The 72,089-nt window shown below is 44.7% G+C and overlaps 3 protein-coding genes across 3 annotated transcripts; 2 read left to right on the top strand and 1 right to left on the bottom strand.

The window, feature by feature from the left end:
* Window positions 1-16,760: 16,760 nt before the first annotated feature.
* Window positions 16,761-17,714, bottom strand: LOC117875737 (olfactory receptor 1052-like). The gene has a single exon (XM_034767076.1). It carries the CDS (start codon window positions 17,709-17,711, stop codon window positions 16,761-16,763), a length of 951 nt encoding a protein of 316 aa, XP_034622967.1. The 5' UTR covers window positions 17,712-17,714.
* Window positions 17,715-44,828: 27,114 nt separating this feature from the next.
* On the top strand, window positions 44,829-50,780 carry LOC117875736 (olfactory receptor 1019-like; the record flags this gene model as incomplete). The annotated part of the gene is made up of 2 exons (XM_034767074.1): window positions 44,829-45,713; window positions 50,757-50,780. Coding segments are annotated over exons 1-2 (909 nt in total), but the record flags the coding sequence as incomplete, so codon positions are not given.
* A 6,548-nt stretch (window positions 50,781-57,328) lies between these two features.
* On the top strand, window positions 57,329-58,270 carry LOC117875735 (olfactory receptor 1020-like). The gene has a single exon (XM_034767073.1). The coding sequence runs from the start codon at window positions 57,335-57,337 to the stop codon at window positions 58,268-58,270; it is 936 nt and encodes a 311-aa protein (XP_034622964.1). The 5' UTR covers window positions 57,329-57,334.
* Window positions 58,271-72,089: the final 13,819 nt, after the last annotated feature.

The raw sequence follows: 72,089 nt of genomic DNA, 5'->3' as shown, positions 1-72,089 counted from the left end.
TACATACAGTAATGGCAAAGTTCTTGGTTCAGGCTTGCAGCAGCGATAGAATAAACTGCAGGTTCAAATCAAGTCTCTGGAATACATCCCCCGCTGGGATGGGTCCTCAGTCCTTTGTTCAAAGCTTCAGTTCGTAGCAAAGTCCCTCCAGAGGTATGAAGCAGGATTGAAGACCAGATGGAGATGAGGCATCAGCTTTATATAGTCTTTTCCAGGTGTAAGAACACCTCTTTGTTCTTACTGTGGAAAATTACAGCAAAATGGAGTCTGGAGTCACATGGGCAAGTTCCTGCATACTTTGCTGAGTCTCAAGGCATATTTGCCTTCTCTCAATGGGTCCATTGTATAGCTGATGGTCCTTAATGGGCCATCAAGCAGGCTAGGCACAGCTAACACCAGTTTGTCTGGGATGTCACCCAGCAGCATAGCATAAGTTTGAAATACAGCCAGTATAGAGCCAATATTCATAACTTCAACTACAAAATTGATACACACATATAGACAGCATAATCATAACCAGTAAACCATAACCTTGTCTTAGACACCCCATTTGACCCCCTTTATACAAGATTTGCGTGCCACTACTGGACCTTGGTTGCAACAATGATCTATATGGTCCCAGATTATAGCAATAACGTCACACTGGCGGACTTGTAAGTGGAGAGGAAAGCCATTTCTTCTGCTGCCTGCCTGACTCAGCTCTGGTTTCTCAGGACTTTGGTGATGATGGAGTGCCTCCTGGTGGCTGTGATGGTGTATGACAGATATGTGGCCTGCAGTAATCCACTGCTCTATACAGCCGTCATGTCCCTGAGACTGGGTCCAACTGGTGGCTGGATCCTTCTTAGCTGGATGTGTAAATACAATGGTGCAAACATTTGTTGTCTTGAGATGATTCTTTTGTGGCCCCAATCTCATTGATTTGTTCTCTTGTGACATTTCTGTAATATTATCACTCTCCTCTTTGGATGCCACCATTTGTCATATTATCCTTGTGTTCAAGACTCACACACCTGAAGAAGAATTGTTACAAAGTTCCAATGGGGCAAGACTGCCAATGGGGAATGGCTGCCACCAGGTGGGTCTTAGATCCAAGGGCAACCACAGACCTCATTACAGCCCATGGATGTGCCAAGCACCCTCTTTCAGGCTTAACAAAAGGAGCAATCGAGCCCCTTTAGGTGCAACAGCTGCAGACAATGTGCCCAAGCTGTGTGGCCAAGCCAGAGCTAACCCTGGTAGATTAACAGAGGTTTCTCTAGTTGCAAACGCAAGGTGGTTGGGTATTGGCTGCAGGCTGTGGCTACCTCTACACTTGGAGATGGGGGTGTCTATCTCGAGTAGACATTTTTGCACTAGCTCTCATCAAACTAGCTCACTAAAAATAGTACTGTAGCCACGGTAGCACAGGCAGCAGCAAGTGTTGCCACTGGGTAGCAGCCCTGAATACATACCCTCCCCAAACCCCCTGGGTTCAGACTTGGAACAACTAGTCCGTGCCGCTGGACAGGCTACATTACTGTAGTGCCCTCGCTCAATGAGATCTAATGCAAGTACGTCTACATGAGCTGGCAGTCACAGGCCCAGCTCCAAGTGTGGACACAGCCTGGGTGTGTTGGAGGCAGTGAAGCCAGGAAGAGGAGTTATGAGCATGACTCCTAGAGGAACCACGGGCATAGTGCTTCCTCAGCACAGACGTGGAGAGACAGACTTGGCTGTTTCTGAAGACAGAGATTGCCTGCTGTTTGGTTGTTTCTACTGGTGTTCAGGGAAACAGGACTTTGTGTGCATTCTTTGTAAAAAAAAAAAACACACTCACAAGGATTATACAAAAGAATATAGCTGACATGTATCATTGACTTTTCCTCCTAGAGGAATCAACCCTGCAATGCCTCAAAGCTTGGCACCACTTAGGAGAAGGGGGCACCAATGTGCCCTGTAGCGCTGAGTAATACCAGCCAAGCCTGCATACCCATGTGGGATAATTTCTGCTACCATTGTGAAGAAAGGAAGAATTATCACTGGGCCTGCCATGGATCTCCTTGGGGATAAGTGATGACCACAATGTCCTTGTGCATATGCAGCCATGAATCAGAGCATGGGCCCGTCCCTTTGATGACCTTGCCCTTTCATGTCAATCTAACACTTCAGTCATTTAGCACTATACCTTTGGTGTTACTGGGCTATTTTCTAGGTGGGTGGCTGTAGGGTGACCAGACGTCCCAATAAAATCGGGACTGTCCTGATTTTTAGGCGTTTGTCCCGCGTCCCGACCGATGTTTGGTCAGGACGCAATTTGTCCCAATATTTCAAAACTCCTGTTTTTGTTTCGTTCTGCCGGCGGGACTCCGCTTTTTTTTTTCCCCTTGCTCTGCTGGCGGGACCTCCTCCCCCTCCCATGTGTCCTGATATTTTCTTTATCCCATCTGGTTACCCTAGGTGGATGTGTCATACCGGGGTGCAATCCAGACTGATCAGCAGCTGTGTCACCTCTGCCTGCAACTTTGGGAGCCTTACAATGCCTTGCTGAAGTGGCTTCAACCTGGGCCACTCACAAGCAACCTTCCAGCATGCAAGTCACACCCTGAACATCTGTGTGTAACTGCAGCCTGCCAGCCACACGTGGGTTACAATCTGGCTCTCATCAGCCTTGGTTATACTGCAGGTTAATCACATCACACTCCCCGGTCTTCAATGTCCCCTCAGAAATGTATGTCCTGCGCTTTCCAGTCCCCTCCTGGACAATACAAGTTACATTGTCCATTATTTCTTGTTTAGAAATAATATGCACTCAACTTAGTTTCCCAGATGCTTCAATTTAGATTAGATTTGGATTAGATGAAACAACAAAACAAGTTTATTAATTACAAAGAGATTTTAAGTAAGTACAAATAATGGGACAGAAAAGTCAGACATGGTTACAAGAAAAATAAATCTAAAATGCAACTGGTGCCTAACTTAACAAACGATGTGAAATTCAAAGCTAGGTTTTCTCACCACATATTTTCAGCAGTGTTACTGGCCAAACTTCTTAGGTCAGGACCCCTCCCCCAGTTCAACAGTTGTGTCCTTTCTCCCTTCAGATGCAGTGAATTGATAGGCAGAGAGAAAGAGAGAGAGATGTGACTTGGGATGTCTGGCCCTTCTTTTTATAGTCCTATCCCCACTTTGAGAAACATTTCCAGCTGGTTACCAGAAGGCAAAATGTCTATGTGGAAGGATGTTCCCTGCTGCTTTTTTTCTCACTTGTTTGAGTTTCTTTTGCTTCCCTTCCTGCTTGATGACTCTGTTTACTGCTTAAATACAAATTAAGTATAGCACATATTCCTTTGTTTAAGACAGACCTGTTTGGCAAACTCAGTTTGGAACATGTGTTAATAACATCATACAGTGAAATCTTATAACTTCACACACAATGTGGCCATGTGTATTTTATAAGGACAATATTGATCAGCAAATTATGTTTTCAAATGATACATTCAAGGCAAACTTTGCACAAAGATTAGTGCAATAGTGAGTAGGCTGTGAATACATGGGTGAATTCTGTCACCGTGGCAGAAGGAAGCAGTGCAAACCCTTCATTCTTTAGTTCAGCAGTTACCAACCAGAGGCAGGTCATAGGGGCTATATGCTTCTGGGCATTGTACAAAAGATCTTTGTATCTCACAATCGGGCACCTGTGATGCTCCCTGATATCACACATGACACCTGGGTACCCAACACAGGTTTCTTGTTAAGCCTTGAAATATGAAGTGACACAAAATAATTAATGACACGAGAAAATATTTGTGTTTTCTCTCCTCTCTCCCCCAACCTCACTAGCTTAAAAAAGTAGCGGAGAGGTGGCTGTAGAAAAGTCTGGTGAGTGACAATGGAGGAGTCCCAACACAATTCATGCCCAACCACAAGGTGTTAGAAAACCATATTCCATGTATGGGACAGGTGTTCCTGGCCAGGGGTTACCATTGTAGGTCAAAAGTTTAGAAGAAGAGACAGCTTTTTCAGAGGCATGCACAGGGATTTAAATTTGACTACTTAGGGAGAGGCACTTTAAACACTGCCCCCTCTCCCAGAGCCCCCAGGCCCCACTGCCTCCCCCACCCACCAGGCCCCTGCTGCCTACCCCGGCTCCCTCCCATCTCCCCCCAGAACCCTTGGGTCCCACTACCGCCTCACCATTATCCCGAGCTCCCTTCCCGAGCTCTCCACTTACCGGAGGCTGCGGGCAAGGAAGGGACGGACTCAGTAGACTTCCCCATGCCCCCTTCTGGCATAGCTGTGCTGCCAGCCTGGGCTCCCCTGCTCCGGCCGCCATCTCGTGGGGCTCATTGGGCGCGCTAGCTGCAGTGCCTTTCTCAGGCACGTCCCTTCAGCCATGCTCAGCCCAACTCCCACCCTGGCACAAAGTGGGGAGGACAAGCCCCAGAGCAGAAGCTGGGGGCAGTGACAGATGATTATTGAGGGGGCTGTGCCCCTGCTTGCCTCCCCCCAACATGGGGGTCAACACAGTGTAGAACACTGAGACTACCTTATCTTCAGCCTGAGAGTTGTTTGACCTGAGCTTTAAATTCACAAAGACGCCAGTCCCACAGAAGATGCTCACAACAGTCAGGTGGGAAGCGCAGGTGGCAATGGCTTTGCATTTACACTCAGTGGAGCGGATCCTCAGTATGGCGGAGAGGATGAGAAGGTGGGAGATGAGGATAGTCAGGCTGCTGAACACCCCTATCAAAAAAGCCAAAACAAGTAAAATAATGTTATGGATGATGGTGTCGGAGCTGGAGCGTGACAACACTAGGGAGATATCACAGAAGGATAATTGTCAAATGCCCATTGTTTGTGCCATTCTATTATGCTCCCACTTAGGAATGACCCAAGCATGAGTTGGACACAGAGTCTTGGGGGCCTGATGGCTGAATACCTCAGCAGGTTACAGAGGGCCACGTAATGATCGTACGCCACCTTGGCTAGGAGGTAACACTCTGTAACCCCAAAGATACCCCACCCCAAAACCTGAGCCAAACATCCAGTGTAAAAAAAAAGACTTTTCTCTCTGCATCAGTCTTGGGAGTGATGACTGTGGAATAGCATAGTTCTACAAAAGCCAAATTACTAAGGAAATAATACATGGGGGTGTTAAGTCCAGGGTCGATCCTGATAACCATGATCATCCCAAGATTTCACATCGGGATGGTGAGATGGATCCCTAGAAACACCACAAAGAGGGTGACCAGAATCACTGGATGATCTGTGAGTCCTGTGAAAATGAATTCACTCACCTGGGTGGAGTTTTCTGTGACCTTTTCTGTGGTGCACACTCTTGGCATGTGCAGTATAGATGGAAATCATGAAATAGCTGTAGAGTATTTAGTACAGTTTTCTCCCTGGTAAACTCAGTAGTGCAGTGGATTTGTAGACCTTAAGGTTCTTCATAGAGATGACTCAGATGACTATGTTCTCTCTTGGGGTGTGGGAGTCACCGCTCCTGTCCAGATAGAGAGATGCAGGATAGCCTAGTCCTAAGACAGAAGTTTAGACACAGAATCATCAGAAAATGGCTTTGCAAAAGGAAAATAAAATACTGCTGTGACATTCTGTACCTTGGGGGAGCGCCCTGTAACCCCCCTATTCCTCATTTATATATAATTGTGACCTTGCATATAAAGCAGGCAGTGTGAGGTATCAGGGGAAATGTTATGATCTGCTGAAGGTCATTTTTTAATCCATAAATGTATATCATTAATGCATATGAAGTTATGAGAATTGTGTTGTAAGGTTGTCACTAAAACATGCTGTAAGCTGGGGAATCAGGCAGATATTAGCTCTCCAGAGACAACAGCAAGGAAAGTGACCAGTGCCTAGGTGGAGTGTCAAACAACCATTGTCCAGCAAGGAACTAGAATTCAATGACTCACCTGCCTGAGGCCACACCAGGGGAATTGCTCAACCTTGCCTGGGGACTCAGCAATGCCCACCAGACATGCCTGGACTTGTATTCTCCAAGCACATGGGACTGAGGGTACAAAACAGAGCACAGGGGCCCCATGCTTGGCCTTTCTCCTGTCCCCACCTATGCTGCACACAAGGCCATTAAGAAGACTTAAGACTCCAAAAGAGGAGACTGACCCAGGTTTCAAGCGTGAAATCTGTGTACTATGAACTCATCCAATGGGGTGAGAAAAACTGCTTAATCTAGATGTTGCCCAGTCTAATAGGGTTGAGAGTTTAGACTGCGTGCTTATTGAAGGAACATAAATCCACATCATGTAGAGGTCAAGCATAGGAGTTTATTACACACAGCACTGGCGGAGTGTCACCTGGCTTATTAGGCTCAGAGACACTGTCAATCAATTGATTACAATAGAATATATGGATTTTCCATGGGCGGGGGAAAGTGACGGGGTAGGCAGTTCCACACCCCAGGATAGGTTTTGCAGCAAGACAAGATAGCACATCAGCCAATGGTTAACAGGTTACATAATGTCTCCGCCCATGGTCTTAAGTTAGCAAGTTAATATTTAATTAATACTTTGATAAAATGTTATTAGTATAAAATATATATGTTGAATTCTGATTTGGGGTCCACAGGAATGGAGTAGCTTCTCTGATTGTCCAGCACATACATTCCTAGGAGTTAAAACAAAGAAACAGTGAAAGTATATGGCAATAAAGATTGTTTCCTTGTGTTATAAGGCAGGCATTAGTCCCTGGGAAAGGGAGGTGGGAGGATGCCATATCTTATTTTGACATGTGCCAACCTTTCATAAACTCAAGGTTGGATATGTGGGAACAACATCTGCTTACAAAAGAAACTAACACAATAGGAACAGGGATTCTTTGTTTAATTTGCATCTTGAATCAGACAGAATTATTCAGTTCTCTGCTCCAACACCTGGCAATTTGCTGGCTAGGCTTATTTTAGCAAAACAAGATTATCTGTTTACCCTAGCTTTCTCTTAGCTGATCACTATTTGCTAGGCCTCAGGTCCCTTGACCATATTCTGGACTTTGGGTCTGGAAAAGAGCTGGCACAATCCATATACCAGGTTGTTAAATAAAATGCACATGGATTTTAACCCTTCACTTATAGTTTATTTTCTTTTGGTAACTAACTCTGACTTTTTGTCTATCACTTATAATCACTTAAAATCTATCTTTTGTAGTCAATACATTTGTTTTTCTATTTATATTTGCCAGTGAGTTTGCCTGAAGTGTTGGGTAATCAGCTCAGGTTTGCAAAGGCTAGTGTATATCCGCTTTCCATTGATGAAGTGGTGAACCAATGTACATTGGCCAAATCGGACAGTCTCTACGCAAAAGAATAAATGGACCAAATCTGACATCAGGAATCATAACATTCAAAAACCAGTGGGAGAACACTTCAACCTCTCTAACCACACAGGGACAGACTTGAAGGTGGCAATTTTGCAACAAAAAAACTTCAAAAACAGACTCCAAAGAGAGACTGTTGAACTTGAATTAATATGCAAACTAGATACAATTAACTTTGGTTTGAACAGAGACTGGGAATGGTTGGGTCATTACACTAATTGAATCTATTTCCCCATGTTAAGTATCCTCACACCTTCTATGGGTCATCTCGATTATCACTTCAAACGTTTTTTTTCTCCTGCTGATGATAGCTCATCTCAATTGATTGGCCTCTTACAGTTGGTATGGCTATGTGGTAGGTTCTGGTCGGGGCTCGACCCTTCCGGACAGGAGGGGAGCCACACCGACTCACTGCTGGGGAAACAAGTAGTCCGTTAGTCCCAACACTCCGGCTCTTTAGTGCAGAGTCGGAGCAACCACAGTTAAAGCTCAGGCCCTTGACTGCAGGGGCTGAGCGAGTAAGCCGTTCAGAGGCCCGGTCCTGGATCGGGGCGGGCCAACACAGGTGAGCTCAGGTCCTGGTTGCAGGGGCTGAGCGAGTAAGCAGTTCAGAGGCCAGGCCCTGGATCAGGGCGGGCCAACACAGGTGAGCTCAGGCCCTGGTTGCAGGGGCTGAGCGAGTAAACAGTTCAGAGGCCAGGCAAGGCACGCCTAGGCTCTCTGTAGCCGAGTGTCGGATGAGGGGGATGCCTGCCACCCGTGAGGGGGGGGTGGCAGGGGGGAACGCAGGCCCACCCACTCCACTGCGTTCCAGCCCGGGGCCCTAACAGCGGGTGTTGCCGCTGCTGGTCAGTGGGGTATCCAGACCGCAACACACTGACATAGGCTCACATTCAGTGGCAGCCGGACCGGGGTCGGCTATCCCCGGGCCACTTCCGTAATCCCCCTCAAAGCCTACCTCGGTCGTTGCGCCGGGATCGGGCCAGTCCACCTGCATGGGCTCCTCTCTGCCCGGGCTCGGCGGCAAGTCTGGTAGCTCTGCCGGGAAGTCTGGCCAAGGGTCCTCAGGCGGCTCCTCTGGATAGCAGCAGGGGGGAAGGGGTTCGGGTCCCGTCTCACCCTCAGGGTTAGTGGGGGCCTGTTCCCAGGGGTTCTCCCAGTGGCCGGCGTGACCGGGCTCCGGTGGCTCCTCTTCGTAGCGGGCCCGGGGTAGCTCAGGCCAGCCAGGGTCCAAGCCCCGGTCTTCGACGGTCTCCCGGCCAGGAGCTCCCGGCCGCACGTCTGCTCCCTGCGGTGGCTGGGGTCCAACTGGGCTCAGGCGGCCGGCCTTTATACTTCCTGTCCCGCCCCTTGACTTCCGGGGGGCGGGGACAGGCGGTGGTGGTCCCACCCACTCTGGTGCCGGCACGTGGGCTCCCTCTTCTGGACAGGAGGGGAGCCACACCGACTCACTACAGGCTACTTCCACCTTTTCATGTTCTCTGTATGTATAAATATCTTCTTGCTGTATGTTCCAGTCTATGCATCCGAAGAAGTGGGCTGTAGCCACGAAAGCTTATGCTCAAATAAATTTGTTAGTCTCTAAGGTGCCACAAGGACTCCTGTTCTTTTTGCGGATACAGACTAACACGGCTGCTACTCTGAAACCATTTAATAAATGTGCACTGCTCATCTTAAGCAGTGCATGATGGTATATTCCTGAGGTACAGTGTTTGGAGCTGGGGGGATTCGGCCAGTGCCTTTTCCTGTGTGATTCATGAGTGGCTGTGGGAGCATTCATGCAATCTAGCTGGGTGTTGTGCTGAGTGAGAGTGGGGGAGGGTTTGCTGTTTGTCACTAGCAAAGCATTGTGAGAGACAGCCCAGGCTGGAGAGAGTTAAGGGGGGCAGTGGTCCCACAGCCCCAGGCTGCACCCAGGGAACCCATCACAACTGCACAGAATAAATCCTGCACTGGAAATTGATGAGGACACTGAGGGAAAATGAGAACAGACACGCATGGAATTAAGTTTGATTAAACTTTAATTCTACCCGCCCACCACCCATCCTCTCCTACACCAGGCATTTAATTTGTTCCCATGTGGGGGTTACAGGGCTTCTTACTGTATAACCTGTAATCTGGAATATGCTCTCCTCAGATCAATCACCCCAGGACTTAAGGGTGGGGACCTTGTCCCACAAGGGCCACAAGGTCTGGCTTCGGCTCACAAGGTCTCACCCTATCCCATGAGCCTGAGACCGATCATCAAAATCCCAGGTCTCTTACCTCTGGGAATGGTTCATTTTAAAGCTTTAACCACATGGCAGACCGGCCGCAAGTTGCAAAAAATTAACAGCTCAACCCAAATACCTACGTTAGGTACCAAGGTCATTTCCACTTAACCCACTGCAGCTTGAGAGTGATGCAAGGAAGGCCAAATCTTCCAAGTCCTCTGCCAATTGGCCCATGAGAGAAAAAATTCCTTCATGGCCCCCATATGGGTGATGGGCTAGTCCCACAGCATCTGTCAGGCTGTGTTCCTATTCCTAGTTCAGAGTGAGGAGGATGGAGCTGCTAGAATGGAACCAAAAGTGGATCCATATGGCCCCTGCTCCAGGTTAAATCCTGGGAGACGGGGAATACTGGCCAATCAGAACCTTCTACCCCCCTCTCCTCCAAGCTGGCCAGTGGGTGTCAGAGACTTCTGGATGGGAGAAGCTACATGGTGTCCCTCACTGAGTGTCTCCCTCCCTCATTGCTGGGACTGTCCCCTTACATTGCCAGCCCCATCAAGTTTCCCCCACCCGCTGAGGCACAAGGGGGGCATTTCACGACCACAGTGCTATGCTGTTCTATGCCGAGAGTGTACTCCAGAGCAGGTGTGGCATGCAAACTCTCTCCCAACCCTCCAATTCCTTTTCAAGGTGGACCTCATCTCCTCTCCTCTCCAGCAATGAGCTTTGTGCAAATCTATTAAAATATCCTCTACAAACAACTCCATTCCCTTAGGGCTAAGCTAATTTCAGTCATCACATTATGTCATTTAGATTTTAAGCTCTTCAGGCCACACAAGTGAATAAATATTATTAAAATAAAACGTAATAAATAGAGCAAATCACCATCACGTCAGCTGGAAATGGCTGACGGCTACAATAACTGATTATCAACACTCAGTGTTTGTTAGGACAATTTTTTGCCTTTGGTTGCTCTGTTCCTGTGATAAGCAAAATTTCCATCTTATGTCTTGCCTCCTCCAAGGTCTAGTCAGTGAAGGTCTAGCCAACAACACTGATTTTTTAATTTTAGTCTTACAAAACTAGGTTGCGATCCTGTGATAATATCCACATAGGTGGATACTTGCAGTAGTAGTTTACTCTGTGAGGGCAGAATGATCAGCTGAAAGGACCTGATTGCGAGATTGGTTCCTTCCTGGAAGAAGAAAAAATGGCCGCCATAATGAATTTTGATTTAATAAAATGTTTGTTCAAGTGCCCCATGAAATGTCACTTTAGGCGTTAGGTCAAACATTGGCTAAAGATAGGAGCAGTGCCAGGGGACTGAACGGAGACGGGGATGAAAAGTGGCTGAAGAATATGTGTTTAAAATGAGAGATGGCCGCAAAAATGTCCATGGAGTTTTGTGCTGGAAGTGCAAAGGCATCATATCGCCGAGCAGGGAGGTGACTGTCCGTCTCCGAGGTGACTGCACTCGTACATCTTGGACGAGAGCTTCAGCAGCTGTAAATCAGCATAGCTCCAACTCAAGTCCATTTAGCTGCACCCAGTATGGGCAGTGGAGGGTCTGGTCATAGAATCATAGAATCTCAGGGTTGGAAGGGACCTCAGGAGGTCATCTAGTCCCACCCCCTGCTCAAAGCAGGACCAACACCAACTAAATCAACTGTGTTCTGCCCTGGGCACCTCAGCTTGGGGGGCATTCAGAAGAGAATAACAGAAATGCTCAGGGGGCTGAAGGGATTGGGATGCACGGGATGATTAGAAGAACTAAATCTGTTTGTGTTGATTAAGCAACATCTATGTGTTGGGCCATAACAGGCTACAAAAGGTTTAAAGGAAGAAGAGGAATTAGTGAAGGTGGTGGATAAACGCATGAATTGGGACTAATGGAATGAAACTAGCAGGAAAGGGCATAGTTGGTCTGATTTCTGGGAAAACTTCCTGATCCTGAACTCTATTAGACTGAGAAATAATAGTAATAATAATAAGAAGAAGAACGATTATTATATTTTGATAACAGCTTAGGACTTCAGTAATAGACTAGGATCCCATTGGGTTAGACAGTGTACAAACACATAACAAAAAGACAGTTCCTACTCCTAAGAGCTTGCAAGCTAAACAAAAAGCAGCCAGGGTTTCTAAGAGACAATGTGGGAGCACATGGAGACAAGGGGACAATGCTGATCAGCAAGATAGGCGATGGTCTCATCACATGCTCACTCTTGGTAAAGTTGATTTCTTCTCTTTGGATAGATATACACCTCTAATTCGATATAACGCTGTCCTCGGGAGCCAAAAAATCTTACCGTGTTATAGGTGAAACCGCATTATATCAAACTTGTTTTGATCCACTGGAGTGCGCAGCCCCTCTCTCCCCCCCCCCCCCGGTGCGCTGCTTTACCAAATTAGTGTTATATCGGGGTAGAGGTGTATATGTGAAGAGAAGGTAGAATTTCCCTTCTCAGGATAAGACACTATTGCCTTCTTGCGAATCACACACTTTAATTGATGGTACAAGCAGGAATGCTCTCGAACTAACTGGATTTCCCATGACTTTGTGGCCCCTCTTGATTTTTCCCCTTCTCTTATTCTGAGATGAGCAGATACAGAGCAGTGTTTGGTTTGAACCAGAAGAACCAGAAGAAGGGATTTAGTATCAAGCCTCCTTTCCCCGTTGATTGGAAAGCAGTTGCATTTCCCTTATAACTCTGGAGCTACATCCTGGGGAATAGGGAATTATAGTGGGCTTTCATGATTTTGGGACTTGGGGAGCACCTCTAGTATAAATGTGCAGAAACCGGGCAAGTATCTCCGTTCCTTTTACACTGGACATGAATTGTACACAGAGTGACCCAGGTTTGCTACTACAGAAGTCAATGTGAGTTTGGCCAAGGATCTCAATGGCAGCATGGTCAGACCAACAGAGGAGCTGGTGCCTGGCTGGGGAGTTTAGTTGGCTACCAGCCTTTCTGTCAGTAGTGGGAGTAGTGCCAGCGGCTGATGGGCGGAAAATTGTCCCAGCTGGGAGCCCCTGGAAAATCTGCCTGTAACAGGGTGGCTCACCCTTTAAGGGCTGGAATTAGCCAACCCTGATGACAGAATGAGAGGCACCTGGGTTGAATCAGGTACTATCCTATAAAAGGCAGCAGGTGCCTGCAATGAAGGGGGAAGCCCAGGAAAAGTCTACAGAAAGTAAGGAAAGGCAGCTGCAGGACCCTAAGACCAGGGGAGATACCCATGCTAGGGAGGCCTTGAGAGGCTCTGTCCAAGCAGGAGAGAGACTGCAAAGGCCCTAGGTTGGAAGACCTGGGAAGAGGAAGAGAACCCGTGTGTGGTGTAGACTTACAAACCAGCTTTGTTTTGGGATTTGGGGTTTTATTTGCAGTTTATTTTATATCAATCAATCTAGTCCCCACTGAGGGGTATTTTTTGAGCAAGAAAAAGCCTGAAGAGAAGTTTTATTTGAACCATCCAAGAAGGAGGCAGGCTGCCTGTAGCGTGATCCTAGGCCACGAGGGGATGCCCAGGAGGTGGCCAGCCGGGTTATATTGCCCGTCTGCTGGTTCTTCCTCCCCTGCAGGATGTTTGGGGCAGGAAAAAGCAAGGTCCTGCTGCCTCCATTTCTCCCTTCACTCCATCATAGGAGGTGTAGTCAGCCTAGCATGCCCGCCTGAGGAGTATGTGAGCATGAGACATCAGAACTCCAACTCCCAGGAGGCACCGTGGCAGCATTTTAAAAATATAATATTTTGGGTTTGCCTGAAATTTTTTTCCAAAAGAAAAAAAATGTCCACAGTAACTCCCCGCTCATTTTTCAGACCAGGTCTAGCCACTGTGCAGGCACAAAACTAGCTACCACGAGTCCACTACTCCTACTCCATGCAGGCTGTGGCATCCTTTGCAGAAAAGCTTGAGAGAGTTTAATAATTAACTCGCTTTTATTCAAACACAGAAATCAGATCTGGGTGTAGCAGGGCCGGCTCCAGCATTTCTGCCGCCCCAAGCAAAAAAAAAAAAAAGCCGCGATCGGCGGCGGCAATTGAAAAAAAAAAAAGCCACGATTGGTGGCAGTAGTTCAGCAGCAGGTCCTTCGCTCCCAGAGGGAGTGAGGGACCTGCCGCCCACGAATTGCCGCAGGTGCTGCCCCTCTCCCTTGGCCGCCCCAAGCACCTGCTTGTTAAGCTGGTGCCTGGAGCCGGCCCTGGGGTGTAGGCTGCAATCTACCCCTTCTTTGATCTCTCCATGTAGGAAGACCAGATGGCCTGTTTTTAAAGGAACAGTCCCATTTTTGGGGACTTTTTCTTATATAGGCGTCTATTACCTGACACCCCATGTCCTGTTTTTTCACAGTTGCTACCTGGTAACCCTATCTCCATGCAATCTGGAGTCCTTCCTCCCAAAGTACAAGATGCTCTCTGGAGCCACATCCTACATCTTTATACCGCAGTGTCAGCTGCTTCACACACAGGTGGGCAGGGAGAAGACAGGAATATGTATGAGAGGGCTGGGGTCTTGCGTCCACCCCCACAATGTGCCAGTCAACAAAACGGGAAAAAAGGTAGTGCTAGAAGCACATTATTTTCCATCCCTGCCCCTGTCAACACAGTGAAAACCAGGGATGGATTGTGATTCTGAGCATCACAATTTGCTCCCTCGTCTGGCCCTCCAGCTCTGCACTGCCTGTATTCAGGGAGACTGAATACTACCAGACACAAACATTAAAAATTATCAGGAGTCAGGCCCCTGAAAATCATGCACATAACTTTAAAATCAAGAGCTGTGGAAAAATACTAAATTCTGAGCTCTTTTTATTTACCTTCTGGTTTTTAAGCATTTGGGTTAATACTTTTTTTTGGGGACGGGAGTTCTGAAAACATATTTAGTGCTAGAAACATATTTATTTTTAACTGAAAGCTGAGATTCTTGTAAAATAACATAACTCCAAGAGTTGGGGCTAAAAGAAAAACAGAGATTATTGTGATATTCATGATAAAATTGTAATAATTGACCATACCAATATGTTGCAATAAAACCCTTTCCGCTAAAGAAAAAAATTAGAGCTGGTCAAAATCTTTTGTTAAAAAATGGCATTTTGTAACAAATAAAAATTTTGTCAGAAAACGTTTGTTATGTTTGAAAATTTTTTAAATTGTTTTGTCCTATTTCAAATTGAAAAAAAAAAAGACCTGATTTGTTAGAAATGTTTTAAAGAAATAAGTTGGTTTGGGGCTTCCCTCGACATTTCTCTCCCATTTTTCCTTCTCCCTTCCTTTTTGCTCTCTTAAAAAGGGGAAAAATGAGTCAGAGGAGATCAGCAAGGGGGAAAGCATGGAAACAAATAAATGATTTAAACAGTCAAAACATGTAGTTGTCCTGAAAACCCAAATGTTTAGTTTTTGAAAACCAATCCCCAACATTTCTTCACATTTCTAAAACCAAACTGAACCAAATGTTTTATCTGAAATTATATGAAGCAAACGAACAAAATATCCCTTTTTTTTTTCAAAATGAAAATTTTCAAGTAAAATAAAAGTTTTCATTTCATTCAAAATTTTGTCATGGGAACTACTTACCATTTTTCTACTCACCCTGCAAATAATCCTTTTCAATGTCAAGAATACAGGGTGCTGAAAAATGATCAACATACAGATCTTAGAGAGACGGGTATATTTGAAGTGAAAAGTCTAATGGTCAAATCCTGGGCCTTCATCACCTGAGAGCCCTACCTGGACTTTCGTCAGAAGAACACAAGCTGCTGGTGAGAGCGTGTTCCAGGCCCTCCCCACTGTGCCAGGTCTACAGAGGATAAGATTGTGTTGTAGCCACAGCTAGAGTGCCCGACTCTTGAGCTCAAGTTGTAGCAACTCATGCTGTTAGCTGCGGAGGTCCCTCAGTGTCATGGTTACAGGATAGCTGGCACTCTTGACCCTTTCTCTGGCTTCTCCCTCAAAAGTGACAGGTCTGTGCCGTCTCCTTTCTCATGATGGAATCATGTGATTCTCTCACTCTCAGGTCCCAGGCTACAGCACCCTGTGGATCAAATGTACTTGCCCAACAGGTTGGACTAGGTTTGATACCTCCACTCCTTTCCTTCGGGAGTGGTGGGCACTGGTAGATACAGTGATGCAAAAGAGCATTCTTAAACCAAAGTATTGTTTAATCTTAACGGTAGGAAAAAAGCATAACATAAGAGAAAAAGGATTTTAAAATATCACAACATCTATATGCATGTCTATCTTTCCTAAAGCTCGCCATCTGCCTGGAAGCTTTGAAAGGCCAAACTTCTTTAGACCACCAAAGGAGCATCTGTATCTGTATCTCCATGACACTCCTTAGTAACGGCCTGACCCCTGCTCAGAGAGAATCTTTTAAACTCTTTATTGCCCTTTTAATCTTTTGGCTCCCAGCCTTGGCAAATAGGCCACCTAACTGTGGCTGGAGACAGGAAGCAAGCATCTTCACAACTAATAGTACAGGCCTTGTCTCTTAATGATCCCAGAAGCACTTTTCGAGAGGTGGCTTATCTGAAGCGTTCTTCCTGCTTGTTTTCCAACATCCCTGCTATTAAACTAAACCAACATATGCACACAGGAAACATCCCAATAACCAGGCCACATAAAATATTCATAAATGATTACAGATCAAGGCCACATCCTTCACACACAGCGTAGCCCCAGTGTTTTGGCAGGATAGCAGCTATCACAAGAAGAATATGAGAACTAATGAGCACAAGTGGCAGAGGAGATATATAATGGGGAGTGTATGTATGTGTGTGTGTGCATGTGTGTGTGTAGGAGTTAACATCTTCATATTTCCCAGGCACTGAAACACAATTTAATAATGATCAGGGGAAAGAAATAGTTTGGGAAAGGAGATAAAGAGTAAAAAATGAAGGAGAATCTACCTATACCCATCTGCTGCAGGCCTGCAGGAGAGCAAGAAAAAACAGATACTGGCCTTGTTCTCCAAGGGCTCAAAACTGCAGCATAAAATACACTCGGAGGGCTGCGGGGCCCCAATCCTGTCAGGATACAAGTGCCAAAGAGGTGCTCGCTGGATATCTTAAGCTGGACCTGTTAGGATGTGGCTGTTGGGAGGTCTGGTCATTGACAAGGGAGAAGTAAAATGTAATTCATGCCCAGTACTGGGCTTTGCACAATGAGATACAACAGATGGGCCAGGTATTCATCCATTCAAGCTTATTGCCTCCGGTCATGAATTTAGACCTAGAGAGAATGTTTTCCTCTCTAACGCTCTCCTCAGGGCATCCTTTACCTCCTTGTTCCTCAGGCTGTAAATCAGGGGGTTCAACATGGGGGTCACCACAGTGTAGAACACTGACACCACCTTGTCCTGATCCCTCGAGTACTTTGTGCTGGGCTGTAAATAGATGAACAGGCCACTCCCATAGAAGATGGTGACAGCTGTGAGGTGGGAGGTGCAGGTGGAGAAGGCTTTGAACCTGCCCTCGGCAGAGCGGATCCTCAGGATAGCATTGAGGATGAAAACATAGGAGATGAGGACAATCAGGCCACTGAATACCCCAGTCAAATATGTCACAGCTAGAAGCACAACGTGATTGATGCTGGAGTCGGAGTTGGCGAGCGATAGCAGCGGGGAGATGTCACAGAAGAACAAGTCAATGACATTGGAGCCACAGAAGGTTAATGTTAACATGCCTGTTGTCTGTGCCATTGAATTTATACACCCAGCTAGGAAAGACCCAGCCATCAGCTGGGCACAAAGTCTCGGACACATGACAACTCTATAGAGCAGTGGGTTACAGATGGCCACATATCGGTCATATGCCATTGCAGCCAGGAGGAAACACTCTGTTACAATCAGCATACAGAAAACACAGATCTGAGCTGCACAGCCAGTGTAAGAAATGGCTTTCCTCTCTGCTAGCAAATCCACCAGCATCTTGGGGGCGACGACTGTGGAATAACAGAGATCTACAAATGCCAAATTACTAAGGAAATAATACATGGGGGTGTGAAGTCTGGGGTCGATCTTGACTAACATGATCATTCCAAGGTTCCCCAGTAAGGTAATAATATAGATCACTAGGAAAATCATGAAGAGAAGGATCTGAAGGTCTGGATGATCTGTGAATCCTTTGAGAATGAATTCAGTAACCTGGGTACAGTTTCCTCCAACCATGTCTACAGTGCACAGTCCCTGTTTGTACATTACAGATGGAAGCCATTAAATAGCTGCAAAAAATTTATTACAACCAGCTTGCCAGATCTCTCTCCAGTGTAATGCTGATGCAGACTTTCAGGGTCTTCACACAGAATACTGACCTGATGATATTCTTGCTGGCAAGTGGGAGTCATGGTTCCTGTCCAGATACAGAGAGGCAGGACGGTCTAGTCCTAAAATAGAAATTTATGCAAAGATCATTTATACAGAAATCAATGATCAGTGGTCATTGCAATAGGACAATAATATGATGCATAGAATAATTCTTTCACCAGGAATTCTTTTTCTATATCTGGAGTATGCCCCGATCAGGTTTGCCATGCAACCTCTCTGTCATCCTTCAAATTTCTTCTCAAGATGTACCTCATCTCTCTTTCTCTCCAACAGTGACCTTTTTGTAAATCGATTAAAATATGCCATATAAAAAGCTTCTTCGACTTTCAGTTAAATTTATTTCAGGCATTGTGTTATGTCATTTAGGCCCAGATTTTTAAAGATATTTTGGCATCTAATGCTCATTGAAATCAATACCTTAAAAAACCTCTCAGCTTTCATCTTTAGGCTCCTCAAGGCTTACAGGTGAATAAGGATTACTAAAATATAATTTAATAAATAGGATCAAAGAACATCATGTTAGCTAGATGAGTGACTTCAATCACTGATGACTTGAATTCAGTTCTTCTTTGGACAATTTTTTGCCTTTGATTGTGTGCAACCTATGATAACTGCAATTTCCCTCTTGGAGTTTGCCTCCTTCAAGGTTTCCTCAGTGAAGATTCAGATTTTGACAAACAAACCTGATTACTTTTTTTGATGGCCTATCAATATTAGGTCCCAAACCTGTAATCATATCCTCATAGGTTTTAGTCAGGAGGAGAGGATGGAAGAGGATAAAGTATGGGCCAGATCAGATGAGAAACATTCAAATAAAAAAGAGTCTGACACATCAGAAAAGGACAAACAAATAAACAGTGACAAGTTTTTAAAGTGCTTATACACAAATGTTAGAAGTATAAATAATAAGATGGGTGAAGTAGAGTGCCTCATGTTAAAGGAGGATATTGATATAATAGACATCACAGAAACCTGGTGGAGTGAGGACAATCAATGGGACACAATCATTCCGGGCTACAAAATATATCGGAAGGACAGAAGAGGTCATACGGGGGGCGGATGGGGGGTTGGGATTGGCACTATATGTGAAAGAAAATGTAGAATCAAATGAAGTAAAAATCTTAAATGAATCCACATGTTCCATAGAATCTCTATGGATAGTAATTCCATGCTCTAATAAGAATATAACAGTAGGGATCTATTATCGACCACCTGACCAGGACAGTGATAGTGCCTATGAAATGCTAAGGGAGATTAGAGAGGCTATCAAAATAAAGAACTCAATAATAGTGGGGGATTTCAATTATCCCCATATTGACTGGGAACATGTCACCTCAGGATGAAATGCAGAGACAACATTTTTCAATACTTTAAATGACTGCTTCTTGGAGCAGCTGGTACAGGAACCCACAAGGGAAGAGGCAATTCTCGATTTAGTCCTGAGTGAAGCACAGGATCTGGTCCAAGAGGTAACTAAGACCATAATATAATAACATTTAACATTCCTGTGGTGGGAAGAACACCTCAGCAGCCCAACACTGTGGCATTTATTTTCAGAAAGGGGAACTATGCAAAAATGAGAAGGTTAATTAAACAGAAATTAAAAGATACAGTGACTAGAGTGAAATCCCTGCAAGCTGCATGGACACTTTTCAAAGACACCATAATAGAGGCTCAACTTAAATGTATACCCCAAATTAAAAAACGCAGTAAAAGAACTAAAAAAGAGCCTCTGTGACTTAGCAACCATGTAAAAGAAGCAGTGTGAGATAAAAAGGCATCTTGGAAGTCAAAGTGGAAGTCAAATCCTAGTGCGGTAAATAGGAAGGAGCATAAACACTGCCAAATTAAGTGTAAAAATGTAATAAGAAAAGCCAAAGTTTGAAGCTAGCCAAAAACTCAAAAGGTAATAAAATGTTTTTTAAGTACATCAGAAGCAAGAAGCCTGCTAAACAACCAGTGGGGCCCCTGGACGATCAAGATACAAAAGGAGCGCTTAAAGATGATAAAGTCATTGTGGAGAAACTAAATAAATTCTTTGCTTAAGTATTTACGGCTGAGGATGTTAGGGAGATTCCCAAACCTGAGCCATCCTTAGTAGGTGACAAATCTGAGGAATTGTCACAGATTGAAGTGTCACTAGAGGAGGTTTAGGAATTAATTGATAAACTTAACAGTAACAAGTCACTGGGACCAGATGGCATTCACCCAAGAGTTCTGAAAGAACTCAAATGTGAAATTGCAGAACTACTAACTGTGGTTTGTAACCTATCCTTTAAATCAGCTTCTGCACCCAATGACTGGAAGATAGCTAGTGTAACGCCAATATTTAAAAAAGGCTCTAAAGGTGATCCCGGCAATTACAGACCAGTAAGTCTAACATCAGTACTGGGCAATTAGTTGAACCAATAGTAAAGAATAAAATTGTCAGACACATAGAAGAACATAAATTGTTGGGCAAAAGTCAACATGGTTTCTGTAAGGGGAAATCATGTCTTACTAATCTATTAGAATTATTTGAAGAGGTCAACAAACACGTGGACAGGGGGGATCCAGTGGACATAGTGTACTTAGATTTCTAGAAAGCCTTTGACAAGGTCCCTCACCGAAGGCTCTTATGTAAATTAAGTTGTCATGGGATAAGAGGGAAGATCCTTTCATGGATTGAGAACTGGTGAAAAGACAAGGAACAAAGGATAGGACTAAATGGTAAATTTTCAGAATGGAGAGGGGTAACTAGCGGTGTTCCCCAAGGGTCAGTCCTCGGACCAATCCTATTCAACTTATTCATAAATGATCTGGAGAAAGGGGTAAAAAGTGAGGTAGTAAAGTTTGCAGATGACACTAAACTGCTCAAGATAGTTAAGACCAAAGCCGACTGTGAAGAACTTCAAAAAGATCTCACAAAACTAAGTGATTGTGCAACAAAATGGCAAATGAAATTTAATGTGAATAAATGTAAAGTAATGCACATTGGAAAAAATAACCCCACCTATACCTACAATATGATGGGGGCTAATTTAGCTACAACTAATCAGGAAAGAGATCTTGGAGTCATTGTGGATAGTTCTCTGAAGACGTCCATGCAATGTGCAGCAGCAGTCAAAAAGGGAAACAGGATGTTAGGAATCATTAAAAAGGGGATAGAGAATAAGACGGAGAATATCTTATTGCCCTTATATAAATCCATGGTACGCCCACATCTTGAATATTGCCTACAGATGTGATCTCCTCATCTCAAAAAAGTTAGACTGGCATTAGAAAAGGTTCAGAGAAGGGCAACTAAAATGATTAGGGGGTTGGAACGGGTCCCATATGAGGAGAGATTAAAGATCCTAGACTTTTCAACTTGGAAAAGAGGAGAGTAAGGGGGGATATGATAGAGGTATATAAAATCATGAGTGGTGTGGAGAAAGTGAATAAGGAAAAGTTATTTACTTGTTCCCATAATATAAGAACTAGTGGCCACCAAATGAAATTAATGGTCAGCAGGTTTAAAACAAATAAAAGGAAGTTCTTCACACAGCGCACAGTCAACCTGTGGAACTCCTTGCCTGAGGAGGTTGTGAAGGCTAGCACTATAACAGGGTTTCAAAGAGAACTAGATACATTCATGGAGGTTAAGTCCATTAATGGCTATTAGCCAGGATGGGTAAGGAACGGTGTCCCTAGCCTCTGTTTGTCAGAGGGTGGAGATGGATGGCAGGAGAGTGATCACTTGATCATTACCGGTTAGGTTCACTCCCTCTGGGGCACCTGGCATTGGCCACTGTCTGCAGACAGGATACTGGGTTGGATGGACCTTTGGTCTGACCCAGTATGGCCATTCTTATGTTCTTATAGGTGCATGAGTACGAAGCCCCACTGAACTCCGTTAGGGCACAATCATCTACTCAAATGGGTCTGATAGGAGGACTGGGTCCTTACTGGATGAAGAGAAAGTGGTAGCCATAATGTCTTTGGACTTTAGTAAAATGTTTGAGCATGTTTCTCATGAAATAAGAGGGAAAGCCTATAATGGATCAGTAACTGGTTAAAGGCAGGAAACAGAGGAGAGGAATAATGGTCAGTTTTCAGAGAGGTAAATAGCGGGGTCCCCCAGGGATCTGCACTGGGACCAGTGCTGTTCAACATATTCTGAAACGATCTGAAAAAATAGGTAAGCGGTGAGGTGGCAAAATTGGCAGATGATACACAATTACTCAAGATAGTGAAGTCCCAAGCAGACTGTGAAGAGTTACAAAGGGATTTCACAAAACTGGGTGACTGGGTAACAAAATGGCAATAAAATTCAGTGTTGATAAATGCAAAGTAATGCACATTGGAAAACGTAATCCCAACGATACATACAAGCGGATGGGGTCTAAATTAGCAGTTGCCACTCAAAAAAGACAGCTTGGGGTCATTGTGGATAGTTGCCTGAAAACATCTATTCAATGTGCAGTGGCTGTCAAAAAGCTAACAGAACGTTAGGGGCCATTAGGAAAGGGATAGATAAGAAAACAGTAAATATCACGATGCCTCCATATAAATCCATGGTATGCCCACACCCTGAATGCTGCATGCAGTTCTGGTCATCTGATCTCAAAAAAGATATATTAGAACTGGAAAAGGTACAGCTAAGGGCAACAAATATGATTAGGGTATGGAAGAGCTTCCATATGATAAGAGATTAAAAGACTGGGCCTGTTCAACTTGGAAAAGCGGCAGCTAAGGGGAGATATGTTAGAAATCCAGGGAATGAGGAGGCTAGGATTTTATCAAATCTGGCAATTATCAAGGACTGAATATTTCAGGCAAACAGCCAGACACAGCTATTGTAGAAAAGAAGACAAACAAGACCATGTTAAGACCGTATCAGCAGAAAAACATAACAAAGAAACCAGAAGAGAAGATGGCAAAGTATGAAGAAGCGTACCACAAAGAGGAATGATTATGGAAAACTAGAAGACTATCCCAGTGATAGGAGAATTTGCAGCAATCTCTAAGGGCATGATTGAGCAGCTGAAGAACACGTTAGGAGTGCAAGACATCACTGTCAGTGACCTGCAGAAGATTGTGCTCATAGGCATTGTGAGAATTTTAGGAAAGTCTAAGGAAAACCAGTGCATTTGAGCCCCGAAAATGCAGGAATTCTGAAGATGGTTTAACAAAACTCATGACTGCCCAAGCCTACAGCTGGTTTGTGGTGAGGATTCATTGGTGACTCATGAGGATCCATTTTTTATTGTAGTTTTCCCCTTTCTATGCCTAAAGATCTTGTAGATTGGGAAGGTTATTTGTTTAAAAATAACCCCCATGATGTTATACTGAGGGATAATCAAAAATAATAAAAATTGTGTTGTGGTACCAGATCAGGACCTAAGTCATACACTAGGACCTCTTTGGGTTAGATACTGTATAAAAACCTAACAAAAAAAATTCTCTGTTCCTAAAAGCTTGCAATCTAATCACAAGCCACAACAGACACAGACAGACAAGGAGACAATGAGACAATGCTGGTCATCAGAATAGGCAGTGATCTCAGCACATCTTATCCCTCTCTTCATAAAGCTGTTGTCTTCTCTCTGGATAGATAAATATTGAAGAGAAAGAAGAACTTCCCCTCTCAGGATAAGACACCATTTTCTTCTTGTGAATCACACACTGTCATGTAGCCTACAAGCAGAAATGTTTTGAAACTGACCGGCTTTCCCATGGCTTTGTGGAGTCTCTTTGTTTTCTCCCTTCTCTTATTCTGAGATGAGTAAATACGGAGCAGTTCCTGGTTTGGACGATAAGAAGGGATTTAGTAGCATTTCTTCTTTTCCTGCCGGTTGGACAAGAGTGACATTTCCCTGATTAGCGCTGGAGCTATATCATGAGGAATTGGGAATTATAGTGGGTTCTTTGGGACCTGGGGAGCAACGTTAATCCCAGGAGTGTGAATATACAGAAAATAGACAATTATCTCCATGTCTTTCATACTAGAAGCACACTGTACACAAAGTAACATTGGTGTGAGCTTGGCCAAGGATCTCAATGGGAGCATGATCAGACAAGACTTTGTAACAAGTTTCTCTTTCCTACATGAAAAAAGGCAATATAAATTGCTCACACAAAAGCACTGGTCTTTACCACTGGTATTGTAAAATGTACAACAGCATGCCAAAGCACCACAGCATGGTCTCCCCCAGGACAGCACGGAGCTGCCAGACGTCTCCATAGGATAAATCTAGGTGACAGGGTCTGCAGTATTTCCAGCTGCCACTCACCAAGGAACCAAGACTGGAACAGGATGTGAACCCAGGTTTCCTACATGGCAGTTGAAAGCATTTTACTGCTAGGGAAGTGTGAACTATGTCCAGGATCTGCTTTTATGCCCTGCCAGATTGGCGAATTGACACCATACACGTGGTACTGCAAAGCAGTAAGGGCTCCGAGCACCAGCTCAGTAGCCACATTGGTCCTACATGACTTTGCAGAAATATTGAGGTTGGCAAAGGGCATAAGCAGGAGTGCAGGAGCAGGCCAGGGGATTTGCAGACCAAGACTGACAGGCACTGCTAGGGCAATGTGGGAGCATCACTTTGACTGGAGTAGCAGGGGTTATTGTATTACAAAATTCAGCTGTATTGTCAGAGCTGTGAAGGGGGTGGAACAAGGGATGTGACAGGACAGAATTGAGGTTCCTTGAGAGACCGCTCTGAGACTCTCAAGATTGGAACAAGGAACAGTGCTGCAGGTGGGTATTAGTATGGTAGCACCTAAAAATGACAATCAGGGATCATGGCCTCGTTGTGCTAGGTGCTGTATAAATGCACAAGAAAAAGACAGTCCCTGCATTAGCTCCAGGGAAGCGCCATGTGGGATTTAAACCAGCTGAGAATCTGAGCGACAGCTGTTGGAGGGTTCAAGATGATTCATTGCAAGTAATGCATCGTGTGCTACTGAGGGACAGCAGAGGTGTCCTTCCTCTCGGCAAACAATGACATGAAACACTAGCCCAGGGCGGATATGAACCCAGGGCTAGATGCCAAAGGAATTCAGATTTTTTTCTAAGTGTATGGGAGAGGAATCCCTTTGATTCCTATCCTATAAATAAAAAGATGATCGTAGGGATATAAAGGAGAACCCAACATAAGCCACTGCCCTCTACAGCCCAGTAATGATATGCCTGACATAACGGCCCTTTATCTGGTCCCCATTATACTACCAAAGACTAGAGGGGTGAGGGAGTCTTTCCATGTATGGCCCAGACACAGCTCCAGAGACGCTCAGTCAATAACCTCACAGAGGCCTGTGCTGTGTTGTCTGCCCATCAAACTAGAGATCCCAAGCGGAGTTTAAAGCAGGGGTAGGGTGGGGGAGTGCAGCTCTCAGTCTCCTGGGCTTAAGGGAACTCAGCTGCCCCTCCTCCTGCTCCTGGCTGGAGGATGAAGTAGGGAGTTGTCACGCAGGAGACTCTGAAGAGGGACCAAGCTGAGGAGGTGATGCTGGCTGGGGTGTTTATGGGACTCCCAGCCTTCCTGCCAGTAGGGGGAGCAGCACTGGACACACATGGGGGAAGAATTGTCCAAGCTGGGAGCCTTAGGAAAATCTATCCCCCTGTTGGTCCCTCGTCCCCTGCCGGGTTTGGGGAGGGAAATAGTGAAAACCAGGGGAAAGAGAATGGGCCTGGCAGTTCATTTCCCCTTCCTGGCATCTGCTAGAGTGGGAGGTTTGTCCTGTTGTGCAGTCACATGCATGCATAGCTCTGGCACTGCTGGGGACATGGCCTCCTTCCAGAGACATTCCCTCCCTTGTCTCCAGTCCAGTGTTCCCAGCTCTCACGACTTGATTGTGAGTCATGTGGTATTTGGTGTTTTCCTTAAAGCACCAGCTCCTGGAGCCAGGTGAAATACATGAAAATCCCAGTTTATGTTACAGAAACAAAACAAATAGGACAGTGATGTAGTTCCACAGAAAAGCTTGAAAATGGGGCCTAAGTTACACAGTAAAAGGTTCAGAAACCAGAGGCAAATAAAATACATTTTAAGAAATTCCTGTTATATCTACATCTATACAGCCAATCTCATGATTTTGGGGACCTGGCTCGGAATTTTTGAATGCTTGGCCTTGGCCATGACTGCCATTCCCTGCCCTGTGACATGTCCCTGTCACACCAGGTGAGGTGGGTGCCACTTCACCACACGATACCAACAGCCATGAATAAGCTCCATCTCCCGTGTCACTCTGCTTGAGCCAATGGCAATAAGAAATCATTCAAACAATATCTGCAGTCTCAATTCAATTCTGAGAAACAGCATCTGATACTAACAAAGAGTGATGTTGTGTCTTCCCCCATGTGCCTGTGTAGGGGAAGAAGGGGACAAAAGGGGTGAAGAACTCCAGGAGGAGCAGAGGTGAGGCGCGGGGGGAGGGGGAGGAGGGAATTCATGTAGAGGCAAAATTGATCTCAGGGCTGGAGGCAGAATTGATGGGGAGACTGGGTGGAGGTTTGGAAGACAGAAATGATGCAGGGATTGGGGGTTGGATCGATTTAGGGGTTGGGGGCTGAATTAATTGCTGGACAAGGAAGAGTTGGGCAGATGTAGGGGAGGGGAAGGTATGATGAGACTGGCTACAATGGCTGATCTGTGACTGCCAACAGCGAATATCTCCAACGGCTGGTGATGGGACACGAGAGAGGGAGGACTCTGAGGCCTTGTCTACACTACACTTTAGTGACAGCTCTTTGATTTTCCCCTTTGTTACCTCCGACCCGAGAAGAACGGAAGTAGTTCGTGGTCTATAGGGTGGCATTTGAGTCGAACTTCCTTTTCCTGCTGCTCAGACCCCCATCACCAGGGAGTGGAAGCTCTACTAAGCTTTGTTGGCTTCTGGACATGCTCTCTGGAGCACCTCAAATCCCAGGAGTTCAACTATGCAGAGGAAAAACACAATTAAGATTAGTTTTGTATCTCTTATGTTGGTCATTTCCTACAAAGGTTTTAACAGGATTTAATAAGAACTTGTTCCATTTCATTTTTATTAAAAAGTCACTTTCAATTATTTTACAGCATCAATTTGTATAAAGTTTAGACACAAAAGGCTGGATCGGTAGCTCAGCTAGACTGGTACAACCCCACAATGTTAACATTAATTCCGATGGATTTACACTGATATAAGATAGCTCAGAATTTGGCTCCTATGTCACTTCTAAGGTAAGAGAACCCAAAATATCCAAATTACCCCAGACTCTTACCTGTAAGATTTGGGTTGTGTTCTCAACTCTGCCGTTCACAATCTGTGCTTCTTTTTAAAGAAGCCTTATTGAGGGAGCAGGAAAGGACAGTTACCTGTTCCGTAACTGGCGTTCTTCGAGATGTGTTGCTCGTGTCTATTCCACTATAGGTGTGTGTGCTCACCATGTGCACCGGCGCTGGAAGTTTTTCCCCTAGCAGTACCCAAAGGGGGAGCGCTGCTGCAACTCCTGGAGTGGCACCTCTATAGCTCACTATAAGGGGAACTGCGGACTCCCCCCACCCTCAGTTCCTTCTTGCCGGACCAACTCCGACAGAGGGGAAGGAGGGCTGGATGTGAAATAGACATGAGCAACTCATCTTGAAGAATGCCAGTTACGGAACAGGTAACTGTCCTTTCTTCTTCGAGTGCTTGCTCATGCGTATTCCACAGTACGTGATTGCAAGGTAAGTCTGATGGAGATGGGTAGGCATTCACAGATTCCCTGGCTGAAGCACAGCTCTACCGAAACCAGCGTCATACCTGGCGTGTGAGCCAGTTGCATAGTGCAAGGTGAACGTGCACTGAGGACCAGGTAGCGGCTCTACAGATGTCCTGGAAGGGACATGGGCCACATAGGCAGACGACGAGGCCTGAGCCCTAGTCGAGTGCGCCCTCACGATAGGTGGTGAGGGAACCCCTGCCAGGTCGTAGCATGTGTGGATGCATGATGTAATCCACTGAGAAAGCCTCTGGGTGGAGATCGGTTGATCCCTCATGTGCTTGGCTGAAGCAACAAATAGTTGCGAAGACCAATGGAATGGCTTAGTCCAATCCAGATAAAAAGCCAGTGCCCTGCACACATCGAGCATATGGAGGTGGCGGTTCCTTGTTAGAGGCATGAGGTTTGGGACAGAGGACAGGCAGGAAGATGTCCTGGCCCATGTGAAAGGCGGAGACCACCTTAGGGAGGAATGCAGGGTGTGGGCAGAGCTGTACCTTGTCCTTGTGAAAGACCGTGTAGGGAGGGTCGCAGGTAAGGGCCCTGAGTTCTGAAACCCGCCGGGCTGACATGATAGCCACGAGGAAGGCTATCTTCCATGAAAGGTGAGACCATGAGCATGTGGCTAGGGGCTCGAATGGGAGCCCCGTGAGGTGGGATAATACCAAATTTAGATCCCACCGAGGAACAGAGGGTCTAGAGTATGGAAAAGACTGGTCTAGCCCTTTGAGGAAATGCCCGGTCGTGGTATGGGAGAAAATCGAGCAGTCCTGGATCGGTGGATGGAACGCCGATATAGCACCCTGACAGAGGAGGGCACCAGGTCCTGAGTCCTAAGGTGAAGGAGGTACTCAAGGATAAGCTGGAGTGGGGCAGACATTGGGGAAGTACCCCGCTCGCCCGCCCACCTGGAGAACCTGGACCACTTCGCCAGGTAGGCTCGGCCGGTGGATGGCTTCCTACTTTCTAGGAGGACACGTCTGACCCCCTCTGAACACCTTCTCTCCTCTGCATCTAGCCATTGAGCAGTTCCTGTGGGGAGGTCCCCCTGACCTAGGATTTCAATTACTATGGCGAGGGGACATGGGGCAAGGATTAGGTTTCCGATGGGTAAGGGACTTGGATCTAGAGTTAGGGTGCCTATGGGGAGGGCGCCCAGGCCTAGCATTAGGGTACCCATCGGGACGACACTCCGCCCTAGGGTTAGGGTTCCTATGGGGAGTGGATTTGGGGCTAGGGTTAGGATTCCTATGGGTAGGGGATTTGGGGTTAGGGTATTAAATAGACAGATCTCAGAAAGAAAAAAATTGTCAATGGACAATCATCACTGATAGGGATGCTTCTAGGGAGGTTCAAGAGGAACCCATTGTAGGCCTGATGCTATTCAATATTGTTAGTAATCGGGACTAAACAGCAAAATAATTTCTGATGAACTGTACAGATGATACTAAGATTGACAGGGCAATCATACAGAGCTATCTGGGTAACTTGATGAGCTGGGCCCATTCAAACAAAATGCATTTTAATATATTCAAATGAAATATGTTCCATGCCATGACTACAGACTGGGGGATTATATCCAAGAAACTGGACAGTAAAGGGATTGTTAAATTAGCAGAGAACAGCATAACAAGGACTGCTGGCTGGAAATTAAAGCCAGACAAATTCAAATTTGAAATAAGGCACAAACTTTTAACCATGAGGGGGGATTACCAATTGAGGGAAACTACCAAGAGAAGTGGTGGCTTCTTCATCTTGTGAAGTCTACAATTCTAGACTGGATGCCTTTTTGGAGGACATGCTTTCATCAAACATTAGATATTGGGCTCAATACAGGAGTGACTGGATGAAACTCTCTGGCCTGTATGGAGGCTAGACTAGGTGACCTATTAGTACCTTCTGCTCTTAAAAGCTAGGAATCTACGAAAAAGTGTCTCAGGAGCCAGTTAAAGTGTTATGGAAAATTAATGAAACATTTTGAAAAGTCATGTAGCTACTTTCAAAATGTTACTCCTGGACAAAACTTCCTTTGCCATAAACACTTGCAATTAGCAATTAGTTTGCTAAGCTTAGGATACATAATTGCAATGCTATCTCTGGGACCAGATCCCTCTGGCATTTGAAAATTATTATAATGTCTGAATTTCAGCTTAGCAGCTTTGGAACGAAGCAGGGATTAAAATTTCTACCACACCCTCTCTAGCGATCGACTCCATGCTCAACTAAAAAACTTGAGAGGGACCAAATGTCTATGCGCATTTATTTCTTGGCTATAATTATCAGATTTTTCTTCTTCTTGCTATCATCTTTGGGATCAGTGTTCTGGTTTCAGATCTCATTGCTTTCATCCGTTGTACAGAATGGGCAGTTGCCGGTAAAAGATTGATGTTCCTCAGTCCTCAGAACCCTGTGTATGGGAATGTCTTTGTCATGCAGATTTTTCTGCATCTGATTCTTTAGTTAGAAGAAGAACTCATGTAGGTCTAATGTGTTTTTATCACTACTGTTGGATTTACCATGATAAAGAGATTCTGTTTCTTATATTAAGAGAGTATCTTTCATCCTTAATCACTGCCCTTTTTTGTTTCTCTGTTTTCCCATCTGTGAAACAGAAGTGATGACAGGGCCATCCTTAGGCATACGCAGCATACGTGGCTGCATAGGGCACCAGGAAATGTGGGACACGACCGGGACCAGGTGTGGGCAACTGGGGTGGGTGCTCAGGACAGCCTGCCAAAGAGGACACCGTGCACTGGCCTGCCTCTATGTTCCATACGCGCCGCAGGTGCTGGGGGGAGCGAGGGGTGGGAAGAAGCATGGCCCAGATGCTGGGAGTGGAAGGGGCAGGATCAGCCCCTTCCAGCCGCTGAGATGCAGCCCTGCACGGTGGCTGCCTGAGAGATCCTGGCTGGGGAGGTCACTTCCATTTCCTGCCCAGGCTCGGGTGCCGAGGTCCCTAGCAGCTGAGACTGGCGGGGAGCGGACGCTGCCTCCTCCCCAGCGGGGCAGGGCTGCAGAGCAGTGACCGTGAGAGGCCAGGGTTAAAAGGGGCTTTGAGAGCGGCAGAACGTGCCGGGGGGCAGGCCCAGCTGCAGCAGGAGGACAAAGAACACCCCCTCCCCCTCGCAGGTAACACGAGGCAGGGAGAGCATGGTGGCCCTGGTCTGCTCCTCCTTCAGCTCCAGGGGCTCTTCCCTCCCCATTCCCATCCCTGGTGCTGCAGGGAGGGACGGGGAGGAGTGTCATAGAGATGAGGTACTGGTAGTTGGTCAGACAGGTGTCCTCCAGGGTCATAGAGAAGAGCCAGGGGGTAGGTAGATGGGAGTTCACCACAGTCACAAATACTAGGATGACTTAAGCTAGAGGAGCCCATTTTTTTTATTCCCAGTGGGCTATTCCTGCAGTATCTAGTGATACTGTCTGATCTCCTGCAGCACAGAGGACAGTGACAAACAGGCTGAAAAATCCTTTGGTCAATAAGACTGGCTTCTCTACCTCATCCATCCCCAGCTCTCTATGGTCTGACAGGTCAGACACCCTAGACTCTCCAGGGTCATATAGACTGCATTGCAGAAAGTCTCCAGGAAGAGAGAAGTCTTCCAGGGTCATAGAGAAAAGGTTGTGTGAGTCTAGAGAGGCTGATTTCAGGGTCCCCCAGGGGATATCTCCTCCCCCTGCCCCTCTCAGGGACACAGTCTGAACTAGGATCCCGGCCACCCCACCTCTGTCCCGGGGCAGATTCTCTCCCCAGGGACAGAAGCCTGATTTCCTCCCCTAGATCCCTTCTTGGTACCTTTGAACTTCCTCAGAGCCTCCTTTAGAGTAATATTTTTCGAGGAGAAATGACTGAATCTCTTTTCCAGTTCAGGAGAAATCTCCACTGGCTGCTGGAACTTCCCCGTCTCACACCTGGAGAGAGAGAATTTCACATTATTACATTTCATTTATTAACTCACTATAATTCCTTGCTAGGGGACATTGCTGCTCTATGGGGCCTGGAATTAGAATGTCTCCACTTCTCCCAGCCTCAGAGCAGGCGCAGCACAGGTTATGTCCATGCAACCTCCCTGCAAAAGTCCCATTAATAATCTTCAACTCTGGCCTGGATAGAGCAGATCTGCACGTCAAAGGAGAATCAAGTCTGCCTGGCCAATTCACCCCTTCACCTCCATGCACTAATACTGGGATGCTCCCATGTTTCTTGTGTGCATCATGTTATGGGATCTTTCTTTCAGGAACTAGACTGAGACCTCAGCTTTCCACAAAGCAGCTCATTCCACACAGGTCTCCAAACAGTCCTCAGATTGTAAAAACACTCAGTCACTGCTGAATAGGACACAATTGTAACCAATGAGCTAGGGGTGAATGGCCCATATTGTGTCCCCAGAACCCTGAGGCAGCCATGCTGTCCTACAACACCTTTTCCCTTCTCACTGCGAATCCCCACCACTCTGTGACACTAGGTTCCGCTCTGGTGTCAAAGACTTGGAGGTGACCTGGAGGTCAAAACCTGATCCCTTTGGCCTTTGAGATGGTGAGGGATGTGGAGCATGGTGTTGAGATTCAGGACATCTTCCATCACCTGTCCGCGCAAGAGGTACGGAGACGGTGCCAGGGCAGCGGGGCAGGACCCTGTCAGAGAACTGTGTCCCGAAGACAATTAACCTTTCCAGACACAGATGCCAATCTCCTAGCCAGCTATTGACTGGATAATTAGGAAGTTTGGAAGCTCCTGGGAATGGGGGAGTATGGGGCAGCTCCAAGATTGGGGTGTCAGTGGGGAACAGCCTCTGGTGGTTCTGACTGGGGGCAGTTCTCAGACATGGCAGTCGGGCGGACATGCTCCTAGACTGGCTTGTTGTGAGCTATGAGAGGGCTGCTCCCAGACTGGTTAGCTGGGGAGTACGGGGGTGTTGACAGCCCTCAGGTTATGTCAATGAGTGCATCTTCCAGATGAAGTGGGGGGACCAGCTGCTGGATGGGGAGTGGATTGCTGGTGCAGCTGCTGCATTGCATGGGCTAGCGGCTTCGGCCCTGTGCCTCACACCCCTATCTGGATCAGCTGGCCTCTTTCTTCCCCTAGGCCATCCAGTGCACCTTTGACAAGAAAGCCGTGGATGTCTACATGCCGTTCAACGGAGAGCACGCCCTGGTCAACAAATTGCTGAGCAAGAAGCTGCCATTCCTGCCGCCACACATGTGCCGTTATTCGGGCCTGGTGCACTGGCTGCAGGCTCTGCGCCGGCGCATTGACAGATCCCTAAAAGTGAGTATCACCCCTGTTCCAGCTGTCCATTTCTCCCTGTCTCGTGCCCCCATGTCAGGGGCATTTCTATCACTGTTGAATGGGACAGAGCTCTCCTTGGGGGCCTGTTAGCACTGCTCCATAATCAGCTGCAGAGGTGGCTCTTGGAGAGACATAAGAAAGCTCCTTCACCGCAAAGTCTGCCTGTCAGAGAGAGAGGGCAGGATTGAAAACCCAGCCAACTCCTGGGCACTAGTTAGACCCATGTACCCATCTAGCCCAGTATCCCTGCCTTCCTGATGCATCAGGTCAGATCACTGGTCCATGTAGTTTGGTATCCCTGCCTTCACACAGCACCGACCCAGATGAATGGTTCATCTCATCTGATATCCCTGCCTCTGATAGGGGCCAATACCTCCTGCTTCAAGGTGTAACGTGCCACCCCGTTTCAGGCCAGTACTATCCTGTGTTGCTTGGGGGAGTGTGTGTGTGTATGCGTGCATGCGCATGTATGTTTGAAGTCATCCTGACACTCAGCCAGGGATCACCTTACTCCCTGTATCTTGAAGACTTGGAATTTCTGCAAAAGCAATTGTCATGGCAGATAGTGTTTTTATTCATCTAACGACCTCATCTGTTTTTGACTATTTGCCTCAATAACATTCTCTGTCAGTGAGTTCCTTTGACAGGTTTAATTTTACATGGTGTAACAACAAAACAGCATTTCCAGCATCAATCACAAAACCTCCAGTATGTGCAGACTTGAAACTGCCAAATCCAGGTCTGAAAATCACCTCTGCCTTTCTTACCTGCCCACCCCAGGTACATGGAGGTGGCCAACAACGTGCAGAAGGAGGAGACAGTGCGGAACATCCAGTTTGTGTTGCTCGACTGCTCCCACCTCAAGTTCTCCATGGTCCAGCACTGCAAGTGGCAGAACAAGCTAACCAGCCTGCTGAACAAGATGGCCGGTACCCGGCTGCAGGAGTTGTACACCTACCTCCAGGAGAATGCCGGGAAGTGAGGCCATCCCTGGACAGGCAGAGATCGTACTGCCCCTTCCTTCCTGCCCCGTTACCTGTATCCCACACTGGTTGGGGCAGAGACAGCCCATGCCCTTCTCCCTGGGGAGGCTCCTCTCTGGCCTTCCCTTCTCCCCACCGATGCGATGGCCCAGTTACCCACTGTATAGTCACCTTCTCTGGGTCCCGCGTGCTTCCATGCCAGCTGGGTCTGGGTAGAGTCTAGTCTCTGTTTCTAGCTCTGGGATTCTAGGGCCCTGTCTGATATTCTTCCTTGGGACCTGGGATGCCGTTGTCCAGCCAAGTCCTCCCAAGCCCTCCAGTCCTGCAAAGCCCCATCTAGAGGGTACTCGGGGCTTCTAGTTTAACCCCTTCAGAGAGAAACATGGCAGGAAAGTGAGGAACAGAGGCTCAGCAGAGGAACTTCTTAACCACAAGGATTTTACTCTTAAAGCACTTGAGAGTAACAGAGCTGGGAAAATAGCAAAAGCCCAGATCTCACCATTTCTGTGGTTCCAAGGTTCGTCAGCTTACGTGTGAAGTGGTCAGCTGGCCTCCTGCCCAGAGCAGAACCTTGCTATTAAATAGGGGCCCCACCCTGGCTCAGCTCGGACCCCTTGCTGGCACCCATGGAAGGACCAGTGTTCCATAGGGGTAGGCCCTAGCCTCAATGGCTTGTAGTGTCAGTCCTGCCATGGGGCATCAAACGCCTTTACCCGAGCAGAGCAGCTGTGGGGAGCGCAGCATAACAGGCAAGTCCGAACAAATGCCACCACACTGCCAGTCTTCCAACCCAGGCACAAGAAAGCCCTTGTCATCGTATCCAGTCCTGTCTCTCTCGGTCTCTTCCCCGCTCTGGCCCACAGAGTCAGCCAGCCTCCACAGATGCTGGAGGAACTGGGCCAAAGCCTGCAAATGCTGGACACCCTGCAGCACAAGCAGTTTGCCATCCTGGAGAAATACAAAGTGGCCGTGGACAAGGGGGGTAAGTATGGACGCGGACCCTGAGTGGTCCCTGCCACGCTGGCCCAGACCCCAAAAGGATTTAGGCACCTAACTTCCATGAGAATTAGGAGCCTACATCCCTGTGAGGATCTGAGCCCTTCTCTCCATTCAGGCAAAGGGGGTCATGTAGCCTCCATCCCTGCAGACCTTCCTGTGAATTCCCAGGCACCCTGCTCTACTTTCTCCTCTCCCCCATCACCTCCCACCTGCTCCCTCCGGGACCTCATCACCTTTCCCTTCCTCTGCTCAGCCTCTTTGGCCCATCTACACCTGTGATCTCCCTCCCTCCCTCCCTCCCTATAACCTATAACCACCTGCCCCATTTGCCCACCCATCCCTTTTCTCTGCCATTCTGTGCCCCAGCTCACCCCACACCCCCAGCGTCACTGGCTCCCTACCCCTTCTCCAAAGACGGCTCCAGCCACCCCTCTTCTGTGTTGCCTATCCCCAGTGAGTTCGTGGCCAGTGTGCCTCCACTATGCTGCACCGGCTGTGTGGTTAATAATCTTTAATCCCCTCCTGGTCTAATCTTCGTAGAAAGTCCGTTTTATAGTCTGGTTGGTGTGGGGTCGGCAGGCTCCCTACCTGCCTTTGCGTGGCTCCCCACAAGCGACGACCTGTCCTGGCTGCTCCTAGGCGGAGGCGCAGCAGGCGGCTCTGCACTGCCCCCGTCCTGCCCCGAGTGTTGGCTCCGCAGCTGCCATTGGCCGGCTCCAGTGAAATGGATGAGATCCCCATGCCGTGGGGTGAAGGAAGTTTCTATTTATCCTAGCCAGATTTCTGGAAGCCACCATGCCCAGCCTTCTTCTTGAAGCAGTGGTAATCTTGGAGGGATAACACATCTTTCGTCTTTCTCCCTCTCCCTTGTCCCAGGTGCTGCAGACGCTGGAAGTTCTCAGTTCTGAGTGGCTGTCCTTCCAGCAGTGCATCCCAGAGAGTGATGTCATGCTAAAGAAACACAAGGAGAAATTCAAGACGGGCCTGATCCATTCTGCGGATGACTTCAAGAAAAAGGCCCAGGTCCTTCTGCAGGATTTTTGCACCAAAGGTGAGTGGTGGTGCCACGCCTAGAACAGAACAGAGACCTCAATGAACCCAAAAATTGTTCATGCTAGAAACACCATATTTGGCCTGTTTTCTAGATCTCAGTGAGACCTAAAGAACAAGCCAGGTTTGAAGAAACTGGTTCAGTAGATTGAGATATTTACAGTTAGTGAGTTTGAATCTAATGCCCCTCCCTATAGTACATCCCTAATTTTTCCAGTCCTCTTGTAAATCACTGTACCACCCTCCCTCACTGAACAACCCTTCAGTAAACTGAGCGCTGCTGAACTTTCACCATGCTCTGTAGAGTTGGGAATAAAATCCAGGAATTCTGCCTCCCAGCCCCATCTGTTCAAACCCTCTAGACCCCACTTTTGTTCCAGAGCAGGAAATAGAATTCAGGAGTCCTACTCCCTAGCCCTATCTGTTCTAATCACCAGACTGCCCTCCCCGCCCATAGATGGGGATAGAATCAGGGATGTTTTACCCCCATCCTCTGCTCCAACCCACTAGACCCTACTAACTTCCCAGAGCTGGGAATAGAACCCAGGCATCCTGCCTTCCAGCTCTATCTGCTCTAACCACTAGACCCCACTTCCCTCCCAGAGCCAGGGCTGGAACCCAGGAGTCCTGGCTCCCACGTCCATGCTCTAATCACTTCATCGTTCAGCCTCCCTCGACCTCTCCAAGCACAAGAAAAGGGTTCCTGTCTGATAGCCCAGTTATCCAGAAGTGGTGCAGCATGGGCAGAAGCCGCTGAGCACTTTGTTGCATAGATCCATTCACCGGTGCTGTGAGCTGCGAGACGGCCTGGAGCAGATCGCAGCGATGCGGCAGCTGCTGGCCACCATGAAGGATGAGGAGAGCACCCTGCTCTCCAAAATCGAACAGCCTGCTTCCAAAGACCTACAGAAGCTCGAGAAGGAAGGAACCCCTCCGTGGCATGGCAGGCTCCAAGGCTCGAGCTCCGCTCTCCTCCTTGGGGGTCAGTAATGAGGCTCAGTTGGGGGTAGGTTGGAGGGATCATGCTTGCGCTGCTGCTTCCTGAGAGCAAATCCACATTCAGCCCCCAGGCTCTTAGTGTGCAGGATGTGAGTCATGCCAGCAGAACAGTTAAGGCACCCAGAGTTACAGGGCAGGTGGTGGTACAACCCCTCACTGGTCTGGATTGCATCCCAGAATGTGATAACTGCTATGTCATACTGCACAGCCATGATGGCTGTTAGGATATAGATATTCAGGCCTGTCTGCAAAGGCCTATACTTTAAGAATGTAGGGGTATTCTTATCACTTAGCTAGTTATAGAGGTATAAAAGAAAGAATCAAAATCACTGTCTGCCAGTGTAAGGGCCTTCTCTCACTGTGACAGTCTGAGGGCTGGTCCACACTAACCCCCCGTTCGAACTAAGATACGCAACTTCAGCTATGTGAATAACATAGCTGAAGTCGAAGTATCTTCGTTCGAACTACAAGGTACTTACCGCGGGTCCACACGCAGCAGGCAGGCTCCCCCGTCGACTCCGCGTACTCCTCTCGCAGGTGTCGACAGCGAGCACTTCCGGGATCGATTTATCGTGTCTAGACAAGACGTGATAAATCGATCCCAGAACTCGGAGGTAAGTATAGACGTACCCTTAGGCCTGGTTCTTAGGCTAAGCAGCAGAGACAGTCATAAACTGGGAAGCGAACGGTCACATCCTCACATTCCAAACCAGTCACATTGAAATAAGGCCATCTGGGGCTGTTAGGAAGGTGATCCGATCTACCACCTCCAGAGAAAGGGAAGAGCCTAGAAGATGTAAAAGGAAACTTAGTGTGATAGCATCCTGTCTGGCAAGAACTCACTTATCAATAGCTGGGATGTGAAATCCTCATTTCTGTATTGTTCTATCACTGTAGTCTCCACTTCCCTATTGTTTGTCTGTGTAATCTCTGTCTGGTTCTGTGATTGTTTCTGTCTGCTGTATAATTAATTTTGTTGGGTGTAAACCAATTAAGGTGGTGGGATATAATTGGTTAAATAATTATGTTACAATGTGTTAGGATTGGTTAGTTAAATTTCAGTAAAATGATTGGTTAAGGTATAGCTAAGCAGAACTCACATTTTACTATATAGTCTGCAGTCATCAGGAAGTAAGGTGGGGAATGGGAACAGGGAATGGGGGTAGGGGAACTGGAATCATGTTTTGCTAAGGGTGGGGAATGGGAACAGGGACACAGGCAAGGGTCTGTGGTGTCACAGCTGGGAAGGGGGACACTGAGGAAGGAAACTGGAATCATGCTTGCTGGAAGTTCACCCCAATAAACATCGAATTGTTTGCACCTTTGGACTTTGAGTATTTTTGCTCTCTGTTCATGCGAGAAGGACCAGGGAAGTGAGCGGGTGAAGGAATAAGCCCTCTAACAATGGCAACTGAATGAATGGAAACCTGTTTGCTGGAAGACCCAGAGAACACTCAAATGTTTGGGGCATGCAGTCCCACATGTCTCCACCCAACAAGACTTCATTAATGTATGGAAATCTCATATTACTATATGACAATGCCATGCTTTTGCTCTGAGAAGTGTTTGGAAACAGTGGGACATTTTCAGAGAGGTTCTCAAGTATCCCAGAACACAGAGGCACACACATGTGCACACAGACAGCAGCAGAGTTTATGCATGTGGTGCTGGGTCGGTGCTGGCCATAGGGATGGGACTGACTATTGCAAGATCATTGGGGGAAGCTTAAGAAGGGGCAACAAAGAAAAGGAACCCTCAAGGGGTTGACATTGCATCATGGGTGTTGGATCATTGACTGTGAGAACTGGACTGGATAAAATCCTGACTGCACTTGAGTCAATGGTTAAGCTCCCAGTAACTTTTCAGTCGCTATTTCACCCCTTCTGTTCACTGACAAATATTGTAGGTCCGCATCTCAACCTGGGTGCTTTTGACAATCCTGCAAGATCACCCAGCACAGCAACCCATGTCCTGACCTGCCCATTTAGCCAGCTCACCACAGGTCTTGGATAGACTTTAAGCTTGAATAGCAGACCTCTTGCATGGGGAGAGCCCCCCAAAATACTCTTTAACCACTCAAACTGCCAGCTCCTCCCATGTAAGTATTTTAAAAATTGTGCCCACAACCCAGCCTCCCCCACTGATCAGTAGAGTGACAATTCTGCTTACACATCATGCCTTTGCAAAGCACTTTGAGATCATCAGATGGATGGTGCCAGATACAATAATTATTGTAACTCAATTGTCCCATGTTTAAAGTGGCATTTACCTTACTAAAGTCAACAGCCATGTGACTAAATAAAAAGGAAGAACACAACCAGCCGGGAGCAGTAGAAATATGCACAGAAGGGCCAGTTCTATAGCCTCTAGAGGCCACACAATGGCCTCTTCTGTCTCTGGAATTGATGAACCCTTAGCTGACGTTGATGAACATAAATGAGTTGAAGTCACTGGAGCTATGACAATTTACATCTTCTGAGACTCTAAGCAGACCAGTTCGCCTCTGTTTCACTATGTAGCTCCAGCTGGATAGCATCTGGATGGGTGAAGCGTTTGGAAATGAGATAAAGAGCCAAGGGTAGGGTCCAGTCTCCTCCTTAGGTGTGATCCCTTTAGAGCAGGGGTCAGGAGCACCCCCAGCTTTTCTGCCGTCCTAGGAGGCAGAAGGTTCCGCCCCGAAATGCTGCCCCCCACAGAGGCGGCGGAAGGTCCCACTGCCGAAATACCGCCGTGGTCAGCGCCCCCCAAATTGTAGCGCCCTGGGCAACTGCCTAATGGGTTATGCCGGCCCTGGCAGGGGTGGGGCACAATCTGCAGAGGAAGCAGCAATCTGCGTGAAGTTCAGTTGTGCTGTACCTGTTCCGGACAATAAAGAGGGAATTTCAATGTCCACCTTTCCCTAGTCTTTAATCACATTCTGTGGAAGAGATAACATATTTTCATGGCTGCTTCTGCCATGAAACATCTGGGATTTAGAGCTTGGAGAGCCTGGGGGAAACAGGGCTCCGAATGATCCTATGTGGCACATGAACATTGCAAACGTCATCGTTTTCTTTCAGCTGGGAATCTAAGTTGAATAAATACTGTCTCCCTGATCAGCCAGGCTCAGACAGCACAAGTGTTTGTGGGCACAGCCAGATATGGGATGCGCAGTTACACGCTGCTGCTAGCTAGAGGTGGCAGACCAGGAGCAAAGCGCAATCATTCATACATGACATCCAAGTGGGAAATAGCTTCAAGAAGAGACGGACCAGAGCAGCAGAGATTGGTTCTGGATCTTAACTATTAGGAAGCTCAGGATGTGTGGGCGAAATTTAGAATCTGAGCTTTAGTTTGGTCTTCTACAGAGTCCGGGTCCAGGCACAAAGTTCAGGATGGCTCAGAACTAGGGGTTGTCTCTGGACCCTGGCTTCTTTCAAGCAGATGTTTTCACAAGGTAGAGTGCAGAGGTAGGGGCAAGACAGCTGCTTTTGGATTTCTGAGAGGACATGAGGGGATTAGAAATGATTAAATTCACTAATAACTAGACTGGTCACTTTTTTGGATCCAACAGTTTTCCATAGAAAAATGTAGCTTTCTTAACTGAAGCATTTCAGTGGAACAAATCAATTTGCTCTGAAAAAATGGTAATGAAGAATTTAGCCTTTTTCATTTTATTTTGATGTCAAACATTTTCTCTAGGTAGGGTAAAACATTTTGACTTTATTATTTTTATTTATTTTATTTCAACTTTCATATCATATTTAATATTGTCTTTCATTTATATCGCATGATAACATGTCAACATTATCAAAATGAAATATTTTTTACATTATCTAACAAAGTTTTGAGATTTCTGAATATTATTTTTTGGAGGGGGGATATTCTTTGTGATGTTTCAACCTTTGATTCTGATTCGGAATGAAAGCAAATTTCCATGTGTTGGAATTTACCAAGGAAATTCTGCAATCACATCAGCTCTATTGATAATCCAGAAAGCAAAGACAAGACAAAATGTAATATAAACAGCTACCCGGGTGATTTTACTCACTACATGGTGACTTTAACCCATTAGTTGCATTCCCCCTAATGACTCCATTAGGAGTCACACTCACTATGTCTGGCATATGCTGTTGCAGACAACTCAAACAAGTGAGTACAGAAGAGGAACCTGTTTTTTGCAAATGAGCCAAAAAAGAACCTCTTCCCTTAATCCTCCTGGACAAAGCTGATAGGCTCCCAGATGAGTTCATAGTGCAGTGTCTATTTATGCAGAGCTACTGGTAGCATCTTTGGGGAGGTATAACTACGGAGGAGAGCTATTTAGTAACAAAGCACATAATACAGTGATCTGGAGTGAAGGTGCTAGAAAATAGACTGCATGTGTGACTGCAGAATGGAATTACCTTTAAAGGAGTTAATGCTATTCTTAACAGCATGAAGAGTGAAATCTAATGTCAATAGCAAGATCATTCCTGCAGTATAGCCTGAATATGGCCACATATAGCAGCATACTGCATATAATTGTGGCTCTCCAGGCACCCAGATAGGAAATTGAGCAGCTATGGAAGGTGCCGATAAGGCTAACACCACAATCCATGAATTTGAGCAGAAGATGTCTTAAGGAGAGCCTGAGAGCGCTATGTTTATAGGGTCAGCTCCTCATAGGGTAAACAGGTCCAGTTCCCTTGGCAATCCCACCTGCTGCAGATCTGGGTCATGTAATCTGGTCAGAGAAGGATTGGGGGACATGATCACAGTCTACAAACCCCTTTCTCTGCAATGAAGGGATGAGACGATAGGCAGGGACTTTAGGGGATGAGGTGCTACTGGTATAAATTATTGGGCAACAACAGAGACTCCCTCAGGAGGCACTACAACTGCTGAGACGCTGGAGCAGATTAAAACTGTTCGCAGGGTGATGAAAGGGAGGACTTTTCTGAGAGGAGTGGTCAGGTTGGGTAAAATCAGAAGATGGTCTTGCCCTCATGGGCGCAGATTGTCTTGACTCCTCACATCTCTGTTCTCTAATCCAAAGGAAGGGATGAAATGTGAGTCACAGTCACTGAACTAGCTGAAACCTCCATCTGGAGCCAGACAGTTTCCAGGAGAGATAGGAGGTTTGGGGGAGGGGGGGTTTTCTAATATAGAAAAATGTAAAGTGTAACCAAACTGACATATCTTGGGGGAGTAAGGTTAGTTGATTGGTTACTTTATTTATTTGTCCTTAATTCCTGTCTGTTCAGTGTATAAACTAATGCAGATTTTGTACTTACATACAGTGTAGAAACAGCTGAGCTCAACCTTTTATGTAACATGAATAGTGTGTGTCTGAGATCATCTTTCTTTGGTGGCTAGCTGACACAGGATAACAGCCTACTATAGCTACCAGGTACTAGAGTTGTGCCTTTAGCTTAGCTGCAAGACCTCTTGACTGTTTGGGCTTGAAAGTCCCAGGTTTCATCCATCTGTTCTATCCAATTGCAGAGAAGCCCAGCTGGTCATTCTGTTTTGTTGCTTGAGCATCTTACTTGTTTGCTATCCAGCAGTCACACAGGAATACCTTCAAAACTTCACATAGACCTTGGTAAGTGATGATAGATTCTCTGGAGAATGCAAACTGCCTCTGTAAGAGGGAGTTGAATGACACTTTTTCTTTTGATGAAACAAAGTAATTTTTGTCAAAAATGCCTTTTTGACTAAAATGAACGTATTCATGAAAAAATCTGGTTGAGAAGAAATGTTTAGCTTTTTAATTGGGGGTTGGGGGGGGGAGGGGTTTGAAACATTTCCTGTTTTTGAAAACTGGTATTTTTTAACCAAAAAACATACTGCTGTTTTTCTACTAACAAATAAAATAAAATGTACATTAAAAAATTTCCTGAGACACGTAATTGGCATCTTTTTAACCAGCTCTAATAATAAATCCTTTTGTGGTGACTTTGAGCTATTTAATTATCCATAATCTCATTGTTGTTTGTGATATTTATTTGTTTCATCGATATCCGACTTCACTTTTAGCCCCCTAATCCCCTTCTTACCTTTTAAATTGTACTTTAGAATCTACACTGCTATGTGCCCACAGCTGCACTTACAACTGGTTAACAGGGAAATTGGTGAAATCAGGGAGATGAATGTTGCTGACCATAAATGCTAGCCAGCTATAGAAAAAAGACTTGAACTAGTTGCCAATGGTATAATTTTGCATTTCCCTGAAGAATGAGATACTGCCAAATATTTTTTCATTTATTTAAAAAACATTCCAGGATGTTAGGGTGGTGGTGACTGTTACTAATATAATTAACTATATAACATTAATATATTTAAACCAGGTCTGCTATAACAATAATAGACGCAGTTTTAGTATATTAATGTCATAGCCAATAATATTAACAATAATATTATTCGATAGAACATTAATACATTAAAATCAACATAGATGTATTATTATTTATCACAGTTGCAACCAAAAGCCCCAATACCCTGTTGTGTTAGGCAGTGTACAAACACTCGGCAAGAGGCGAACATTTTAATTCAAATAATAAGAGGCAGAAATTGAAGGGAAGAGAAGGGTAAAGGGATAAATTCATGCAGTAACATCACTAACTGTTGTAGCTTGATTGGTCTGATTCATTTACATGGATGGAGGGGGGATAGGGAGAGAGAGAGATGCTGAGTCCTTGTCTACTCACAGATTTTGTACCAATTTAATTATTTTCAAAAGAGCAGTAGGAAGTTATGAACACAAGTCCCCTTGAAAGATAGTGGGATTTGGGCTCCTAACTCATTCAGGTGCTTTTGAGAACGGCCTTGTGTGGAAATACTTATGGTACTTAATTGTTAAGCTCAGTAGAAAGTGTTGGATAGATCAGGCATTTAATAATTAAATGACCTATTCATAGTTCTCATTGTCTCTAAAACATGAGACTACAGTAATATAAACAAGACAATGATAAGAAAGTGCGAAACTTTATTAAATTCAAAAGGTTAAAAGATGGGCAATGAATTATGGGAGCATGGCATTTATTTTCCTCTTATCAATTAGCATTCTCTATACTGACTCCAGATGTGGGACCCCAGCTTTCTTGTAACCATGCTCTAGCCTTTTGTTGATGGCAGTATCTAATAGTGCTTGGCCTAGTCTACAACTAAAATGTAGGGTAACCCTAGCTAAGTCACTCAGGGCTGTGAAAAAATCAGCGCCCTGGGCACCATAGTTAGGTGGACCCTACCCCCACTGTAAACACGACTAGGTCAAAGGAAGGATTGTTCTGTCAACCTAGTTGCCTCCTCTCAGCAAAATGGATTAAATGTTACCAAGATTAGTAAATCTGGGTTTTGACAGACAATGTGGGTAAGCAAATCCCCATCTTTCTTAGTTACTTATCTGATCCCAGTACCATAGCTCTGAGCACCTCCCAACAATCCCATGAGGTAGGGAAGCTCTAGTATCCCCATTTTACAGGCAGGCAACTGAGAAAGAAACTAAGTAACCTACACACACTCTCACGGGAAGCCTGTGAGGGGTCAGAGATTGAATCCAGATCTTCAGAGTCCCAAGTGTGAGTCATAACCGTGGAATTATCTTTCCTCTCTATGCCCTCCTTTTAAATTGAGGGGACTCCATCTTGAGTATTTTCAGTGATCATAAATGTGAAAATACCTAATTGAGAGAGAGGCAGCCTGACAGATAACCTTGTATCCAAATATTTAAGGATAATATCAGCCATGTCCATTTATCCACTAAATGTGCATCTTCTCACTGTATTGGGTATTTGTTTCAATGCATGTCTAACTCTCTTAGGCTCCTTTGAAAACCTCAGCATATAACAATACTCCCCATCTCATGGCAACAGGGAGAGTCTTAGGTGTCTCCATGTATTACCCATTCATCCATGTCAGCTCACTTGTATGCTTTGCCTTCTGTCTTCTCACAGAGATTTACGTCTGTTCAAGGAATGGACAGAGGAAATCAGACTATAATTGATGAGTTCATTTTCTTGGGACTCACAAATCAACAAGATCTGCAGGTCGTCCTCTTCATGGTGTTCCTAATGTTCTTTGTGACCACCCTGGTGGGGAATCTTGGGATGATCATATTAATCAGCATTGACTCCCGGCTTCACACCCCCATGTACTTTTTCCTCTGCCACTTGTCTCTGATAGACCTTGGTTGTTCTTTGTCTGTTGCTCCCAAGATGATGGTTAATTTCTTAGCAGAAAGAAAAACCATCTCTTATTCTGGGTGCACAACACAAATGTTCTTTTTTGGCTTTTGCGTACTTGCTGACTGTTATTTCCTGGCTGTGATGGCGTACGACCGCTACATGGCCATCTGTAACCCACTGCTCTATAGGGTTGTCATGTCCCAAAGAGTCTGTGTCCATCTAGCTGGGGGGTCCTACGCAGTGGCCATTGTACTTACATCAGTGCACGTTGGCTCAGTGTTCAGTTTACAATTCTGCTCCAACACTATCAATCACTTCTTCTGTGACATCCCCCCAATCCTGAAACTCTCCTGCTCCAGTACCGACATCAACGAGCTTGTGCTGTTTGCCTTAGGTATCTTTGCTGGACTCAGCACCCTGATCTTCATTCTTATCTCCTACCTATACATCCTCTCATCCATCCTGAGAATCCGTTCCGCTCAGGGCAGGCAGAAAGCCTTCTCCACTTGCACCTCCCACCTGACAGCTATCATTTTATTCTACGGCACTATGATCTTCATGTATCTACGGCCCACTTCCAGTTACCGCTTGGACCAAGATAAACTGGTCTCACTCTTCTACACGGTGGTGATCCCCATGCTGAACCCCCTGATCTACAGCCTGAGGAACAAGGAGGTGAAGGATGCGGCAAGGAGAATTATAGGGAGAACTTTCCACTCCTCTGCGAAAAATAGAGGGGCCGCATGATTTAAAATGGATCAAACATATGTTTAGAAACAAGGACATCTTGAGTTGAAATCTCTGTTTTGCTTATGACTGATCAAAAAGACAGAAGATACTGTAGCACTTTGTACCTCAAACAGCACCCTGAAGACCCCATATTCACCATAGTCATATAATTATGATATATTTTATATAAAGCATGTCATGTAAGATATCATGTGAAAGGTCATGATCTGCTGAATCTCATTGTTCTGTTCAAATACGTATATTGTTAGTGTGTATCAAGTGATTAAATTGTGCTATACGGTTGTTCCTGAAATAGGTTGTAAGTTTGCTAGGGACATACAAAGAAACAAACCACTCTCAGGAGGATGTGCAACGAGCATTAATCCCCAGGGGAGTTGTAATCAAGGGATTTACAATTCAATGAGGGCTGCCCAAGCACCACACAATGGGGACTGTTCAACTCTATGACTCAGTTGCACAAGACCCAGGAAGATTGCACAAGCCAGTGACTCAGCAAAGCCCACCAGGATATGTCTGTGCAAGTGTCTTTTAGGCACATGGACTAAGGATATAAAACAGGAAACAGTGGCTGTGACGTTGGGCAGTCTGTATGGTTTTATAAAAATATGATAATAAGTGAATATAATGTAACTGGGATATGCTTCATGCAAAAGGTCTCTTATAAGGTATCATTACAAAGCTTATAATCTACTGAGTGTGATCATCCTATTTGTATAAATGTACCACTCTTGTATCTAAAACTAGAAATATAAAATATAACTCTGAGGGCCTATTATAATTATGCAAAGTGTGGGCCATTAATGGTGGTTTGGAATCTTGATGACGCCCATTAACCAGGACCATTGTCTGCAAATGGCTGTGTTTTACCTGTGAGTCTTCCTGTATATGTGTGTGCTGGCAAGCGGGTAATGAAGTCTTGCAGTGACATGTGATCATGTCACCTGAACTGGAATCCATCTTTAACCTGGTGCTTTTCCAATGAGGTGGGGTGGAAACCCAGAGGGACAAAGGGTTCCCGCCTTATGCAAAAGATATATAAAGGGGTGGAACAGAACAAAGAGAGAGAGAGAGGAGTCATCATGAAGAATCCCCTAGCTGCCACCTGAGCTGGCACAAGAGCTGTACCGGGGAAAGAATTGTGCCCAGGCCTGGAAGGTGTCCAGTCTGAGGAAAAAACTTACTAAAGCATCTCTGAGGGTGAGATTATTTGTATTCAGTTTGATTAGACATAGATTTGTGGATTTTATTTTGTTTTGCTTGACTTTGTTCTGTCTGTTACTACTTGGAACCACTTAAATCCTACTTTCTGTATTTAATAAAATCACCTTTTACTCATTAATTAACTCAGATTATGTATTAATATCTGGGGGAGCAAACAACTGTGCATATCTCTCTATCAGTGTTATAGAGGGCGAACAATTCATGAGTTTACCCTGCATAAGCTTTATATAGGATAAAATGGATTTATTTGGGTTTAGACCCCATTGGGAGTTGGGCATCTGAGTGCTAAAGACAACCACACTTCTGTGAGCTGTTTTCAGGTAAACCTGGAGCTTTGGGGCAAGTAATTCAGACCCTGGGTCTTTGCTGGAGCAGACGGGCATGTCTGGCTCAGCAAGACAGGGTGCTGGAGTCCAGAGCTGGCAGGGAAAGCAGAGGGATGGAAGTAGTCTGGGCACATCAGGTGGCAGCTCCCAAGGGGGTTTCTGTGATGCAACCCGTCACAGTGGCATCATGCCTTTGCCTTTCTCCTCCTCCCACCTATATTGGAAGCAACAAGAACGCTGAGAAGACAAAACTTCAGCTGAGGAGACTGGTCCAGGCTTAAGAGAGAAACCTGTATATTAAGAACTGTAACATCCAGGGGGGTGAGAAAATTGCTTGATCTAAATACTGCTTAGTGTAATAAGGCTTAAGATTTACACTGTGTGTTTATCTTTTATTTTCTTTGGTAACTATCTCTGACCTCTTATGCCTACCACTTATAATCACTTAAAATCTATCTTTCCGTATTTAATAAATCTGTTTTATATTTTACCTAAAACAAGGTGGTTTAGTCGAAGTGATTGGGAAATCTCAGCTCAGGTTCAAAGGCTGGTGCATGTCCTCTCCACACTGAGGGAGGGGCAGACTGGGTAACAAATTTACACTAGTCAGGCTTCTGACCAGAGAAAGACAATATAGTTTGGGGATGCAAGGCTGGGGAGCTGGGAGGAATTGGCTGATGCCTTTCTCTGTGTGATTCGTGAGTGGTTTGGGGACCCCATCACAGAAACAAAACAAAACATTTCAGAGCTAGATTCCTGAAGTTGAGTGGATTTGTAGGCAATGTTAACTCCCAGCTCCCATTGACTTTTTATGAGCTCTGTAGGTGATCCTCTTCTTTAAAACTCAGGTCTCTCTATTTAGGTGCCTAAATATTGAGGGAAGTCACTAACTTTAAGCACTCACACTTAAATTTTTCTTTCTACTTCCTCTTATCTATTTCTCAGTCTGTCAGGAAGATAATAATCCTCTTTCCTTATCTATTCACAGACTGATATTTTCACACTGAGCTTGCTTCCCATATGTTTAATGTAGTAGAACAACTGCTGTACTATGTTAAGATTGAGAACAGCCTTCTGTTTAATGGCTGACTTTAAGTGGAACTGGGTGAATTTTTTTTGACAAATAGTGTATTCATCAAAAAGTTGGCCCTCAGAGACCACGTACGGACTTTGGAGGCCAGGGTGGCGGAACTGGAGGAGCTAAGAGAGGTATGTTGATGAGGCTTTCCGGGACACTGTAGAAGTGTCCCACCTCCAGTCAGACAGCCCCTGCACCGTTGAGGAAGATGAAAGGCCCAGGGAAGTAGAGCAGTCAATGGGAGCAGAGGGAAACCTTCCCATAGTTGGGACCCTCCTCCCAGATGGTGCTGGAGTTGCCTCTCGCACTGAGGATACCTCTCCAGGGGAGAGTTGCTAGGAAAAGGCAGGTGTTAGTAATGGGAGATTCGATCATTAGAAACGTAGATAGCTGGGTTTGTGATGACCGGGAGAACTGTATGGTGACTTGCCTGCCTGGTGCGAAGGTTGCGGATCTCTCGAGGCATCTAGACAGACTAATGTGTAGTGCCGGGGAGGAGCCGGTGGTCATGGTACATGTAGGTACCAATGACATAGGAAAGGGTAGGAAAGATGTCTTGGAGGCCAAATTTAGGCTGCTAGGGAAGAGACTGAAATCCAGGACCTCTATGGTGGCATTCTCAGAAATGCTCCCAGTTCCACGAGCAGGGCCAGGTAGGCAGGCAGAGCTTCAGAGTCTCAATGCATGGATGAGATGATGGTGTAGAGAGGAGGGGTTTACATTCATTAGGAACTGGGGAAACTTTTGGGATGTGGGGAGCCTATACAGGAGAGACGGGCTTCACCTAAACCAAAGTGGAACCAGACTGCTGGCACTAAACATTAAAAAGGTTGTAGAGCAGTTTTTAAACTAGGAGATGGGGGAAAGCCGACTGCTGCAGAGGAGCATGTGGCTCGGACAGAGACTTCTCTTAGGGGAGAGTCTAATGATAGAGAGTCTCTAGGTTATAGTCAGGAGCAGAGGATGGAAGAGGATAATGTAAGGGCCAGATCAGATGATAAACATTCACATAAAAAATAATCTGACACATCAGAAAAGGGAAGACAAATAAACAATGACAAGTTTTTAAGGTGCTTGTACACAAATGCTAGAAGTCTAAGTAATAAGATGGGTGAACTAGAGAGCCTTGTGATAAAGGAGGATATTGATATAATAGGCATCACAGAAACCTGGTGGACTGAGAGCAATAAATGGGACACAATCATTCCAGGGTACAAAATATATTGGAAGGACAGAACAGGTCATGCAGGGGCGGGAGTGGCACTCTATGTGAAAGAAAATGTAGAATCAAATGAAGTAAAAATCTTAAATGAATCCACATGTTCCATAGAATCTCTATGGATAGAAATTTCATGCTCTAATAAGAATATAACATTAGGGATCTATTATCGACCACCTGACCAGGACAGTGATAGTGATGATGAAATGCTAAGGGAAATTAGAGAGGTTATCAAAATTAAGAACTCAATAATAGTGGGGGATTTCAATTATCCCCATATTAACTGGGAACATTTCACTTCAGGACGAAATGCAGAGATAAAATTTCTCGATACTTTAAATCACTGGTTCATGGAGCAGCTGGTGCGGGAACCCACAAGGGGAGAAGCAACTCTAGATTTAGTCCTGAGTGGAGCGCAGGAGCTGGTCCAAGAGGTAACTATAACAGAACCGCTTGGAAATAGTGACCATAATACAATAGCATTCAACATCCCTGTGGTGGGAAGACCATCTCAACAGCCCAACACTGTGGCATTTAATTTCAATAGGGGGAACTATGCAAAAATGAGGGGGTTAGTTAAACAGAAGTTAAAAGGTACAGTGACTAAAGTGAAATCCCTGCAAGCTGCATGGGCACTTTTTAAAGACACCATAATAAAGGCCCAACTTCAATGTATACCCCAAATTAAGAAACACAGTAAAAGAACTAAAAAAGAGCCACTGTGGCTTAACAACCATGTAAAAGAAGCAGTGAGAGATAAAAAGACTTCCTTTAAAAAGTGGAAGTCAAATCCTAGTGAGGCAAATAGAAAGGAGCATAAACACTGCCAAATTAAGTGTAAGAATGTAATAAGAAAAGCCAAAGAGGAGTTTGAAGAATGGCTAGTCAAAAACTACAAAGGTAATAACAAAATGTTTTTTAAGTACATCAGAAGCAGGAAGCCTGCTAATCAACCAGTGGGGCCCCTTGATGATGGAGATACAAAAGGAGCGCTTAAAGACGATAAAGTCATTGCGGAGAAACTAAATGGATGTTTTGCTTCAGTCTTCACGGCTGAGGATGTGAGGGAGATTCCCAAACCTGAGCCGGCTTTTGTAGGTGACAAATCTGAGGAACTGTCACAGATTGAAGTGTCACTAGAGGAGGTTTTGGAATTAATTGATAAACTTAACATTAAAAGTCACCGGGACCAGATGGCATTCACCCAAGAGTTCTGAAAGAACTCAAATGTGAAGTTGCGGAACTATTAACTAAGGTTTGTAACCTGTCCTTTAAATCGGCTTCTGTATCCAATGACTGGAAGATAGCTAATGTAACACCAATATTTAAAAAGGGCTCTAGAGGTGATCCCGGCAATTACAGACCGGGAAGTCTAACGTCAGTACCGGGCAAATTAGTCAAAACAATAGTTAAGAATAAAATTGTCAGACACATAGAAAAACATAAACTGTTGAGCAATAGTCAACATGGTTTCTGTAAAGGGAAATCGTGCCTTACTAATCTATTAGAGTTCTTTGAAGGGGTCAACAAACATGTGGACAAGGGGGGATCCAGTGGACATAGTGTACTTAGATTTCCAGAAAGCCTTTGACAAGGTCCCTCACCAAAGGCTCTTACGTAAATTAAGCTGTCATGGGATAAAAGGGAAGATCCTTGCATGGATTGAAATCCTATTCAACTTATTCATAAATGATCTGGAGAAAGGGGTAAAAAGTGAGGTGGCAATGTTTGCAGATGATACTAAACTGCTCAAGATAGCTAAAACCAAAGCCGACTGTGAAGAACTTCAACAAGATCTCACAAAATTAAGTGATTGGGCAACAAAATGGCAAATGAAATTTAATGTGGATAAATGTAAAGTAATGCACATTGGAAAAAATAACCCCAACTATACATACAATATGATGGGGTCAAGTCGGACCCATGACCGGCAGGAAGTTGTGTCATGCGACTCCTCTTAGACTCCTCCCACTGCCCTCTACCAATCAGGAGGGGTTTTCGCTGCTGGGGATCACCACTGAGAGGAGATTTGACCAATTGGGGGAGTTTTGGGCCAGGGTGACCCATCCGGAAGTAGTTTGTGTGACTCCTCTAAGAACTCTTTCCACCGCCCTCTACCAATCAGGTTTGGTTTCACCCCGTAGCACTGCCCCGAGAGGAGGTTTGACCAATCAGGGGGAGTTCCAGGACAGGGTGGCCCATCCAGAAGTGGGTCGTGTGACCCCTCTAACAATTCCTCCCACCACCCTCTACCAATCAGGAGGGGTTTCTGCTACTGGGGATCACCCCTGAGAGGATATTTGACCAATCGGGGGAGTTCTGGGCCAGGGTGACCCGTCCGGAAGTGTTTTGTGTGACCCCTCTAAGAACGCCTCCCACCGTTCACTACCAATCATGATGGGTTTCGGCCACAAAGGACCGCCCCGAGAGCAGATTTGAACAAAATATGGCAGGTTCTGGGGCGGGATGAACCACCAAGAAGAGGGTCATCTGACACCTCTAAGAACTCCTCCCACTGTGCTCTGCCAATCAGAGCATAGCACCACCACACCATAAGTGCCAGCACCAGGCAGAAGAGGCAATCTCTTACCAAGAATGCGTGTTTTACAAATGGTGGAAACGCTGAGAGGAAACATGGACTCCTTCACCACCCTCATGAGAATTTTGGACTTTGTTTTAGCCCTGAGCACCTTTGAACTTGTGTGGAGAAAGCTCTACATCAGTGACAGTTCCAACAAGGACCCTTTGACTCAATTGTTGATGGATACACTGGAGCCCGACACCGAAACCCAACCACTCGTGAGGAAGACCGATGAGCGTGATGGCCTCTCGTTGTCCACCCCTATGGAGGAAGGTGACCACGGCTTGGGGGAGTCACTGATGGAGAAGGTGAATGGAAAAGACTCGCTCGGGTAAATGAACGATTAAGAAGTGACGGTCGAGCATGGGGTGTAATGGGGTTAGGAACCAACTCAGGGTTGCCTAAATCTGTTCCTGCTTTGAGCAAGGAGTTGGACTAGATGACCTCCTGAGGTCCCTTCCAACCCTGATAGTCTATGATTCTATGATTCTAAAACAAGCAGTGGGAACATACACTGTTTCTTTTCTGAAAATCTCTCGACAGTTCGATGATGCCTTTCTAGATTTTCCCTTTATCCGCATTGCTCTGCTTCACGTATGTTAGGTACCTTTGAAGCACGGCGCTATAAAGTTTAGCCTTTTCGTACTCGACTAAGTCAGTTCTTTGAAGAACAGACTTCATTTCAGCATCCAGTAAGTGAGTTGAGTAAACAACTTTCTGCATTTTCTTAAGGGTTTTTGTCTCTATTCGCCACTGATTTTTGTTCCTTACAATAGAAAGCTGCTGCACCTCTATATTTTTTGAGGTGTTTTCTCACAGGCCCGTGCAATAGTCCAGGACTAGATCTGTCAAAGCTGGTCTTTTCACAGTTTGCTACGTTCGGGGTAATCCCTTTGACTTTCATACAGACCTTTCCTCCTGACTGTTTATACCCGTATGTTTTCTGGCCTGCTGACACAAACTTGGTGATGTGGATCTCTCTCGTGAGGTCCCCTAAATAATCCCCCAGAGGGGTTTCCAGTCACCCTCCCTTTTCACAAATATCACCGAGTCAGTGTTGTGGTACAGGCACATAGAATCATAGAATAGCAGGTTTGGAAGGGACCTCAGGAGGTCATCTAGTCCAACCCCCTGCTCAAAGCAGGACCAATCCCCAACTAACTCATCCCAGCAGGGCTTTGTCAAGCCTGACCTTAAAAATCTCTAAGGAAGGAGATTCCATCACCTCCCTAGGGAACCCATTCCAGTGCTTCACCACCCTCCTAGTGAAAAAGTTTTTCCTAACATCCAACCTAAACCTCGCCCACTGCAACTTGAGACCATTACTCCTTGTTCTGTCATCTGGTACCACTGAGAACAGTCTAGATCCATCCTCTTTGGAACCCCCCTTCAGGTAGTTGAAAGCAGCTATCAAATCCCCCCTCATTCTTCTCTTCTGCAGACTAAACAATCCCAGTTCCTTCAGCTTCTCCTCATAAGTCATGTGCTCCAGCCCCCTAATCATTTTTGTTGCTCTCCGCTGGACTCTTTCCAATTTTTCCACGTCCTTCTTGTAGTGTGGGGCCCAAAACTGGACACAGTACTCCAGATGAGGCCTCACCAATGTCGAATAGAGGGGAATGATCACTTCCCTCGATCTGCTGGCAATGCCCCTCCTTATACAGCCCAAAATGCCTTTAACCTTCTTGGCAACAAGGGCACACTGTCGACTCATATCCAGCTTCTCGTCCACTGTAACCCCTAGATCCTTATCTGTGGAACTGCTGCCTAGCCATTCGGTCCCTAGTCTGTAGCAGTGCATGGGATTCTTCCGTCCTAAGTGCAGGACTCTGCACTTGTCCTTGTTGAACCTCATCAGGTTTCTTTTGGCCCAATCCTCTAATTTGTCTAGGTCCCTCTGTATCCTATCCCTACCCTCCAGCTTATCTACCACTCCTCCCAGTTTAGTGTCATCTGCAAACTTGCTGAGAAGGCAGTCCACGCCATCCTCCAGATCATTAATGAAGATATTGAACAAAACCGGCCCCAGGACCAACCCTTGGGACACTCAGCTTGATACCGACTGCCAACTAGACATGGAGCCATTGATCACTACCCGTTGAGCCCGACGATCTAGCCAACTTTCTATCCACCTACGGAGCCCCCTCAAATGATGTGTAAAGAAAAGGCAACACCAGGCCGCTTTTATGAGGTGGGTCAACACACCTGCTGGGAAGGGGAGGCATCGGGATATGCCCCCACTAATGCCCATGTGTTTACCAATACCTCTGCGTGGGTTTGGAGGACCACCTACCCCAGGGTGCCCCTTAATTTGCTGTTACACTCTCAGGCACAACATTTCTCAGTGCATTGGCCCACGGTTATGCAAATTATGGTTAATATCTCTAACTGTGTTGTGTTTAAGTTTTCATGGATTACACCCAATGTTTTCCTGCCCTTGACACACACCCGGGAACAACTGACCATATTCCAGACAGAGGCCTCCTCCTCCTTTACGGAGTCGCAGCACATGTTTAATTTGGAGAAAGCCGCCTTTGCCACCGCTATTCGGGAGGGGCATCTATAGGGGGATGTATTATGCCATGTTAATAATGAAGCCAGAAGTCACTACTGGCTAGTGTATGCAATTGTTGCTGTTTATGTAGGAGACCAACAGTAACCCTAGCCACCGTGGAAACTTAAGTGTTGACCCTTCACAACAAAATGTTGATTTGGGGTCAAAGGGGGGACTGTCACAGGCCCAAGGACTCCCTGCCTCAGGGGATCCCATGGGGAGGCAAATCAGCATTGTATGTTGCTAACACAGTTGCAAGCATCGCAAGACATTTCGGGCGAGGGTCAAAGGTGTGGGGAGTGTGAAATGGAAGATTCCTTTGCAGGTTGCAAGAGGCCAAGAGGGGGAAGGAGGAAGAGAGCAGAGAACGGGTTAACTCAACACTTTAGCTAGCTCGATGTGAAGATAAGATGCTGGCCCTGATCCAAAGTCACGTCTCCAGACTAGAACTCTGCAGCTGCGTTTATCTCTCACTCAGCCACAAACAGCCATGAGAAAAGAAAAAGTACACTGAATCAGGGACGAGGCGACGAGGCGGGGGGAGCAGAGCTTCACGTCCCTGGAGCCAGTATGTTTTGGGAAAGCGGAGAAGACCACAGAAAGCTGGTTTGGCCAGCCTCAGATAGCGCATGTGTGACTATGAAAGTGGGTTAGGGCTTGGGGCACTAACGCTTTCTTCCTTCCTCTGACTGACGTGGGGAGCACCCATCACTCTCCGCTGTTATTTTATTATTTTATTAATAAAGCTTTAAAATTTAGACCTTGGTGTGTTCCTCCTTCTCCTCCCCTAAAGATCCTGCGGCCTCAGCCTGATCACCTGACGCCTCAGGTAGATTGGTAACATAAATCTGTCACACTAGGTTCATGGCTTTGGAACAATTTTTATAGTGGGGGTGCTGAAAGCCATTGAACAAAACTGTAAACCCTGTACATGATGGAAACCACTTCAAACTAGGGGGTGCTGCCACACTCCCAATACCCCTAGTTCCAGGTCCCTGCCTAGGTTGTAAGCCTTTGTGGGCAGGGCCCATCTTTTTGTTCTGTGTTTGAACAGTGCCTAGCACAATGGTATCTTGGTCCATGATTAAGGCTTCTAAGTGCTCTAATAAAATAATAATAATTAGGGCAGAAGTAACGTTTGCTCAGAATATGGCTGTAGAATGTCAACAATAGCATGATTAAATCAATCTCTTCTGTGTCTCTACAGACCCTAATCTCTTGAGATTATGCAAAGAGCACCAGTGACTTCTAACCATCCACACCCATGAGGAAAATAAATTCTAAGTGTGCTCCAAAACATTAATCCAAGGAGGGGAGAAAAATAAACCCACAGCATTTTATTTTAATTGGTGCTGGGGGACACTTCATAAAGAAGGCCCCAAAGTTGCAAACCTGATATAATACACACATCGGCCTTCGACACATGTCCTTGCCATGGAGCCAATGAGGAAATGATGCCTTTCTACCAGAAGTAGGTTCACCAATTCTGGGTGTCTCCTGCTTCAGAATATAGACTCCATTTCTTTAAAATGGACTTCTCTTCCTAATAGAGGAGGAAATCCCTGCCGCGTCAGAACCAGGTCTGTGGTCCCATTTGTGTCCCATTTTGTTGTGCTTAAGTGTTGTATAGGTCTGGGGTGGATTAGGGCTGGTTGACAATTTTCTATTTAGACTTTTTTCAATGGGAAATTTAATTTTTGATTAAACAAAATATTTTGCAGAGAGTGTCTGCTTTCCTTAAAAAAAAAAAAAAGAAAGAAAATAGAAAACTTGAAAACCCAATGATTTTGGCTGAAAACTAAAGATTTTTTCAGTTTTGAGCTAGAATCTTTTTTCTTCCTGTTTACATCAAAACTTTTTGTGGAATGTGGATGGTGCACAGGGAATAAAATTATGATCAGCTATTGGGGTGTGTTTAACCTACGGAGAATTCACCATGTTCTAAGAGCAGTTTTTTTTATTCCCCTAGAATCCTCATGATGAGAGAGCAAGACAGAAATGCAGTGAGAGAAAGACGGAGGGATTAATGGATTTAGATATATCCCAAGCCATGAAAATACCCCTTCTCAATCTCCTTCTGCTTTCCTTCTTTTGATCTGCTAGACAAATTGGAGAGATTTCCAAGAAAAGTATCAACAACAAAGACAATCAATGAGAAAAGTTAAAAGAACTAATACGTCTGGTTGAGGTTAGGAATAATGAAGGTGTGAAAAGGAGACACAATGGCAGTGAGAAAATATTTTAAGGGTTTAGGCAAATATTTTTCTCAGTAGAAAGGAATTTTTTTTAGTGCAATTCATAGGCATGGTGTTGCTAGGTATAAGGGGATGAAAATGAAAAAGGGAAGATCTAGGCTGAATCTGCATGTCAGAGAGGTCTATCAGGCTGTGGAATTCCCTCTTAAGGGAAGTGGTTGACACTGCATTGCATGGGATATTTTAAAATTACACTGGGGATCAATTCTGCACTAGCCTCAGAGAGATGGACTGGAAGTCCTAACAGGTCTTAGGCACTTGTGACATCTGTGATGCTATTGTATCTCAGTAAACAATACAAACAGTGAAGAAATGGCTGATGGAAATGTCACCACCGTGACAGAGTTTATTTTCCTAGGACTAACAGATCATCCAGAGCTGCAGGTCCCACTCTTCACGGTGTTCCTAGTGATCTATCTTATCACCCTGATTGGGAATCTTGGGATGATCGTATTAATCAGGAGTGATCCCCAACTTCACACCCCCATGTACTTCTTCCTCATTAACTTGTCCCTGGTTGATTTCTGCTACTCCTCTGTCATCACCCCCAAGTTGCTGGTGGGCTTCTTGGCTGGGAACAAAGTCATTTCTTTCAACGGCTGTGCAACCCAATTCTTTTTCTTTAGCTCATTTGTGGGTATTGAGTGCCTCTTGCTGGCTGTGATGGCATATGACAGGTACGTGGCGATCTGTAACCCACCGCTCTATACAGTCATCATGTCCCACAGAGTCTGTGTCCTGCTGGTGGCCGGTTCCTTTCTAGCTGGGTTTGTCAACTCGATGATACACACCATCTGTATGTTTCAGTTACCCTTCTGTGCCTCCAACATCATCAACCACTTTTTCTGTGACGTCCCTCCTCTGCCGAAGCTCTCCTGTGCCGATACCTTCATCAATGAGGTGGTGATCTTTGCCTTCGCCAGCTTAATTGAAATCAGCTGCCTCCTCACCGTCCTTGTCTCCTACCTGTACATCCTCTCTGCCATCCTGAGGATCCGCTCCACCGAGGGCAGGCACAAAGTCTTCTCCACCTGTGCCTCGCACCTGACGGCAGTCACTGTCTTCTTTGGGACAACTCTCTTCATGTATCTGCGACCCAGCTCCAGCTCCTCCATGGACCGAGACAAAGTGGTCTCTGTGTTCTACACAGTGGTGATCCCCATGCTGAACCCCTTGATCTACAGCCTAAGGAACAAGGACGTGAAGGACGCCCTAAGGAGAGGGTTTGGGAGGAAAATCTTTAGTTAGGGAAAGACTTTGAAACATGCTTCACCAAGGACTAAGGCATTGGGACTGATGCAAGTTAGTGATTTGCTGTACTGGTAGAATGGAGTGGTGGGTTCTATGGCTTTAGGGTAGTTTGTCTATTTAGTGCCTGTATACATTAAATGGATATGCACAACAGATGAGGCGATGTGTGCTGTAAGCCATACGGTGCTGCTGGCAGATTATTCATCTCCCAATGTGTTGTGTTTGAGAGTGTGCCACGTGTATCTGGGTTATAAGTATGTTGTTGTGTTTGTGGATGCAGTGTTTATCTGGTTGTCTATATTAGCATGGGTGTGTGCATACATATATCCTGAGGTAATCAGTGTGTGTCTCTGGCATGTTTGTCTATGGCTGTCTGCTCTGTATGTGGAGTGTTGTGGTGGCGTTTGCATGTTTGTGTCTGTGGGTGTACATGTTTGTGAGTACATATCAAGGTAACTGTGTGTGTTTATGGTGTGTTGTGCCTATTTCTGTATGATACATGTAGAGAGCCTATGTGTGTTTCTATGAATGTGATTGTGTGCATAGGTGAATAAGTGTGTCTTTGTCTATATGGGTCTATGTTAAACATAGTGAGTGGGATGTTGGCAAATGTGTGTTTGTGTACATGAGTATGTGTTTGCAAATGAGTGTCTCTGGATATGAGTGTGTTTGTGGTGCATTTGTGTCTGTGCATGTATGTTTTGTGTGATGAGTGTTGTGGCAGCATGTGTCCTTGTGAATATGGGTGTGTCACTGTGAGTGCATTTGGATATGTGTAGGAGCTAAGGTGCATTTTTGACAGTGTTGGTTTCTGAGTGTGTATGTGCTGAGTTCTGGGTTAGATGCTGTCTCCTTTTCATCTGCAGCAGTATCAATCCCATTCCCTTTTCATGTTGCTGCAGTGGCATTAAGAGCCCTAGTCTGATTGCTATTGTAGTATTCATTGTATCACATAAACTCTCGTTTGATCTATAAACAAGAAGACCCAGAAGACAGATGAACTTTCACTGCTGCTAATTATTCCCTAATGACAGCTCCCAAAATGCAATGCACCTTGAGAACCTTCAGCTGCCATTTCCAAAATCAGATAGAAGATGGCATTTTAAAAAAAATGATGTTTATTCTAATACTTAGAACTCATGCTCTGGATTCTGTAATGTGGATGAGGTTCTGTGGCCTGCAGCAGGTCAGACCACGTGATCATGATGGTCCCTTCAGATATAAGTTTGTATCTGCAGAGCTAGGTTGCTATGAAAAATCATTTGAATGGTGACGTGTACTGAAGCAGACATGAAGACACATAGGGGCTGATCTGATGCCTACTGAAGTCAATGGAAAGACTCCTATTAGATTCAGTGACCTTTGGTTGAAGCCAGTGAGGAGCAATTGTAGGGCATTCCTGATTATATAAAGGTGTTGGAGGAAACTTGAAACCTTCTATGGAAATCAGAGTTCTGGTTAATTGAGAGAAGGTAACGCTTTGCTCTCAGCTTTAGGGAATGCCAACTAGCTATAGATTGTCTAGCTTTAAAGCATGGTTTTGCTCTAAAAATGGATTCTATTTATTTTAGTTATATGGTGGTGTCGCATGCTTCATGGCCCAGATTCACAAAGGTACTTAGGTGTTGAAAGGCTGTGTTGCTATGTTTACCTTTTAGTCACCTAGAAAACAAAGGAACAGATGTTAATTCACAAAGACTGAGTTAGATGCTTAGGCTTCTAAACAATGAATGGGGAGAAGCAGGTGCCTAAGACTGGGATCCATGAAAACCAGCACACTAGGTAGCCAATGGGAGATGACCCTCAGGGAGACAGGTGCCTCGTCCAGGCTGTAGGGAAGTGACTAGCTCTCCTTGTGATCCACAGTCGGGAACCACTCTCCTGGAGACAGGAAGCTTAGCCACCTAAGATGCTTCTTCTGAGAATGAGTTAGGCTGGTGGTATCCGCCTCATAGTTTTTTAGCCCAGGAATTAGAGTACTCACCTGGTATGAGGGAGATCCAAGTTCAATTCTTCTATCTGCTTGATAGGAAGAAAGGATTTGAACAGGAGTCTTCTACTTCTCAGGAGTGCTCTAACCACTGCACAATGAGATGCTCTGATGTAGAGCTGCCTCAGTTTCCCCTGTTGAAATTGTTCCACTTTGGTTAAATAATTAAAGAGTGATTGGACCAGGAGAACTCATACAAAAAGTGGAAACTAGGTCAAATTACAGGGGATGAATATAAAAAAAATCAACATAAGCATGTAGGGACAAAATATCTCCACATCTTAGATTTTTAAGTGCTGTTAAAACTTGGCTGGAGGGCAGAGTCACAGAAGGTGGAGACCACCACATGGTTGGAGCAACTGTCAACAGAGGGCGCCAGGAAAGAAGAGAGTCTGCAATGCCCTATTTGAACACTAAGTGAGTGATCTCCTTCACACCCTTCCTCCCCAACTTTCATGATTTCCTCTTGGAGCGGCTCCTAAAAGCTCAAGAATTCTAAGAAACTTCACTGAAGTGGCTGGAGTTACACTGGCATGAACTCTAAGTAAACGAACAAGAGTGATATCATGTAATAATTATCCCTTATATGGACAGACTATTTATGTAGTATAAACAAAAAAACTCTGCAAATGGGACTCAGAAGATTTGGGTCCAATACCTGGCTCTGCTCAAGGTACCTGTGTGATCTTGGACAAGTCACTGAAGGTAAAATTTTCAAAAGCACTTCAGTAGCGTAGGACCCTAAGATACATTTTTGAAAGTGAACATCAATAGACTTAGGTACGAAAGTTCCTAAATCACTTTTGGAAATAGGACTTAGCTTCCCAAGCCACTGAGGTGCTTTTGAAAAATTTACCATTAATCTTTTTGTGCTTTAATTCCCCAACAGCAAATCAAGATAATTGTGTTCTCTTTTCCTTTGTCCACCTTGTCTGTTTAGATTGCTCTTCCACCTAAGCCAGTCTTTTGTCCTGTGTCTGTACATCAGCCAACACAAAGGGACCTCTTAGCACTACTGTATTGTAAATAATAATAATAATAATAATAATAATGAACCATGCATACTTAGTGCTCTAATTTATTGGGTCCTTAATGAGCGAGCAAGGGCTGCTGTGCATTCGATAACTGAGAAGATCTGGATCTATATCTCCATTGCATCAAATCCAGATAATGCTGTAAAATTAATTACCCAGTGTCCTTATGAAATTGGGTAGCTCATGAGTTTAAGGCTGAGGCTTAATCCTTACATGACCAATATGATGTTGTTGGGGTGGGAGAAGAAACCTTTTCTTTCCACTGCAGACCTTGATGCCATTATCTATTACTTTTAAACCTCATTTCTGGAAGGCTGTAATACACTGAACATGGGGTGCATGGTGGGACCACCTAAAAACTCAAACTAGTAGAAATAATCCCACAGAGTAACAGGATACCTCGACTACAACTGGTTCCTCTCAATCAGTTGTAGTCAAGGTGTCCTGTTAACCTGGGCAATTACTTCCATTAGTTTGAAATTTTAGGGACAAGTATGATCATCTAGTCTCCCCTTCTGCAGGAGTCAGGACATAGAATGTAACCTAGTGGTTCTGGTTTCAAGATCAATAACTTGCAGTTCAACTGGAATTTAACTACTAAACACACCCCATCTTGATTTAAAACTCCATGGGATGTAGTATCTGTCACATCCATCTGGAAGGTTATTCAATGGTTAATTTCTATCACTGCTTCTAGTTTGCACCTCAATTCAAGACTGAATTTGTCTAGCTTCACTGCTATCCATTGGATCTTGTTATGCCTCTGTCCACTAATTAAAGGAACAATTGGTGTCAGAGATAATCTTCCTGCAAAGGTATTTATAGATACTTTTTGATTTATAAGCAATGCCAGCAAAAATTGCTCAGTTACTCAACTTTAGTGCATATCTTTTCAGCATTCTGTAAAAATTATGAGCTAGCCAAGTGATTAGCTAAGATTTGCATACAGCTTTGGAAATGCTAAAGCACGAGACGCCTAAACCAAAGTCTGTTGAAGTCCTTTGGGTGTCATTCCATTGACTTCAAAGGCATTTGGATCAGTCTCTGTAACTGCAATTTAAAAATACCCTTTATAATTATTAACTATTGTGAAATGCAATTAATTTATTAATTATACTATTGTAGAGATAAAATATAAATTTGAATGACAAATAGCACAGTCTAAATGAGGTGTTTCTAATTGCTATGAAATTAAGTTTCGTTTTCCCAGAGCCTGTAGATATAGTCCCTTTCATGTTAGGCTTATTTTAGATTTTGTAAATTAAACAGTGTAAATTTTTTTTTCTGGATGGGAAATTTCCAAAAAGAACCCCCGAACTCTACTCACTGCAGAAAGAGCTGTTGGTATTAAAGAAGGGAGCAACTTTCTCTTTGAGTTAGTACTAAATCAATCTTCCGGCATATGACTGAGTTGCTGGGAATACTGGCCTGGATGAGATGTGAAATCCAAGTCCAGACCATTTGCAATCATTACGAATTATATTAGCAATGAATGGAGTACTATTGTAGGAAGGTAAGCAGTGTGCAATGGTATGTTAACAACTATGATATCTGAACTTGCTCTGATCAGAATTAGATGATACTTCAAACATCAACAACTGCCCCCCATTGGTGCTACATTGTACCTTTGCCTTGGAGATCACTATTGTTTCTTACATTTAACCTGAATGAGGGTTTCTGGGTAAACTCATTGGTTTAGGAGGTTTTGACCTAATCAACACAGTGGTATGACATACTATGTCAAAAGTGGACTATGTTATAGTATATAAATTAGTCATTAGTATTTGTTTTTGAAATTTTCATTATAATTCCTGTCTAGTTTAATAATAGGTTTGATAATTGGTCACAGGACCCTCTGTTGCTTTTTACCAATTCAGACTAACACGGCTACCCCTCTGATACTTGACACAATTCATTATAGGGAGCCTATACAGGAAGGATGGGCTCCACCTAAACAAAAATGGAACCAGATTGCTGGCATTTAAAATTAAAAAGGTCGTAGAGCAGTTTTTAGACTAAGGGCTGCGGGAAAGCCGACAGGTGTGGAGGAGCGCGTGGTTCGGACAGAGACATCCCTTAGGACAGGATCTAGTAACGGAGATTCTCTGTGTCCTAGTAAGGAGGGAAGGATCTGATGAGAAACAGTCAAATGAAAAGAAGTCCCATTCAATTACATGATGTACTAGCAGACAGCTAAAAAAGTGACAAATGTTTATATACCATTGCTAGAAGTCTAAATAATAAGATGGGTGAACTAGAGTGCCTTGTATTAAATGAGGATATTGATATAATAGGCATCACAGAAACTTGGTGGAATGAGGATAATCAATGGGAAACAGTAATACCAGGGTATAAAATATATCACAAGGATAGAACAGGTCATGCTGGTGAGGGAGTAGTACTATATGTGAAAGGAAGCATAGAATCAAATGAAGTAAAAATAGTAAATGAACCATACTGTACTGTAGAATCTCTATGGATAGTAATTCCATGCTCTAATGATAAGAATATAGCAGTAAGGATATATTACCAACCATCAGACCAGGATGGTGATAGTGAGTGTGAAATGCTCAGGGAGATTAGAGAGGCTATCAAAATAAAAAACTCAATAATAATGGGGGATTTCAACTATCCCCATATTGACTGGGTACGTCACCTCAGGACTGGATGCAGAGATAAAGTTTCTTGACACCTTTAATGACTGCTTCTTGGAGCAGCTAGTCCTGGAACCCGCAAGAGGAGAGGCAGTTCTTGATTTAGTTCTAAGTGGAGCACAGGATATGGTCCAAGAGGTGAATATAGCTGGACTGCTTGGTAATAGTGACCATAATATAATTAAATTTAACATCCCTGTGGTGGGAAAACACCACAGCAGCCCAACACTGTAACATTTAATTTCAAAAGGGGAACTACACAAAAATTAGGAGGTTAGTTAAACAGAAATTAAAAGGTATAGCGCCAAAAGTGAAATACCAGCAAGCTGCTTGGAAACTATTAAAACACACCATAATAGATGCTCAACTTAAAAGTATACCCCAATTAAAAAACATAGTAAGAGAAACAAAAAAGTGCCACCATGGCTAAACAACAAAGTAAAAGAAGCAGTGAGAGGCAAAAAGGCTTCCTTTAAAAATTGGAAGTTAAATCCTAGTGAGGAAAATAGAAATGAGCATAAACTCTGGCAAATGAAGTGGAAAAATATAATTAGCAAGGCCAAAAAAGAATTTGAAGAACAGCTAGCCAAAGACTCAAAAAGTAATAGCAAATTTTTTTTAAGGCCCTCAGAAGCAGGAAGCCTGCTAAACAACCAGTGACACCACAGGATGATTGAGGAGCACTCAAGGATGATAAGGCCATTGCGGAGAAACTAAATTAATTCTTTGCATCGGTCTTCATGGCTCAGGATGTGAGCGAGATCTCCAAACCTGAGCCATTCTTTTTAGGTGACAAATCTGAGGAACGGTCCCAGATTGAGGCATCATTAGAGGAGGTTCTTGAACAAATTGATAAAATAAACAGTAATAAGTCACCAGGACTAGATCACATTCACCCAAGAGTTCTGAAGGAACTCAAATGTGAAATTGCAGAACTACTAACTGTAGTCTGTAACCTATCATTTAAATCAGGTTCTGCACCAAATGACTGGAGAATAGCTAATGTGATGCCAATTTTTAAGAAGGGCTCCAAAGTTGATCCCGGTAATTACAGGCAGGTAAGTCTGACTTCAGTACTAGACAAACTGGTTGAAACTATAATAAAGAACAAAATTGTCAGACACATAGATGAACATAGTTTGTTGGGGAAGAGTCAACATGGTTTTTGTAAAGGGAAATCATGCCTCACCAATCTACTAGAATTCTTTGAGGGGGTCAGCAAGCATGTGGACAAGGGGGATCCAGTGGATATAGTGTACTTAGATTTTCAGAAAGCCTTTAACAAGGTCCCTCACCAAAGGCTCTTAAGCAAAGTAAGCTGTCATGGGATAAGAGGGAAGGTCCTATCATGGATTGATAACTAGTTAAAAGATAGGAAACAAAGGGTAGGAATAAATGGTCAGTTTTCAGAATGAAGAAAGATAAATCGCGGTGTCCCCCAGGGGTCTGTACTGGGACCAGTCCTATTCAACATATTCATAAATGATCTGGAAAAAAATGGTAAACTGTGAGGTGGCAAAATTTGCAGATGGTTGAAAACTTCTCAAGATAGTTAAGTCCCATGCAGACTGCGAAGAGCTACAAAAGGATCTCTCAAAATTGGGTGACTGGGCAAGGAAATGACAGATGAAATTCAATGTGGATAAATGCAAAGTAATGCACAATGGAAAACATAATCCCAACTATACGTATAAAATAATGGGGTTAAATTAGCTGTTGCCACTCAAGAAAGAGATCTTGGCGTCATTGTGGATAGTTCTCTGAAAACATTCACTCAATGTGCAGCAGCATTTAAAAAAGCGGACAGAACGTTGGGAATCATTAAGAAAGGGATAGATAATGAGACAGAAAATATCATATTCCCTCTATATAAATCCATGGTATGGCCACATCTTGAATACTGATGCAGATGTAGTTGCCCCATCCCAAAAAATATATATTGGAATTGGAAAAGGTTCAGAAAAGGGCAACAATGATTAGGGGTATGGAATGGCTTCCGTTTGAGAGATTAATAAGGTTCGGACTTTTCAGCTTAGAAAAGAGACAACTAAAGGGGGATGTGATTGAGGTCTATAAATCATGAGTGGTATAGAGAAAGTAAATAAGGAAGTGTTATTTACCTCTTCTCATAACATAAGAACTAGGGGTCACCAAATTAAATGAATAGGCAGCAGGTTTAAAACAAACAAAAGGAAGTATTTCTTCACACAGCGCACAGTCAACCTGTGGAACTCTTTGCCAGAGGATGTTATGAAGGCCAAGACTATAACAGGTTCAAGAAAGAACTAGATAAGTTCATGGAGGATTGGTCCATCAGTGGATACTAGCCAGGATGGGCAGGGATGATGTCCCTACTCTCTGTTTGCCAGAAGCTGGGAGTGGGCAACAGGTAATGTATCACTTGATGATTACCTGTTCTGTTAATTCCCTCTGAAGCACCTGGCATTGGCTACTGTTGGAAGACAGGATACTGGGCTAAATACTGGGCTAGACTGGCATTTAGTCTGACCCAATATGGCTGTTCTTAGGTTCCTCAGAAAGACATAGAGTGGTCTCATGACTGGGTCTGAAGCACCATTATCAGATCCAAATCTGAAAAGTTTCCAGGGCTTGACACCAGAATGTTTTAGAATTTACGTTTCACAGTTGACTCTTCCACCACTAACACCAGTTCCCCAACCCACCCATAAGCATCTGAATAAGAATCCAATAAAGAAGCCAAAATGGATGTAACTTCATAGCCAGTGGTCTGTGACAAGGCCTTCAGTAAACCAAAGTTAACTAAGCCTGTACTTAGTTATCCTGTCCCCCTTCAAGGCCTTGTGATTTCCCATGTCAGTTTAGAAGCCCCACGATGCTCAGTGAATGTGCCTGAATCCTGACTGGCAGCATCCTTTGTGAGTTTGTTTTCCCTTCTTATGTTGGAATGGAAGTATCTTAGCCATAACCTTCTCCACTGATATCAATATTTTTAGTCAGAAAGGAGGAGCAGTACATACAATCAAACCATTAAAATATAAATGTACATAATCTGAGCCACATCCTCATTCTCTTTAAAGACAGAGGAGAATTGTGATTGCTTCTGAAGAGCCATCTGAGACACAGAGCTTGGAGATGTCTTAGTGGCTCATTCCCAGAAGGTTTCAGAACAAATAAAACACTCCAGTAGCATCTCATCTGTACACCAAATTCCCTTGGTCTTTGAAGAATTGTTTTCCTGTAGTTCAGGTAAGATGTATGGCCCAGATCACAAAGATCACAGCTTCAATTCTTTTTTTATTATTGGGGGGAAGAGGGGAGGGAATTTAAGGGAGTAGGGCATGTAAAGTGAGGACAAAAGACAAAAAAAGCAATAGAACTTTCCTGGATCTAGACTGATATGTCATAAAGAGGGTGGGGACTGATTACTCTCAATAAAGTTGCTGAGGTCACAAAAAGGGGCTTAAGCTGCAGCAAGGGAAGTTCAGAATCAGGAATTGATTTTTGCAACTCAGGCAATAGAATGAGATGTCCAGGTTGATGATGCAATTACTCTTGCTGGAGATCTACGTATTTGCTGTGACTAGAGCTGGGAGAAAATGTGAAGGCAAATTTATCCTCAAAGAGCTTCACCTGGGAAACAGTTTTTTTGCACAGCCAGCAAACAGTGCATGTGTGCATCTCATTAACAACCTCCACCTGCCTGGGGTGCAGTAGACCCAGGTCTCAATTCCCACACTGGAACAGGGATGTGAACTCAGCGCTCCCCTCACCAACACAAGCAGTCCGACTGCCAGACTACAGGCTATTCTGGAATGGATGGCTCTCCATCGCTCTCGTTGAAGTTATTCATTGTGTATAAATATTTCAATATTCATTGGGTGGAAAAGAGAGCACACAATCAGCTCTGAAGCCTGGTGATTAAGGGACTCACTCGGGAAGCAGGTGATGAGTCAGAGAAGGGATTTGCAATGACATCTTCTACTGGCTACACGAGTCCTTTAATCACCAGGTTCTAGGGACATTCTCTCTGTTCTACTCTTTATTTGTACACAGTAGAACAACTTCAGCAGGACAGTCTGAGAGCAACTCACCCCACATTGGCCTATAGCCTACTGGTCTGGCACCTCACAAAGGAAAAAGAAGAACTGAATTCAAGCCCCTGTTCCAGAGTAGGAGATGTCTCCTGCATCCCAGGCACAGATGAAACCATGCTGGGCAATAGGTTACAAAGGGGAGCATGGTTACACTCATGTGCACCTCCTCTGATTTGCTGACAGATTCTGGACATTTTCTAAACCAATCTGATAATTTCTTTTCCTTGTGTTTTTGGTTTGCTGGCTGAATTGAAAACTCAGTTATTTTCCCAGCTCTAGGGTTGTGACAGCCCATCTATCTGATGTTCAGAGGGCAGTGACACTGAATTTCCCAAGCTGTTTGAATTCACCAACACCAGGTCAGAAAACAAGAATTCTTGTTTGGCAAAATATTTCAAGGTTTGAAATGTGCTTCTATTCTGATGCACAATGAAAAGGGGTGTGTGTGTGTGTGTGTGTGTGTGTGTGTGTGAGAGAGAGAGAGAGAGAGAGAGAAACATTTGGGAGAGAACATGGTGGGGGTTGGGTGAGATTTAACCAATTTTTGAATAATGTTTTTCTGTTTTTTCTCCTTTCATGGTGTCACTGCAGAGTAGAGTTAAGGCATGTTGGGTGGCTTAACTCTTCATCCCTTGACATGTTTGGAATTAAGTCTTACATTTGCCTGGATTTCTCTTATTTTGGGATAATCACACCATCCTTCTAATTTATTTTACTGATACATATTCTGAAACTTAACTCCATCTTAACATGTTTCCCTGGGAATTTCCTAGGTTGTTATTTGTTTGTTTTTGTTTTATTTTACTTTTATACTTGAGCACTAAAACACAATGATAATGCTACCATGTGATATTTCTGATGAGTTAAAGAGATATATTTTTTAATTTTCTTTTCGAGCCAGATTCATTGCTACTCTCTGATTACTCTGGAAGAGCACATAGCAGCTGGAGGGTACCCCCATTTTCCCCTTCCTTCCTTCCCTCCACATTCTTTTACACACCACACACCCCAAATTCCCCATGCCTCCTGACACTTCTCTACATTCTACTGCACACCGCTCCAATTTTTCTTTCCCTCCTGTACCCTGCATTCTTTTCATTGACTTTAATGGGGCTTTGAATCAGCCACTATTGTTTCTCACAGTAGGATGTGTTGGTGGAGCAGAAGATTATTTCTAGGAATGGAAATGATATGAATGATCTGTTAGGCAATGTGAACAATATCAGTCATGTGGCGTCTCAGATGTATGAACGTGTTTGTGGAAGCCATGATCTGGGATTTCTTATCCTATTGTGTAAGAAATGTGTATTAATTTGTGGTGAGCATTTCTGCAGTATATATTGGTGTCACATTGATAGTGTCTGTGTTCCTCAAGTATAATTGTATGTAAATATATGTACATGTATTTCTTAGAGAAAAACTCTTTTTTAAAATAATCCACTCATGATTTCATATGTAGATTGTTTCATGTAAATCTGTTGTGCTAATAGCAAGCAGGACATCATTTAACAGTGAGGATGAATAACCCTGGGAACTAACTACCAAAGTAATTGGGGATTCTCCAGCTATTGACGTCTTCAGGTCTGAATGCCTTCATCAAAAACAAGTTATTAGGCTCAGTACAAGAGTAACTGAGTGAATTTTTATGGCCTGTGTTATACATGATGTCAGACGAGAGGATCTAATAGTCCTTTCTCGACTTAAAATCGATGAATCTAGATGCATAAGGACGATGTTTATTTATTTATTTAGATTTTTCCTATAATAAAAGATGGCCCATCCAACGTTCTGGGTTCCCTTGACAATATTTTAAATGCACACTATTGTCAGGGTAAAGAATAGAACACAAACATACCTATAAAACAATTAATTAAAATCCTACCAAAATCCTTTACAAAGACCCACACTACGGCTTCTGACTCCTACATATTGTTCGGCTTGGAGCAAGGGAGCCAAGACAGGCATTCCAGCATGTCCTAAAGGTGATCTGAGACCANCTTGGAGCAAGGGAGCCAAGACAGGCATTCCAGCATGTCCTAAAGGTGATCTGGGAGCAGGAAGAGGAAGTGAGGAAATGAGAGTTATTGAGAGGTTAAAGCAGATAAAAATATATGCACAGGTGAGTCACAGTCTACAATTTCAAAAGGTAGCAGAGACGTAGAGTTCTGCCAGTTTCCCAAAAGTCTTTCAGGGCTACTCAGAATAACTCTGGGGATCTACACCTCCTGGTTCAGTTTTCTGCCCTGTTAGAATCCAAAAAGCCAAGAGACGAAGAATTTTTCCTTGTTTCCATATCTATTGCTGCTTCTCACAGAAACCAAGCTGACAGGATGGCCCCCATGTGAGTTCTTTCTTCATGGTGGGAAAAGGGGAATGCATTTAGAGAGTTTGATCTTTAATCTCACACACAATGACCACGTGCTTTTAATGTGCAGGAATTAACACTCCTGTTAAGATTCATTTGCATTACACAAGGTTTATACCTGTTTGATGGCTTACTTAATTACAGGTGTATATACAATACAAATGCTTGCTATTACATTGTAACAGGGTACAGCGGGGTGGGAGGCTGATATTGAAGTGTTAAAATCCATGTGCAGCTTATGTAATAACTTGGTATATGGATTGAGCCAGCTCTTTTCCAGACCTGAAGTCCAGAGTTTGGTCAGGAGACCAAAGCAAATAATGATTAGCTAAGAGAAAGCAGAATAAACAAAAGATAACCTTGCTTTGCTAAAAAAAGCCTAATCAGCAAAATGCCAGATGTTGGAGCAATAACTCTTATTCAAAGTTGCAGAACAGAACAAAGAAGTCCTGTTTCTGTTGTGTTTGTTTCTTCTGTAGGGAGAAGTTCTTCCCATACACCAACCTTGAGTTTATGAAAGGTTCAAGCATGTCAGTATAAGATATGGCCTCCTCCCACCTCTCTTGCCCCATAGACCAATGCCTGCTTTAAAATGAGCAACTTGAAAGACAATCTTTATTGCCATATACTTTCACTGGACATTTATGATTTGTCACTGAGGCGAAAAGGTCGATTACTCTGTGACCCCATTTTTGGAATATTGTGTCGAGAACACTGTCGTGGATTTCCCACTCGTGTTCCTGTGAGAAGTGCCTGCTGAGGTTGTCGGCTGTAGTGTTTTGGCACCCTGGTAGGTATGATGCTGTGATGTTTATATTGTTGCCGATGCAGAAGTTCTATAAATTCATGGCTTCTACGCATAGCGAGTGAGACCTGGCTCCTCCTTGGCAATTGATGTAAAACATGCACACCACATTGTCAGTGAGAATAGAGACTGAGGTTTCTCGTATGAGTGGGAGGAGGGGTCAGCATGCATTGTGTATCTCGTGGAGTTCCAGGAAATTGATATGTAGTTGGGTTTCCGTCGCTGGCCACTTGCCTTGTACATTGTGGTGACCCAAGTGGGTGCCCCAATCTATCAGCGAGGCATCTGTTGTAATAGTCACTGATGGGGGGGGGGTCTTGTTGAAAGGGAATCTCGGAGCATACATTCCCTGGCTGTGTCCACCATTGTAGGGAGAGGATAACCCTTGGTGGTAAAAAGCAACAGAGGGTCCTGTGGCACCTTTGAGACTAACAGAAGTATTGGGAGCATAAGCTTTCGTGGGTAAGAACCTCACTTCTTCAGATGCAAGTAATGGAAATCTCCAGAGGCAGGTATAAATCAGTGTGGAGATAACGAGGTTAGTTCAATCAGGGAGGGTGAGGTGCTCTGCTAGCAGTTGAGGTGTGAACACCAAGGGAGGAGAAACTGCTTCTGTAGTTGGATAGCCATTCACAGTCTTTGTTTAATCCTGATCTGATGGTGTCAAATTTGCAAATGAACTGGAGCTCAGCAGTTTCTCTTTGGAGTCTGGTCCTGAAGTTTTTTTGCTGTAAGATGGCTACCTTTGATTCTATCAATCGTGATGCCCTATGGAAGGTGCTGTGTAGATTTGGCTGTCCACGGAAATTCATTTCCATCATCAGACTACTCCATGACAGGATGACTGCCACCATTCTGTGCAACGACTCAGAGACTGAACCATTCATCATTC

This window comes from Trachemys scripta, chromosome 4 (assembly GCF_013100865.1).
Source record: "Trachemys scripta elegans isolate TJP31775 chromosome 4, CAS_Tse_1.0, whole genome shotgun sequence".
Taxonomy (NCBI): Eukaryota; Metazoa; Chordata; order Testudines; family Emydidae; genus Trachemys; species Trachemys scripta.
Note: the sequence above shows the minus strand (reverse complement) of the source record. Positions and strands in the feature narration are given on the sequence as shown.

What these genes read in the sequence shown, in the direction of transcription:
- LOC117875735 (XM_034767073.1), top strand. Translation starts at nt 57,335, where the DNA reads ATGGCTGATGGAAATGTCACCACCGTGACAGAGTTTATTTTCCTAGGA.
- LOC117875737 (XM_034767076.1), bottom strand. Translation starts at nt 17,711, where the DNA reads ATGGTTGGAGGAAACTGTACCCAGGTTACTGAATTCATTCTCAAAGGA.